The 70,701-nt window shown below is 46.6% G+C and overlaps 2 protein-coding genes across 6 annotated transcripts; one reads left to right on the plus strand and one right to left on the minus strand.

Moving 5' to 3' along the window:
* Positions 1-6,207: 6,207 nt before the first annotated feature.
* On the plus strand, positions 6,208-54,036 carry ADAR (adenosine deaminase RNA specific). 5 transcript variants are annotated; one of them, XM_032264917.1, is made up of 16 exons: positions 6,209-6,284; positions 31,347-31,937; positions 32,085-32,932; positions 35,066-35,249; positions 35,691-35,839; positions 36,377-36,521; positions 36,650-36,840; positions 44,490-44,715; positions 44,984-45,155; positions 45,450-45,543; positions 46,243-46,365; positions 46,977-47,110; positions 48,964-49,146; positions 50,265-50,377; positions 50,780-50,907; positions 51,078-54,036. In XM_032264917.1, the coding sequence occupies exons 1-16, from the start codon at positions 6,240-6,242 to the stop codon at positions 51,313-51,315; spliced, it is 3,564 nt and encodes a 1,187-aa protein (XP_032120808.1). In that variant the 5' UTR covers positions 6,209-6,239; the 3' UTR covers positions 51,316-54,036. The 5 variants fall into 5 exon arrangements, with proteins under 5 accessions (XP_032120803.1, XP_032120805.1, XP_032120808.1 ...); XM_032264912.1 differs by having other exon boundaries at positions 6,208-6,284; positions 31,347-32,932; XM_032264914.1 differs by having other exon boundaries at positions 6,208-6,284; positions 31,347-32,932; positions 44,490-44,637.
* Positions 54,037-56,378: 2,342 nt separating this feature from the next.
* Positions 56,379-67,929, minus strand: CHRNB2 (cholinergic receptor nicotinic beta 2 subunit). The gene is made up of 6 exons (XM_032264918.1): positions 67,415-67,929; positions 65,956-66,101; positions 65,728-65,772; positions 65,202-65,311; positions 63,421-64,393; positions 56,379-60,114 (listed from the first exon to the last, which is right to left on the minus strand). Exons 1-6 carry the CDS (start codon positions 67,476-67,478, stop codon positions 59,944-59,946), a joined length of 1,509 nt encoding a protein of 502 aa, XP_032120809.1. The 5' UTR covers positions 67,479-67,929; the 3' UTR covers positions 56,379-59,943.
* Between the last annotated feature and the right edge of the window lie 2,772 nt (positions 67,930-70,701).

The following is a 70,701-nucleotide window of genomic DNA, read 5'->3' on the forward strand; positions in this document are numbered from 1 at the left end:
TTTTATTAAATTGACTCAAGGCAAAAGAAAAAACTTGAATAGTTTCATAACTATTAAGTAAATCAAAGCCATATTTTACAATCTTCACACAAGGAAAATATCCAGCCCAGACAGTTTTGCTGTTGTGTTTTGTTTTGTTTTTGTTTTTTGATGATGGAGTCTTGTTATGTTGCCCAGGCTGGTCTTGAATTCCTTGCCTCAAGGGATCCTCCTGCTTGAGCCTCTCAAGTAGTTGAGATTATAGGTGTGAGCCACTGCACTCAGCTCCAGACAGTCTCATTGGTGAATCTTATTGATGCTTGAAAGGAAAAAAATCACTCCAATCTTATTAAAATTCTTCCAGAGGATACAAAATGAGGGAATACTCCATATGTTACTTTATGAGCCTTGAAACCCAAACAGATCAAGACAGAATGAGAAAGGAAAATCACAAGTCCATGTTTTTCATAAATACAAACACAAAATTCCTACACAGAATATAAGCTGAGTACAAGCATATAAAATTGAGACTTTATGGTCAAGTTGTTTATCCTAGGACTACAAGGATAAGTAGTTTAATATAAAATCTATAAATGTCACCTTTTTTCTTTTTTGTTTTATCATATTAACAGAGAGAAATTGTGTGATGATTTCCACAGATGTAGAAATAAATTAAGTTCGAATCCATTCAAGATTTTTAAATTTTACTCAACTAGAAATAAACAGAACCTTCCTTAATTTGATAAAGGAGATTTACAAAAAGCCTACAAAAATATCATTCTAAATATTTTACCATAAAATATACAAAAATAATATTAAGTTCCCTTTTTGAATATCAGGATCATCAAGAACGCCCATTATCACCATTTCCAATAACGCTGTACTGGAACAATGTACTGCCTTCTTCCCCAAACCAGTGTAACACTTTTAGATAAAAAGCAATAACGGCTGGGTGTAGGAAGGGGGGAAACTCGCATTCTTTTCAGATAATGATTGTTTACATACAAAATCAAAAAGAATCAATCAATAAATTATTATAAATAAGAGTTTAGCATTGTGAGTAGATATAATATCAATGTACAAAAATCAAATTTATTTCTATACCATCATCAAACAATTAGAAAGCATATTTTAAATGGCATCACTTACAATAGCAACAAAAACTACAAAGTATCTAGGAATAAACCCCCCAAAAGATGTGCAAAATCTGGACAAAGAGAATAATAAACCCAAATTAAAGCATTAATGAAGACTGAATAAAAAGAGCTATCCCTTGCTTATAGAATGGAAGTCTCAGAATCAAAAAATGTCAATTATCTCCACATTTTTTTTAAAAGAAAGAAAGGAAAAAAAGAATAATAATAAAAAAATGAAGGAGAGGAAGAAAGAGGAAGAGGGAGAGAGAACGGAAGTGTTGCTTTATTGCCTGGGGTAGAATGCAGTCTAAAAATGGGTATTGAAAACCTCTTTTATGCTTAATAATGGAAACAGGAAAAAAATTTTTTTTTTAAATGAGGGAAGAAAATAACAAACAAGCAGCCAACCAATATTTCATTTAAACCTGTGTGTAGGTGTGATTCGGTACTGATAAGAGTGTGTATTTTGGGTATTTAAAGTGGAGCGTTCTATAAATGTTTATTAAGTTTACTTGTTCCGGATCTGAGTTCAAGTCCTGGATATCCTTGTTAATTTTCTGTCTCATTGATCTGTCTAATATTAATGTTGAAGTCTCCCATTATTATTGTGTGGGAGTCTAAGTCTCTTTATAAGTCATTAAGAGCTTGTCTTATGTATGTGGGTGCTCCTATATTAAGTGCATATATATTTATGATCATTGAGTCCTGTTGTTACTTTGATCCTTTTACCATTATGTAATGTCCTTCTTTGTTTCTTTTAGTCTTTGTTACTATTAAAGTCTAGTTTGTCAGAGACGAAAGTTACAACTCCTGTTTTTTTTTTTGGTTTTTTTTTCCTCTCCATTTGATTGGTGAGTCTTCCTCTAGCCTTTTGTTTAGAATCTTTGTGTGTCCTTGCTTATGAGATGGATCTGGACACAGCATGCTGATGGGTTTTGACTTTTTATTCAACATGCGTGTCTGTGTCTTTGATTGGGGCGTTTAATCCATTTAAATTTAGGATTAATTTTGAGTTTAATATTGTCATTTAATGCTAGCTGGCTATTTTGCCCATCAGTTAATATAGATTCTTCATTATAAAGATACTCTTTATCTTTTGGTAAGTTTTTGGGATGACTGATACTGGTTATTCCTTTCTGTGTGTAGTGCTTTTTTCAGAAGCTCTTGTAAAGCAGGCCTCGTGGTGATGAATTCTCTGAGTGCTTGCTTGTTCGAGAAAAAATTTTTTTCCTTCATTTATGAAACTTAGTTTGGCTGGATATGAGATTCTGGGTTGAAAATTCTTTTCTTTGAGGATATTGAATATTAACCCCCACTCTCTTCTAACTTGTAGGGTCTCTGCTGAGAGATCTGCTGTGAGTCTGACAGGTTTCCCTTTATGGGTAACCTGACATTTCTCTCTAGCTGCCCTTAGAATTTTCTCCTTTATTTCAACCCTGGTGAATCTAACGATTATGTGTCTTGGGGTTGCTCTTCTTGAGGAATATCTTTGTGGTGTTCTCTGTATTGCCTGGAGTTGAGTATTGTCCTGCCTTACTAGATTAGGAAAGTTTTCCTGAATAATATCTTGAAAAATATTTTCCAGCGTGGATTTCATTCTCTTCATGACATTCAGGTACACCTATCAAACGTAAATTAGGTCTTTTCACATAGTCCCATATTTCCTGTACACTTTGCTCATTCCTTTTTACTTTTTCTTCTCTAATCTTGTCTTCTCGTTTCTTTTCATTAAGTTGGTCTTCGACCTCTGATATCCTTTCTTCTGCTTGATCAATTCAAGTGTTAAAACCTGTGCATACTTCATGAAGTTCTCTTATTGTATTCTTCAATTCCATTAGTTCACTTATATTCCTCTCTAAATTGTCCATTCCTGTTAGGATTTCGTCAAACCTTTTTTCAGGGTTCTTAGTTTCCTTACATTGGGCTAGAACGTGTTCCTTTAGTTCACAGAAGTTTCTTATTATCCAATTTCTGAAGCCTAATTCTGTTATTGGAACGCACTCATTCTCCATCAAGCCTTGTTCCCTTGTTGATGAGAAACTGTGATCCCCTGAGGAGGCAGAAGCATCCTGATTTTGAGTATTGTCAGCCTTTTTACGCTGTTTTCTTCCCGTCCTTGTAAATTTATCCACCTGTCATCGTAATTACCGACTTTCAAATTAGGTCTCTGAGTGGACGTCCAACTTGTTAATTCCCATGGCCGAAATCCGAGCAACCCACTGCGCCAGCCAAAACAGCAGTGCCAAGACTCCTGGTGCTCTTCTGCCCGGGAATCTCCGGTCTGGCTTCCCTCTGGGTCCCCCCTTCAGTCAGCTGAATGGGAGACTCTGCCTTCCCGGAGCTCCAAACCATCAACCAAAAGGGGAACCTGTCCCGTTCACTCTGCACCGAGAACCACCCCGCCGACCACAAGAGTCGCGCTGGCGACCCGTGGGGCTCCTGGTCCATGAGCAAAAAAAATTCGTCTGAAAGTGTGATGTCCTTTCGTTCTCTGCGCTTTCACTGGGAGCTACAATCCCAAGCTGCTAGTAATCAGCCATCTTGGATCCCTCTCCCACATTTATATATTATATTTATTCAATGTAATGCCAACAGGTTTTTGTCGTTGATGGGGTGTGTGTGTGTGTGTGTGTGTGTGTGTGTATGCAACTTGTTTGTGTGTGCAAATTGAGATGTTTGCTTTAAAATATGGGAAAACAAAAGATCAAGCAAAAGAAGATGGATGAAGAATAAAAGGCAGATTTTGCACTACTAAACATCAAGACGTTTTATAAAGCTATGGTAATTAAATAATGTGGTGTTGACATCAAGATAGACAAATTTTCCAGTGGACTTGAATAGATAGATCTGAAATAGACCCATATGTAACTGGAATGTTATATAACAAAGTTGGGAAAGCTGGGGGAAAATAAAGATCATTTGTATGTAAAAAGTAAAGTGGAATCCCTATGTCACACCATATACAAAAGTAAATTCCAGAGAGGGATTTAAAGATTTTTAGGAGAGGCCAGGCATGGTGGCTAATGCATGTACTCCCAGCACTTTGAGAGGCTGACGCAGGTGGATCAAAAGGTCAGGAGTTTGAGACCAGCCTGGCCAATATAGTGAAACCCCATCTCTACTAAAAATAAAAAAGTTAGCTGGGTGTAGTGGCAGGCTCCTGTAGTCCCAGCTACTCAGGAGGCTGAGGCAGGAGAGTTGCTTGAACCTGGGAGGCAGAGGTTGCAGTGAGCCAAGATTGTACCACTGCACTCCAACCTGGGTGACAGCAAGACATCGTCTCAAAAAAAAAAAAAAAAAGATTTTTAGGAGTAAGTGAATATATATTAGAGTAGGGTGAATAAAAAAACAGGTTAAATATTAATAAATTCAAAGTTAATAACATCTATTTATCAAAATAGAAAGTGAAAAGACACAAATGAAAGGATAAATTTGCAACACATACAACTGACAAAGAATTAGTGTCCCAAGTATGTGAATAAACAATCCACTAAAACAATAATAAAAGACTCAAACCAACTGTTGTATAAAGAGCCACTGTTTCTGCATCCCTGGGTTGTTGATTTCTTCACAGCAAGCGGGTATCCATTACCTCAAAAGCCTGTCTGCACCTAACGCAAATGTGTACACATCCAGGCGTTTTAAATATAACCCAAATAAGCTGACTTTTAGGCATTTAGAGCTGCTTGCCAGCTTTGTATACCTCATGAAACTGTGCCCAACATCTGTTAGTCATAGATAAGATAAATCCTGTGGTTTACGAAGACTCCAATTTGCTGCTGCCCTTGGGAACTTTCTGAAACAGAGACTTGCCTGCTGAACACCACCTAGACCTGGTAAGCCCGCTCCGTTCCTTCCCTCTTCCCATTTTGGATGATTCCTCTCCATTCCTAATCTCTGGATCTTCTTATGAGGCGAGGACCTTCCCGTAAATGCAAACGTGTCAAAGCTCACACAAATAAAGCTTGAGTGTGCTACTATGCCACCTCCTGGTCATATATTTTTCCTTGCTCAGACCTAAAATCCCTCAAATGCCTTACACTGATATTTCACAGAAGAGAAACTACAGATGGACAATAAATATGTAAAGGAGATGCTTAACCTCAATAAGGCCAGTTTGAGACCATTTAACTCCCTTTGCATTAGCAAAAACCAAGAAATCTGAGATGTTAGAGAAGATGTGGATGCTGGTAGGAGTATAAACTGGTACAACCACTTTGGGTAAAAATTTGGCACTATCATATAAAGTGGAGTACTGGAATTCCAAGTCCTATCAGTTCTATTCCTAGGTAAATATACCCATGAGACATTTTTGCACGGGGGCACCACAAAGCAATGCTGATTTCCAACACTGTTGGAAATAGCAACAGACTGGAAATTGCGCAAAGATTTGGCAGCTGGAGAATGGATAAATTATGGTACATAATGGATTGTTATGTAGCAGTGAAAATGAACAAAATATAACTTCAGTCAACAAAGGTGAATATTAATAACATGTTTGTAAACAAAAATGTACCAGGCCCAGGCCTCTAGATGAAAAGTTTGGAAGCACACACAAAACTAAGAAAAGTAAAAATGCATTGCTTAGTAATATATATGAATGCGAAAATAAAGCAATATAATAGTTGTGTAAACACAAATTCAGGATGGGTTTACTTCTGAAGGAGAGGCAGTGGCAGAAAACAGGGACCACTTACAAGCTGATGAAAGTTAACTGGTAATATTTTAGTTCTTGATTAGCGTGTCAAGTTAAAGGAAGTGTTCATTATATTACTTTAAAAATGAACTAGTTTAATTTAATTTAAACGGGCAATTCAAGGACTACTGGTTATAACGTATTATTGGCTAATTATGTGGTCTGTTTTTTAAGAGGATTGTACCTACCTACCTTCTCAGGCCTTCCGGCCCAACCACATTATGAATGACTAAGAAGGAGTTTAATCAAGGCCATGGGCAAAAATGCAGCATCCTAAACCCAAGTACCTACTCTCTACCGTACCCAAAATAGCGATATTAACATAACGTCAAAAAACGGAAGACTTAGCAACAAAACCCTTGCTTTCCTAGAGCGCAAACAAAAGAGGGTAGAATCACGTGGTACTTCCTCCCACGCCCGGCGCGCCAATGATGTCACCAATCTGCGACCAGACCATTGATTCCCGACTGAAGGTAGAGAGGGCTACGTGGTGGGGGAGGGCGGGGGAGGGTCTCGGCTGCAGTGCCAGCATCAGGGTGTCCGGCAGTGTCCCGAGGAAATACAAGACTCGGTAAGCGGCTCCGTCCTTCTCGGCCACACCTGCCCGGGCTGGAATGCCCGGCCCTTGCGGCCTCTTCAGTCTCTGGCGTTGATGTTAGGGGAAGCCCGGGGGCGCCCCGGCGGGGCACTGAGGGTGGCCGCAGCGCCGGGTGGAGACCCGTCTGGTAGGGGCGCAGTGGCCGGGCTCGGCAGCCTTCCGGGAAGCGGACGCCCAGGGCTGGTGTACTTGTGTGCGTGTGTGTGCGCTCGTGTGTTCGCTTGTGTGTGCTCGGGTGTAGGCGGCAGAGGCTGCGCACGGATGCTCCGGCGCTCGTGCCAGCCGGAGCCCAGCAGCTGGGTACCAAAGGCCCTTGTTTCCCACTTGCCGACTCCCCCGCCTCGGAGAGTGACTGAAGAGCTAGGCGCCTGGGACTCGCGCGGTACGCGCTTTGCTGCGTCCTCTCCCCCAAACTGCATTAGGAACGGCCCTTTATCCCAGAGATAACATCGCCGCCCTGTCGTGCCTTCCACAGGCAAGGCGTAGGCGGCCACTGTGGAGAGCCCACTGCGGGGTCACGGCGGCCGCGCTCAGCCTCTGTCTGGCCTGATGCGGGAGGCCTAGTTGCGTCACCTCCCCTTCCTTCTCTGTTTAGCTTGATTTGGGGGCCCCACTAGGGGGTAAGCCGGCCCCAGGTGTTTCGTGTTGGTGTCAGAGTTTGGGAAACTTGCCTTCCAAAAAGGGATACCTGTCATTGGATTTTGAATGTGTGTGGAGGAGCCCAAGCGTGCGGTTAGCAGAAGGCGCAGAGTCTAGGCTGCCACCGGAGGTGACTTGAAAACAGAGGCCTACACAGTGGCTTGTTGCTAGAGAGGGAAGCAGGATTGCTAGAGAGGGACGCAGGATTGCTAGAGAGGGAAGCAGGATTGCTAGAGCAGGTCATGGCGAGCAGAGAAGGCAGGAGTGTCAAACGATTGGCAGTTGTGAGAGATGATGCCAACTTCTTTCTCTACCGGAGGAGCTTTGTTCTCATCCTTTTAAAGATCTTGAAATATCTTATTCGTTACTTACTAACAGTTGAGTGCTTGCTGTATGGAAGCAGGGAAAGAGAGTGGAAAGAGGACATGAACTTTGGAGGCAGGTCGGCCACTTAGCAGCTGTTTGACCTTGAGTGAGTTATTTAACCTCTCCACTCTTACTTGGGCTTTATCTACAAAATGAGGATAATTATATCTACCTTGCTGGGGTGTCAGAATTCGAAGTGTCTAGCTATTATTAGTAAGGGCCCAGTACCCAGGCACTTGGACTTGCTCCCTTGCTGAAGGTTTCCTATTGGTACAGCTGCTTGAGAAGCAGGGAAACTTTTTGCTATTTTGGATGTTTGCTATTCTGCCAGACATGATAAGCATACTTGGGAGTGGTGGTGGTGGGGGAAATCTCAAAATCCATAATCTCTCTACTGTATACTTCATGAAATTCTAGAACTGCAAAGAGGTTAAGATCTCACTTAAGGCTGAGCATGGTGACTCACACCTGTAATCCCAGCAATTTGGGAGGGCAAGGCAAGCGGATCACATGAGGTCAGGAGTTCGAGACCAGCCTGGCCAACATGGTGAAACCCCATCTCCACTAAAAATATAAAAATTAGCCAGGCTTGGTGGTGCATGTCTGTGATCCCAGCTACTCAGGAGGCTGAGGCAGGAGAATCGCTTGAACCCAGAAGGTAGAGGTTACAGTGAGCTGAAATCCCACCATTGCACTCCAGCCTGGGCAATGACAGCAAAAATCTGTGTCAAAAAAAAAGAACCTCACTTTATTAATTATAGCTTCTCATTTTTTTTTTAATTTTTTGAGACAGAGTCTCGCTCTGTTGCCCAGGCTGAAATGCAGTGGCGGTGTCTTAGCTCACTGCAACCTCCATCTCCTGGGTTCAAGTGATTTCCTGCATCAGCCTCCCGAGTACTTGAGATCACAGATGTACACCACCATGCCTGGCTAATTTTTTCTTTTCTTTCTTTTTTTATTTTGTTTGAGACGGAGTCTTATTCCATCGCACAGGATGGAGTGCAGTGGCAGGATCTTGCCTCACTGCAACCTTTGCCTCCTGGGTTCAAGTGATTCTCCCACCTCAGCCTCCCTTGTAGCTGGGATTACAGGAGCACACAACTATGCCTGGATGATTTTTGTATTTTCAGTAGAGACAGGTTTCACCATGTTGGCCCTGCTGGTCACAAACTCCTAATCTCAGGTGATATCCCTGCCTCAGCCCTGCAAAGTGCTGGGATTACAGGCGTAAGCCACTGCACCTGGCCCATGCCTGGCTAATTTTTGTATTTTTAGTAGAGACAGGTTTCACCATGCTGGGCAGGCTGATCTCAAACTCCTGACCTCCAGTGATCTGCCCGCCTCCGCCTCCTAAAGTGCTGGGATTACAAGCATGAGCCACCATGCCCAGCCAATAGCTTCTCTTTACATAGCATTTGCTACGTACCTGACACTGTGTCAAGTACTTTACATATACTAACTTATAGGATCCCTCCAGCAACTTGGTGCATTCAGCATTATCCTCATTTTACAGATGCAGAAGTGAATATTGGCTAAGGTCCTGACACTAGTTAACGGCAGAGCTGGAATTGGAAGCCAGCCCATTAGGCTATGTGATTTGAGCCTTGCTCTTGCTCAGTGACTAGTATCCTGGCCGTGTGAACCTGGTGTGATGGGGGAAAGGAGGCCCAAGCAGAGTTTAGTGGGCCAGCACTGGCTGCAAGAATAACATCTCAAATTGTCCAATGATACATTATCTTTCATTTTACATTTTACTCAGCATTGTTCAGATATGAACTGAGATTTGGCCTTTTCACCCAGAGAAAAAAAGGAAAGGCTCATGGGCACACAGTGTGCTGGGATCACGCGCACAAAGTAGGTATTCGGAAAAGGCTTGTGGAAAAAAGAAATCTTGAGGCATTGTTATTTCTGCCAGAAGGAGGCCCAGCGCTTATTACACAAAGGGTCCTTACGCCAGCTGTTTCTGTAGTATAACACACTGTAATATGAGCATTTTTCTGATTCATGGATTTAAAGATTTGAAGCTCTGTTTCAGACCGAGATTGGTAGTATTATCTGTGACCAACTGATTAGAGTTCTCAAATATGTGAACAACAGAATCTGAGCTTTTGGACTTCTGTAATCATCTCTTGAGATAGAGCAATTTGTTTTGCCTATAACATCTGTTAGACTTGGACCTTAATGGGTATAGCTGCTTGAGTTTTCCGGAGAGCACTGGATGATGGTTTAACGTCAGGGATAAAGAGTTCAAAATATTAAGTTTGTCTCAAATTAAATATTTGGGAAAGATCTGTGACTAATGTGCATTCATAGTAGGAATAGTAAACTAGTTTTAAACAGATGCTATTCCTGGTATTTTTGATGAGCTATTCTGTGTCGTAAAGATGTTTAAAGATGACTTATGGTTGTAAAGTGGACTATTAGGAACACACAAAACTTATATAATCCATCCGTATAGACTGTGACTTACATACACACCCCTCCGTTCCTCCACCCAAGGAGCTCTAGTTGCTGCTTCGATACCCTCTGGTTACCTTGAAGCCACCTATTTCACCATCTTTATCAGACTTACTAGGTGAGACCCTTTGCCATCAGCCTCCCTTTCCTTCTGTACCACCTCTGGCCTCGTGCGCACAGAATGAAGCTCTTCTCCAAAAGGGCTGTATATTCGTCTAGTTGCAAGTGGCACAAACCCAGCGTAAACTAACTTAAGCACAAAAAGAGTTTTTCCTCTCTTTGATTATTTAACTAGAAAGTCCAAAACAAGCTTCAGGCATGACTGGATCCTGGGGCTAAAATAATGTCACGAGGGCTTTCTTGGCCCTTCCTTTTTTGGCTCCTTTTTCTTTATTGACCTTATTCCCTCTTGCTGCTTTCTCTATACATACTGGAAAAGCTCCTTATCAGCAAGCCCAAGGCTATGACTTGATGGCTGTCTTTTAGCATTGTAAACTAATCATTGCTGACAAGGAAATAGGGAGACCACAATTGGACAGATGTGCATCACAGGCTCACTCCTGGGATGAGGAAGTGAACTGCTCCACTGTAGCCATATGGGATGGGGAAGTGCAGAGGTCCTAGGCAGACAGAACCAGCACATGACTATGGCAGGGGTGTGTGTATGCACACACGTGCTTACATGTGTGCTCTTATCTCGCTTCTCTGGGGTCCTTCTAGAGCCTTCCAACTGGAATGAATCCAGTGAGCTGTGTTTGCCCATCGAACACCGAATTTCACTGTAGCACCCATGATGTGCTGTCCGTCCCTTCTGTACATTTGCATCTGCTGTTTGGGTTGCCCTTCCCCACTGCTTCGTCTGGCTGATGCTTATAGATTCAGGTCATGCTTTTCCCGGAAGCCTTTCTTGACACCTTCCTTAATGAGCTAGGCATCCCTCCTGGGTTCCCATAAACACCTGAGCATAACCCCCTTGTAGGTTTTATTTCTATTTGATAATTGTCTGTTTATTGGTCATTTCCCCACTAGACTGAGAGCCCCTCGAGGACAGAGTCCCCTTTGCTTTGTATTCCTTATCTCCTACCCTTAGCTAGCATTATTTGTCTTCATAGCACTCATCACTGACATTGTTTATTTGTTTCTTACCTGTCTCTCCTCATTGACTGTCTCTCATTAGCTTCATGAGAGACAGTGTGTAAAGGAATTTTCTTTGTTATCAAAGCAAAACAAAGCTATCCTGAAGCCTAGGACAGTGCCTGGCACATAGTACGTGTTCAGTAAATGTTTATTAAATGCATGAATGAAAATCTTCCCACAGGAAGAAAATGCTGGCATTATGTTGATGAACACTCGAATCTGCATGATAGATACACTTCTCACTGTGAAGGTCTGAAACTTCAGTACCGGGGGTCATCCCAGGAAGGCAGAACACCTCTTCCCATATGTGTTCGAACCTGCGGAGGTCAGGCCCAAGGAGTCTCCAGCTGGAAATTCTACCCTGTGTGATACTTCACTCCTTTCAAACCCTTCTGAACTTTGCTAGGTTGTATATTAAGGCTTTTATTTTTTAGGCCCTTTCCTTGGAGCATTTATTTTTAAGAACATTGATTTGAGCACTTACAAGGTAACAGGCACTGTTCTTAGTCCTTTATAAATAGGAACTCACTCTTGGACTGGAGCTTGGGGACCAAGGGTTGTGAACTTTAAAACTTTTTTTCTTTTTAAATACCAAAACACTCAAGAATAGAAATAAGACAACTCTGCGTCTAGCTCATCTCGCCCTCCAGAAGCAGAGCTATCTAACAGCCTGATGTATGTCTCGTCCCTGCCCTTTCCTCGGGTTTTTACAGCCGTAGCTAGTGAATATAACATACTACGTCTAATCGCCCTTGTCTGGCCTTCACCCTAACGCAGCCATGCTCTGCCGTAGGGTATGTGGCAGAACCTGGTGGAGAACCAGTGGCTCAGCCCACTCTGCTCTTCAGGACATGAGCTACTCCAGCATCTGTTTTCAGCCCTCTCCCAGGGAGGGCTTACACCCACATCCTCAGGACCCTACAGAACACATCCATCTTCCTGGTTACATGTTACGCCTTATCTCCGGGAACCCCAGCCACACCATACCCACCCCTCAATAAATAAAGAAAGGGAAAAAATACCCCTTTCTTTCTTTTGACAACAATAAAACAGTACTTCTTATACAAATAAAGACTTGAAATGACAGGGTTATTATCTAACCCCGCACTTACTCCAAACACCCGAGCTCCAGTTTCAGCCTAGCTGCGGTACTCTGTTGCAGTACTTAGTCCTGATTTGCTTCCTAGAAAGTGAATACCAGTTTCCACTGCCCTCAGCAATTGTGCCTCTCTCCCTCACCCTACCCTCCTCTCCAGAACTGAATATTCTACTGAAAAAGGAAAATCTTAGCTAAATTTGAAATAGCATCTCACTTTAATTTGCATTTTTATTATAATTAATTATTATAATTAGTAATAGCCATAACCCTTCTTACCCATACTTAGCCACTTTAATTTCTACTTTTTAAATTCTTGGTTAATGTTTTGTCTATTCACTTATTGTGTTTAAGCGATTTATTTATTTATTTATTTTTTGAGACGGAGCTTTGCTCGTTGCCCAGGCTGGAGTGCAATGGTACAGTCTCGGCTCACTGCAGCCTCTGCCTCCCGGGTTCAAGTGATTCTCCTGCCTCAGCCCCCCAAGTAGCAGGGATTACAAGTGCGCGCCACCATGCCCATCTAATTTTTTTGTATTTTTAATAGAAATGGGGTTTCACCACATTAGCCAGGCTGGTCTTAAACTCCTGATCTCAGGTGATCCTCCCGCCTCAGCCTCCCAAAGTGCTGGGATTACAGGCATAAGCCACCAGTGCCCGGCCAGTGATTTTTTAAATACTTAAATATACAAATATTCTAAAAACCGTGAGTTTGTCCTCATTGTGAAAAGCAAACAACTTTGTTTGCAGCGAATATTTTTTAGTTATTGTTTGCCATCGAATTTTGGCTTTATCATTAAAAATATAAATCTATTTTTCATTCTTTTGTGGATAAATTTTATCCTTTTTGATTTCTTCTTTTGCTTGTGAACATAAAAAGATTTTTTCCTCATTCTGTATTCTAGTTTTTTTATGGTTTTCATTTTTAATATGACTTTTAAAAAGCTAGCTTCAGTTTTATTTCAGATTTTAACAAGATATTTGATGAAGATAGTGTATTATTTTAAATAAAATCACTTTTAATTAAAGGTCTATGTTTTATTTTAAGGATGTTTATATTACTGTACTTATATTTTTTCCTTTTTAAATAATTTATCAGAATAGCAAAAAACTTGCTTGACAAAACTAAGATTCACATATATAATCATAATTTTAGTGTTCTTAGCGTTTCCATAAATTGCTGCATGAAAATATATTTATATGTGGCTGTCTGATTTGAAGAGGCACTTGTGCTTGGCAACAGCTTTTCAGCCTGTAGCCAAGATGACAATTTCAACCTCTTCCAGTTCCCCTTTCTCACTATTTCCTTAAGACTTTTTTCATGGGGTTATAACTATGTGTACCTATGCGCACAGAGTTTATGTGTACCTCTCAATGCATTTTGACAAAAATACATACCATTTATCCAAATCAAGAAATAAAACATTTTTGTTACCTCAGAAAGTTCCCCTGTGCTCCTTTCTAGTCACTACTGCCCCCAAAGGCCAACTATGGATGTCTGACATTTACCACCGTGGATTAGTTTTGCGTGTTCTGAAGTTTCATGTCAGTGTGTGCTTTCGTATGTGGCTTCTCTCATTGACGAACAACCATGTTGCATGTGTCAGCATCCGTTGTGTGAATATGCATCAAGTTATTTATTCATTAGTTTATTCATTAGTTGGTTGACATTTGGGTTGTTCCAGTTTGGGGCTATTAAGAATAAAGCTCTATGAACAGTTTGTTTCCTGTTTTTTATTGTGGTAAAATACATGACATGAAATTTACCATCTTAAACAATTTTTTTAGCATATAGCTTGTGTTAGGTATAGTCACATTGTTGTGCAACAGAGCTCCAGAACTTTTTCATCTTACACATCTAAAACTCTATATCCATTGAAGAAAAATGGATATACATCTGCTAGCCACAAATGTATCCTCTTTCCCCCCATCCTCCAGCCCCTGGTTCAATGAACGTTCTGGTGCAAGTCTTTTTGTGGCCGTTTTTCTTGGGTAAGTACCCAGGAGTATAAATGGGTTTAGCCTTGGAAGAAACTGCCGTACAGTTTTCCCAAATGGTTGTACCATTTTATCCTTCCACAGTATACAAAAATGCTAGTTTGTTCCATTTCCTCACCAACATTAGGTATTGTGAGTCTTTTTTATTTTAGCCATTCTGTAGCTGTGAAGTGGCATCCCATTGTGGCTTTATCACATATTCTAATCAGTTATTTACATGGCTGTTCCCATTGCTAGACTGTGAGCTTCATAAGGGCAAGGTTCATGCAGTAAGTAGTTATTTTTTTGTTCTTATTAACCTTTTTCTTCTTATTTTGAGGGTGATGCATGCTCGATTATTAAAAAGAACTTGAAAATTACAGAAAGCTGTTAAAAAGTCAATACAATCACAGGTTAACTTGCTTCTCAGACGTCGTCATGAGTATTGAGGTCTTTCACGCAGTGCTGTCTTGGTTTACCCACAGGTAGAGTAGTTCACACACATGATGGTTGATTGAGCAACCCAGCAGTGTTCCAGCCCTCTGCCTTTGCCATCTGAACATCACTTATTCCCAGCGAGGAGCCTTCTCTCAGACAGCCTCAGACAGATTATTTTTGTGGTTTGCTGGCCACAAATGTATCACATGTATCACTGACAAAAGGAGTGATACTCAATACTGGATTAAATTAGATTAATCAACATCCTTCCTCTAGGCCTAGGGAGGGAACTTGGCCTTCTTAGGAAAGTGGACAGAATCAGGGCAACTCTCAGAAAAGGAGGCATCATTTTAGAGTAGGCCACCAGCGCTATCTGCCTCTTATACATACTGTTTTTCAAAGATGCAAGAGTTCGCTGTTTATAATTTTATATTCTTTCCACTTTTGAAATTAACATCTCCCATGGCATTAACTCTTTGTAAATATCACTTTTTAAAGTGTTACGTAATTCCTGACTAAGGAGACTTCTTGACCATGTCTCCAGTTTTAACATTAAAACTGTTTGCAGTTTTTTGCTGTTGCAAACAATACTGTAATGAACATAATGCTCATACTAAATTTCAAACTGTCTTCCTCAAGGCTGACTTTTATGAGTGGTATTATTAATTACATTTATATTACTAATTACTTAGTTTTCTGATTACATTATTAATAGTGATTATTAATTAAAGTAATGAACATATTTATGGCTTTTGACACATATTGTCCAAATTTTTCTTTCTTTCTTTTTTTTCTTTTTTTTTTTTTTTGAGACAGGGTCCCACTCTATTGGCCAGACTGGAGTGCAGTGGCACGATCTCAGCTCACTGCAACCTCTGCCTCCCAGGCTCAAGTGATTCTCCTGCCTCAGCCTCCCGAGTAGCTGCAATTACAGGCGTGTACCAGCACACCCGGCTAATTTTTGTATTTTTAGTAGAGACGGAGTTTCACCATGTTGGCCAGGCTGGTCTCAAACTCCTGACCTCAGGTAACCTTCCCAAGTGCTAGGATTACAGACGTGAACCACCATGCCTGGCCTGTCCATTTGTTTTGTTAAAAAGTTGAAACCATCAGTTTATTCTTATCACCATTGTAAGAGAATGCCTCATTCTCTTCCTTTCCTCATTTTTTTTGTTTTATACCTCCTCTTTCTTTCTCTCGATCATTACCGTATATTCATTTGACAAATATTTGTTGAGTACCTTTTATAGCCAAGGCACTATGCTGGGTCACAGGGATACAAGACTACTGCTGTTTACCCGAGACACATGTGATTAATCAAACACGTAACTACAACTAATGATAAGGTTATACAGACAGCCATCTAGGGTTATGGATACTAAAACTTTTTATGCTGTCTGGCTAAGTACCGGAGGAGAAAACAGTGTGTGATTTGGCTTTTTCAAAGCCTCAAGAATGGTATGTGGCTGTTGGGTAAACAGGACGGAAGGTGCTTTTTGTGAAGACTGTGTAGGGTGGGCTAGGCCCCAGGTTGGGCCATGCTATAAACTTTGTTAGGGACTTGGGCCTTTATTCTAAGAGAAATGAGTAACCACAGAAAGGCTTAAAGAAGGGAGGTGGCAATGACCTAATCAGATTTGAGAACATTTTGGAGGGGTCATGGTGGATCCCTAGAATCCAAGATTAGACTGTGAAGGTAGCCATGGAGTTCCCAAGCAGCCCAAGTAGTCTTATTTTTAATTGCTAATTTTATGAATGAAACCATAAATCATATTACATTTTTATGTCTTTACTTATCATGTGATTGAATATTTGCCCAAATGTTTGACACACACTTGCACTTGCTTTTTTGTGAATTGCCTGTTTGTGGACTGTAGTTTTGGAGGGAACAGGATAGTGTCATGGCTGAGAGGACCCACTCTGAAGCCAAAGTGCCTGCATCTGAATTCCTGCCTCTGCGAATTCCTGGCTGCATAACCTTGTTGGAGATGCCTTCCAACTTCAGACTTTGTTCTGCCTCCGTTTCCTCTTCTGTACCATGGTGTAATATGGGGACAATAATAGTGTACCTGTCTAATAAGGCGGTGGTGAGGACTGAAAGAAACCACGGTGCTGGCCCGAATGCTGCGTGTGCACACGCACACACACACAGATATTAACTCTGACCTGCATGTGTTGTGACCGTGATTCCCGTATATTATTATTTGCTTATTGATTTATATTTTTAAGCTCTTTACTATGACATTTTCAAACATTATGTCATTTTTTTTTTTTTTTTTTTTTTGATACAGAGTCTTTCTCTGTTGCCCAGGCTGGAGTGCAGTGGTGCAATCTCAGCTCACTGCAACGTCCCACCTCCGGTTTCAAGCAGTTCTCTGCCTCAGCCCCCCAGGTAGCTGGGATTAGGGAATAGGCACCCGCTGCCACGCCTGGCTAATTTTTTTTTTTTTTTTTTTTTTTTTGTATTTTTAGTAGAGACGGGGTTTTACCATCTTGGCCAGGCTGGTTTGAACTCCTGACCTCGTGATCCACCAGCCTTGGCGTCCCAAAGTGCTGGGATTACAGGCGTGAACCACCGCGCCTGGCTGTGACTTTTTTTGAAGTGCAAAACATATCTGCAGTGAACAGTTATCAGTCCTCTCCCTCATTGCTGTGAAATGGATCAAGTTGTACACACTGACTTTGTTTCTTGGTGTTTTTATTTATTTATTTTTCACACTTAGTCTTTTAATACATTTGCAATTTGTTTTGGCTTATTAATATAAGGCTAGACTCCAGACTTTTTTTTTCCAAATAGCCTATCAGTTGGCCCAGCTCCATCTGTTGAATAACCCCTCTTCCCCTCACGGCTGTTTTTGGTTCCTCATCACGCATTGGATTTCTGCACACTGTAGGCTCTGTTTGGGGGAAGGTGGCTCTTCTCTGTTAGTCTGAAGCTCCACCCTTGCATTATACCAGTGCTGCCTTGGTTAACTTAGCGTAGCTGTCTTCTTTTTAAAAACTATTTTGTTTGTTCTTGTACTTGAACTTCATTTATCTATTTATTCCCATCCAATGACGTATCAGTTGCATCTGAACTTTAATCATTTTGTCAGGTGTCCACTCCTTACTGCCCCAACCTCATAGTATTTATAGTAAATTATTATTTAATTTGGTATTAATTAGCATTCATAAAGTATTCTGCCATCACATCTGGGACTGGTATGTCCTTCTATTTAAGACATACATTCATTGGCAAAGTTTTGTAATTTTCCACATTTGAGCTCTTCACGTTTCTTAGGGCTATTCCTAAACGTTTCTTTTTTTTATTTAACATTTTATTTGCTATTAAGAATATGGTAATTTTCCCTATATATAAAGAAGCTATTGTGTTTTATGTATTTCTCTTATATCCAACCATACTCTAACTGGTATTGGCTCTAAGAGCTTTTCAGTTGATGTTCTTGGATCAACTGGGGTTGTGATTATATCGTCTGCAAACAATTTCTTTTTCAATAGTTTATCTTTTATTTTTGTTTTATAATGTAGAATAGGTAAGAATTTCCATATGTAGAAAATATATTATATATATATATGTTTAACATATGTGTTAAATACCATATTGCTTTGATTTTAAGACCATTGAGCATAAGGACATGCTATTGATATATATGTATATATAGTGCCCCTCAAATCTGTTATTAAATCAATAGCATGTCCTCTTGTATATATAAATATATATGTATACATATATACATGTATATAATATATAATATACAATATGTATATACATGTATATATTATATATACATATATATGTACATTTATATATATTATATATGTATATATAATATATGTACATATATATACACATATATATATGTATATACATGTATATATAATATGTGTGTATATATTATGTATATATACATATATGTATATAATATATGCATGTATATATATGTATATGTTATATATATACACATATTTGAGATGGAGTCTTGCTCTGTTGCCAGTCTAGAGTGCAGTGGCATGATCTCGGCTAATTGGAACTCCCACCTCCTGGGTTCAAGCGACTCTCACACATCAGCCTCCCATGTAGCTGGGGTTCCAGGCACACGCCACCACACCCAGCTAATTTTTGTATTTTTGGTAGATACAGGGTTTCACCATGTCGCTGAGGATGGTCTCAATCTCTTGACCTTGTGATCCGCCTGCCTCAGCCTCCCAAAGTGCTGGGATTACAGGTGTGAGCCACCACGCCTGGCCTGGGGGGCACTATATTAAAACATATACTGCAGTTCATATTCCATTATCAGAAATGTTAGGATGTAAAAAGCAGTGAATCTTAGAATTAAGAAAAATAACAACGGTAATGGTAGCCCTCTTTTTTATTTCTAATTTAACTGGTAGTGTCTAACTATTCCATTCTACGTATGATATTGGCTGTTGATTTATGATAGACAGTCTTCATTATATTGAGGATCCTCCCACATCTTCCTGTTTGGAAGAGATTTGATGTTGGTTTAATCAGCTTAGGAGGGAAAGTTGTTCATCAGGGTCAGCCGCTTTCATGCAGAATCCCACCTCTGCCCACAATTCCTGCAGTTTCCTTGAAGTTTCTTTGTTAAAGTAAGAATCTAGACTCTGGCATCAAAGATTGATATGCTAAGCATAAGTTTTAATGCCCAGCAGAGAACCAGTTCAATGCAAAAGTTAGGCTCTGAGATCTAAGCCTCAGGGTGGCAATGAGGGATGAAGTAGGTTTTTAAAACTAACAGACTCCATCCCAAATTAGGGAATCAAAGTCTCCAAATGCCACTTATTGGCCAGTGTTCTCTGAACTAGGCATTGTCTAAGCAACAAGCAGGACAGGATGCTTGCAGGGGTTTTTGATTAAGTTATCTCCACTATGTCCATGAGTCAGGATAATAATGACCCAGTCATTGTTTTGATAGAAGTCGGGTCCCCTGGCTAGGCAGCCGTGTTGGGATTCATCACTTTGTAGTTTTTAACTTTTTACTGTGCTCTGTATCGGGAACTTCAACCCTCCTCTGAGATACCCGTTATCCACTAGAACTCCAGACAGAAGTGCTGGAGAGGGCTGTGGGCCAGGTCAGGAAGACGATCAGGAAGACATAAGCCAGAGTTGAGGTACACCAGTGGAAAAACAAAGTCTTTAGAGTGGTGCCTCTTAACCTTCGTTTTGGGTACACAGATCTATCTGGGAGTCTGAGAGCTTTGGACTGTCTCTTGAGGGAAATGCACATGTGGAGTTTTTCAATAAATAATTTTGAGCACGCAGAAAGCAGAACACTAGTATAGCCCTAGCTTCTTGGAACTTGTAGTAAGAGAGACTGGCAGTAACCAAAAAAACACATGAAGAAATGTAAAATTACAGTGTAAATATCCTCCAAAAGAGAGGAAAGGGGGCTTGAAAGCATATGATGGGAGGGGGTAGGGGTTAGAGCGCAAGCTCTTCCTCTAGAACTGTTGACCATGCTGAGTTCTGAAGGGCAAATAGTAGTGAAAAGGAGGGGAAATAATCCAGAGAGAGGGGCAGGTGTGTGGCAGGAGGGAGCATGGCAATCTAGAGGGAGGGAAAGAAGGCTCAGGGAGGCTGGGGGGCAGAGAGATGGGACATGGTCCAACAGGAGGGAGAAGGATGGCAGGGATAGACCATGCAAGGCCTCGGAGCCATCATATAAAGATTTCTGCTTTTATCTTAAGAGCATCAGGAAGCCATCAAAGTATTTTTTTGTTAATAATATAAATATTCAATATGCATAAAAGATTCCTGCAGCATATATGTATCAGTAAAATAAAACAATGAAACAAGTACCCATGAACCTAACACCGTTCCCTGAATAAGAACCTTATCTGTATTGCTGAAGCCTCCCTTGTCCCCTCTTGGATCCCATCTCCCCGTGTCCCCCCTCGACCCTTTATTGCTAGTTTAGGATTTTCTTGAATTCCATGCATGACATGATCAGATTTTGGTTTTCAGAAATCACACAAGCCATGTTGAGAAGACCAGATAGAAAAGAGCCCAGAGTGCATGCGGGGAAACCAGTCGGGAGGTTACAATCACAAAGCACAATCTTACTAAAAGTTTGTCTGCATTTTATTTTATTGCTTTGGAAATTTATTTCACATATGATTTATTTTTATCATTTAGAAAGTATAAATCAATGGGATCTTCCTAGCAAATAATAAAATCAGATAAAACTAAAAGCTGTAAATCTGTCGGACAGTAATGAGAAGGCTATACTGTTTGGCTTAACTAAAAATGTGGCCAGGCTTGGTGGCTCATGCCTGGAATGCCAGCACTCTCAGAGGCCAAGGCAGGCAAGATTGCATGAGCCCAGGATTTCAAGACCAGCCTGGGCAACATGGTGTGGCCCTATTTCTACAAAAAAAAATAATAATAATAATTTTTTTTTTTAATTAGCCAGGCATGGTGGTATGTGCCTATAGTCCCAGCTACTCAGGAGGCTGAGGCAAGAGGATTGCTTGAGCCCAGGAGTTTGAGATTGCAGCGAGACATGACCGCACCACTGCACTCTGGCCTGGGTGACAGAGACTTTGTCTCTTAGAGGGAAAAAAAGGACATCATGGCTGTGCATAAGTATATCTATGACAGCTAGTCTGTTTTGGCCTTTTCCCTTTGATGTACCCAAATGCAGAAATTCCCGTCAGGCCTAGCAGAGCCTCTGGCGGCCCTGAACTTGGAGCTCCCTGGTTTGTATTGCCCAGCAAAGATGCTGTGTTAGTTTCCCATGGCTGTCTGCTGTAAAAATAACAAGCTAGGTGGCTTAAAACAACAGAAATTTATTCTCTGACAGTGCTGGAGGCCAAAAATCTGAGATCAGTATCACTGGGCTGTGTTGGCAGGGCCATGCCCCCTCCAGAGGTTCCAGGCGAGAATTCCTTCCTTGCCTCCCCGAGCCTCTGGTGGCTGCTGGTGTCATTTGTGTTGTGGCCGCATCTCTCTAGTCTTCAAGGCCAGCATCTTCAAACCATTCTCTACTCTGTCTTCACATGGCCTTCTCCTCTGTATGCATAGATGGAAGTATTTTTGAATTTGGCAACACTGAAAGAAACACTTTTAAAGAAGAGGTCACTTGGAAATGGCTCTCTGTCAAATTCTAAGAAAATCAGTTTACTGAAAGTCAGTTCTACAACAGCCCCTCTGTCCTACCCCTTTGCCCCCTCAGTTTCCTCATCAGTCTTCTGCTCTACAGCAGCAGAGAGACAGCAAAGCACATTTCCTCCAAATTCTATTAAGACAGAATAAAAACTGGTCAATTAAGACTAGGGAGATTTAAGAAAAAAGTAAATGCAACATATTGGTTGTTGCGTAAATTGGTTATTCAAGGAGTTGACCATTTGGCAAATTGACTTTCTGCAAATTGGCTGTTAGTGAAATCAGCCCGTTACCCTGAGAAACACTGCAGAACTCCGGGCTGCCTCTGAGCCTGCCCAGGACAGGACTGTGATTGTCCCCTCTGCTTTCTATAAGCCATGGAGATGGGGGCATTGATCTTGCATGAAGCTGGGACTGAGAGCAGTCCCTCACAGGCTAGCTCTGGATCCTAGGGAAGAAGAAGATGGGAGATCTACCCCTTTGGGTCCCAACTCAGTAGAACCCAAATGTAGGCCAGTAGCTGAACCTCCGTGCTGGCCAGAGCCAGGCCAGAAGTCAGTCAGGTGCTGCATCCAAGACCAATTTACCATCGAAGAGGCGGCTTAAGGGTGTTAGAATATAATGTATAAAACTACAAGTTATATGGGTCACCCTGTGGGGTGGTTATCGGACTGAATGTACATTTATGGCTTATATATACATGCAAAAGATTGCACACAGGCCTGTTAGCCATTAGTATTCTTTTACATATGCAACATTACAAATGTTGTATCTTTATTATATGATAATACTTAAGCGTGGCCCATATAGTTGATAAATACCACTTTTTTTCTTTGTTACTAGATAACTTACTGGAGTAGATAAAGGGATTTGATAGCTTTTGGAGACCTGTTTTTCTTCTGGTGGTACCTGAGGCATTTCTTGCTTTCTTGTAACTTCAAAAGCCAGTTCTAGCCAGGCGCGGTGGCTCATGCCTATAATCCCAGCACTTTGGGAGGCCAAGGCAGGTGGATCACCTGAGGTCAGGAGTTTGAGACCAGCCTGGCCAACGTGGCGAAACCCCACCTCTACTAAACAAAAATTAGCTGGTGATGGTGGCACATGCCTGTAGTCCTAGCTACTTGGAAGGCTGAGGCAGAAGAATCACTTGAACCTGGGAGATGAAGGTTGCAGTGAGTCGAGATTGTACCACTGTACTCCAGCCTGGGTGACAGCAAGATTCCATCTCCAAAAAAAAAAAGCCAGTTCCGGTCATTAACATCAATAGAATATATGTCAGCCTAAATACTGCCACAGAGCACAACTCAGCCAGTTGGGCAAGTCACTCTTCCCTCTACCAAAAGGTGCTTTGCTGGTTATCAAAGCAAGTGGGTTTATTGTGAGAGGCCATCATGAATTTTGAAAATTAATGTTGATTGGTAGGAGCTGTTTCAGTAGAATAAAAAACTCAACGATAAAAAATTGAGGAGAAACATCAGCAACAAAAAAGGAGGGCAATAAATTTGTGCCTAGCAACCCTGTGAATTGCTTACTATGTATTTCCTAAGAGTTAGGATAGGAACATATCTATTTATGTGCATATTCCAGTCTAAAATAATGCCCTGGTACTTAAAAATAACTGAGTAATTTATTACTTTCTTCAATAATATGTTGCAAATTGTTTAGCATACATTCACAGGCAGTACATTTCTGTTACAATATCACTGTATGAGCAAATACAGAAGGAGTTTGCAGACATCTGCTTTACAGTAGAGAGGGAGATAGATGTTCCAATTGGATATAGCCCATATGTGTAGTAAAGTCTGGTTATAGGAAATTACAGACTAAAAAAGGCTGTTGTAAATGTGCATCCCTGCACACAGTAAAGTTAAACAGAAGATCCACAACAGACTAATTCACAATTACGAAACCAGACTAACAGTTCCTTATAGTTAAAAAGCAAGAACAACAGGGATGGAAAAAGAAACAAAACCAACTCAGGAGCCCTGATAGTAACGTGTCCTTCCCTGTAAGTGGGGAAGTCTCACCCGCTGAATGCACTTATGGAACTAGAGCTTGACACTGCCGTGTGGAAGCCAGACTTCTGAGAATACTGAGCTTATGAGTACCTCATTTTTAGGCAGTAACTCTTAATCATTTAGGTGGTTTTTAATAAGTAGCCCTAGGTAGTATGGACACATTTGGGGTCATTTCACAGGCGCCTGGGGAGGCGAGCCATTCTTAATAGGAAGAGCTCCTCCCTTGGGAGAGGAAATGACTTCCTGTGTATTGGTGGTGCCTTTACCTACAGGGAAAACACAGGAAGGGTAGGAATGGATGAATCATGAATTAACAATGGGGGATTTTTGTGTTTGTTTGTCTGTATTTTCTGGTTAATTTTTTAAAGACCTTCATCCAACTTGTCAAGTTCCTACAATAGAACAGTAAAAAAAAAAAAAGACCACCTCGCAACCATGGGGGAGTTAAAACAGTTCCTGAGCGGGAGGAGATGAAACGTTTATGAATAGGACTGTCTGCGGTTACTTGAGCTGCTAATATTAAATGACAATAGCAGCTGCACTTTCAAGGCATAAACTGACCCTCTGTTGAGGAAACGTCACTGCTTTACCACTCTGTCCTCTGTTAGATTAAAAGGGGTCGGGGAGCGGAGGTGCGGCTTCCCTCGAACTGTAGTTGTGATTAAAGCTTTTCCGGATTATTTCCGAAGAAGGGTTAAAGGCTTTCAGATGGTTTATCCTGAAGACAAGAAAGCAGAGGTAAGATAAACTCATGTTACTTAAGTGGAGGGAAAAAACATGGGGAAATGGACTGGAATTGCAGCAGGAAGAGTTTGTTGTGGTTCTCGTTTGTTTTAACCTTTTAAATTCAGAAACATGAATAAAACATAAATGTATAACTTAATAAATTGTTGGAAAGCAAACGTATGTAGCTACTACCCAAGCCAAGAGGTAGAACATCACCAGTACCCAAAAGATTTCTTCCCAGTCAAAACTCCCACCTTTCTCCCTAGAACTAACCAACCACCATCCTGTTACCTGGCTTAGGACTTTCTGTAAGTGGGATCATATAGTATGTATATGTGTGTATATGGTTTTTCCCACTCAGTATCATATTGAGGTAATGAACTACCTTGTTGCATGCATAGATCTTTCATTTTTGTTGCTGTATCATACTCCCTCATGGGCATATGCCACCACTTATCCATTTTACTTTTGATGGACATTTGGATTGTTTCCAGTTTGGGGGCTATTACAGATATTAGAAATAACGCAACTCGGCACTTCTTGGGGTGTATACAGTCAGTCCTTTCTAGATAATGGTAAACTGGTTTCCTGCAGTAACTAGGAGCTGCTCTGCATCCTCGCTGCCACCTGGTCTGATCAGATGGTTAATGCTGTCTGTCTGGTGAATGGACAGTAAGCCCATTGTGGCTGTACTGTGCATTTCTCTGATGTGATGGGGTTGAGGACCTTTTCATATGTTTGATATTTTTTATCTCTTGTGAAGTTGCCTTGCGATTGTTTTGGCCATTGTTCTACCTACTGAGTGGTCTGTTATTCTTTCAACTAACCAGCCCTCTGAAGGTGAATATAACACGCTTCCTGCCCCCGAGGAGCTGGCTTGACAATTCTAGAGGCAGATATATGAATAAGAAGTACATGATATTGTGGTGATATTGAGGCATCCATCTTCCCCACCTGACTAGCAAAAGGATGGTGCTCTTATTTGTATCATATCCTTGATGCCTAATACAGTATCTACCACATAATTAGGTGCTTAGTAAAGTTTTGTTAAATGAATGGGGCATTTTTAGCAGAATGTGCAAGTGCCCTATTAGGGGTAGGTGCTCAGTAACTCGAGAAGCATGGAGAAGGAAACCACAGACAGCACCTGCTCCCTCACTCCCCTTCCCCCTACCTGCAGTGGGCAGGGCCTCCCTTGTAGATTTGAAAGATTGCTTCAGGGGAAGCAGTGGAGGAGGGGCCTTCTAGGCCAAAGAATAGAATGTGCAAAGCCCTAGAAGGAAGACAGAGACCAGTCTGCAAGGGAATGTGAATTTGGAGTGACTAACATCCTGAAAGGGGCATCAGCTGGAGATACTGCTATGAAGGGACTGCCCTGTCATCTCATAAGCAGGGGAGTAAAATTAAGATTAAACACAGAGAAAGAAATTTCTCACAGGTGAGGATGATGTTGAACCCTAGAATAATCGTTTCCTTGAACATCAATCAAGCAGTTAGAGAAGCCTGACCATGAAGCAAATTTGACTTTGTCCTTGTCCGTCTAGATAACAAAAGCTATCTTTTTGAAAGTAACAGTGTAACTTGAATGAGTGTAGAGAAGCGCTGAAGAGTGAGCTTTCCGCCTTCAGACATGGATTTAGCAGCAGCGGGGCCTTAGTCAAGCCTCGGTTTCTACAGCTGCAGAGTGGGAATAAAGCCTACCTGGGAGGGCTGTGCTGAAGATTACGGGAGGTAATGCATGTAAAGTACTTAACCATTGCTTGCTGGGGTAGTTTTTTTGACCTAGATCCTAAATTGTTCACTGCTACTGTTGCTACTCTAGGTACTATTTACTGGCTGACATCTGCTTACTTAAGTTTGTAACATAGTAGGAGCATTAACAAGGTCCCACGGTGGGGATCTTATCTGCGCCCCGCCCTCCTCGCCCCCTCTCTCGCCCCCCCCCCCCCCGCTGGAGCAGAGAGAGGGAGGACGAGGCCTCATGCTGTTTCTGGTCTGACGTTTTGAGTGCCTTTGTTTTCGTTTTGCTCTACTCCGTGCCGGGAATTAGGAGCTCAGTACTGGGACGGCGGTTTTCCTAAATAAAGAGTACCGGCCGGGCGCGGGGGTCGCGCATGTAATCCCCACATTTTGGGAGCCCGAGGTGGGGGATCACTTGAGGCCAGGAGTGCGAAACCACCCTGGCCAACATGGTGAAACCCTCTCTCTACTAACAACAACAAAAAATTAGCAGGGTGTGATGGCGCGCGCCTGTAATCCCAGCTATGCAGGAGGCTGAGGCAGGAGAATCAATGGAACCCGGGAGGCGGAAGTTGCAGTGAGCCGAGATCGCGCCACTGCATTCCAGCCTGGGCAACAACAGCGAAACTCCGTCTCGGGGGAAAAAAAACATCGCACTTTAAAAAAAAGAAAAAAAAAAAAAAAAACCTTCCGTAGTTCTAATGCAAGGGAGGGGTTCGACTTGCAACCGGTGTGAAACCAAGCGCTGGCGCAAGGTTTGCTCAAACCCCTCCTCTTGGCCAAACTTCCCGGAGGGGAAGGCTTTCCGAGGAAACGAAAGCGAAATTGAATCGGAGCCATCTTGGGCCCCGCGCGCAGACCCGCGGAGTTTACCGTGCCGATGCTTCGGGGCCACTTCCATTGCGGAGCAGCGGGAGCGTGGGGGTCTCGAGGGGCTGGTGCGGGGCCAGGGTAGTGGTGCTGGCGGGTCGGGGCGGGCAATGCCTCGCGGGCGCCATGAACCCGCAGCAGGTAAGCCGGGCCGGCCGGGCGGGCCCCGACCTTAGCCGCGGTCTGGGCTCGTCTTACAACCTCACGGGCCTTGTGTTGTAGTGCGTAGTGTGTGCGTCTTCTGAGTGTTGAGTGTGTGTTTGTGTGTGTTTAAGAGTGTGTGTGTGTTTGTCTTGCCAAGCAGCATTGCTGGTTTAGGAATTTGTATCCTGCTCATGACTGTATCTGCTAACTGCAGAATGGAGCAGTGCGTGAAGAGGGCTTGGGGAGGAAATGCGCCCCCGTCCGAGTAGCAAGGCCTGAGCCCATGTCAAGGCAGACACCCCGTCTCCCTTTCTGCTAGGGCTCCTTGGCAACCCCCTACCCCCGCTTTAGCCCCACTTGAACAATGTTCGGACTTTGAGCAGCGCACGCTGTCCTCTGCGCACCGTTTGCACCTCCTGAAGGCCTCCTGGAAGTTAAAAGTGGCCCTTCTTAAGCTGTAGGAGAAAGCTTGCCAACCGCTTTATTCAGTATAGCTAAAAACTGGAAAAACACAAATGTCCTTCAGCAGGTTAATAGATAAACTGAAATACATCCACATAATGGGGTACTGCTCAGCAGTGAAGAGGAACTACGGTTACAAGTAACAACGCAGGTGATGCTAAGCACGAGAAGCTAGACTCAAAAGGCTGCGTACTGTATGACTCCATTTATGTGACATTGTGGAAAAATCACAGTTTTAGGGATGGAAAGTGGATCCGTGGGTGCCAGGGACTGGGTATGGCAGAAGAAGTTGATTGTTGAGTAGCACGAAAAAACTTTTTAGGGAAATAGAAATGTTCTACATCTTGATTGTGGTGGCAGTTGTCAGAACCCATAGATTTGTACACTTAAAAGGATAAATTTTATTATATCTAAATTACGTACCTCAATTTTGTTAAGATGTATATATCTTAGCGCCGCTTGGCAACTCCATACATATATTTATATACACACACACACACACACACTAGCACTCCTTCGAAAGGATTAGGGATGCCTGACTTGATGGAAAAAAAAGCGTTTCTGCACACATATCAGTATATTGGAACGCGTGTGGTACAGGCAAAGGGGGTAGTGCTCATTTCTTGATCCTAAATATATGAGACCAGATTAAAGTGAGATTTGGGGAGCAATGAATGTTATATGACTTGTTATGTAATTTGCATAGAGGTGATGATGAGGGATTTAGAAATGCTCACCATGGGTTGCTCACTTTCTTGCTCTCCTGTTCAGTAGCTTTCAGATGGTGGCTTGGTTTTTAGGGGATTTAAGGGGGCAAAAAAAATTAATAATCTCCTCGCCCTCTAACCTTACTGTCCTAAGACATCCTTAAGCAAATTCATATATCCTTTATTTTCTCTGTGTCCATTTCAGTGTGTGCACACATACACACACATTTATGGAGTTTCTCTTTTTGTTTAGGAAAAAAGATTATAACATACTCTACAAGTTGCTTTTTTAGATTATAACATACTCTACCAAAAAAAAGATTATACCGTACTCTACAACTTGTTGTTTTATTTAACATTATATCGTTCTGAAGTTTTCCCCAGGTGAATACAAATAGATATAACACATTAAAAAAAATAATAACTGGCTGGGCACGGTGGCTCACGCCTGTAATCCCAGCACTTTGGGAGGCCGAGGCGGGAGGATCACAAGGTCAGGACATTGAGACCATCCTGGCCAACACGGTGAAACCCCGTCTCTACTAAAAATTCAAAAATTAGCTGAGTGTGGTGGTGCACGCCTGTAATCCCAGCTACTTGAGAGACTGAGGCAGGAGTATTGCTTAAACTTGGGAGGCGTAGACTGCAGTGAGCAAACATGGTGCCACTACGCTCTAGCCTGGTAACAGCGGGACTCCGTCTCAGAAGACAATCAAACAGAAAGCTGTGTGAGCACCACTCTGTAGAATGAATGGTAATTTAACTCTTCCATAGACAGACATTAAAATATTTTCCGGATTTGGGCCAAGAGTAGCAGTTTGAAAAACATTTAGCTTTTAACTGACTTTAGCCACTCTGAAACAAAGTTCTTTTTCTCAAGGTCACTCCAAGAGCTAATAGGAGCACCCCTAAGTCTCATAATTCAGCTCTGGGAGCCAACACTCACTCTGTACACACATTGCCTGTATTTTTTAATACAGTAGCTATTAAAAAATTATAAAGGGTGGGGAAAAGTGGACAAAGAAAAAAAGAGGTGAAAGACCTTTGGTGGTGTGTCACCAAACCCTGGAAGAAGAATTTTTTTTAAGAGAGCTCAGTCTACAGTGAGCTAATGCATGTTTGTTAAACAAAACTGACCACCACGCAGCGAAGACCCAACTGAGGTTCAAGAGAAGGAATTTTTATGGGCCCTGTTAGCACAAGTCAGGATCCTTCTCCAGTACCATTGGGAAGCTTTGGAGAAGAAAGGGGGACATTGGGCCTTGGGTGGAGAAGGGAACTGACCATGAGAACCAGGCGGGGTGAGAGGTGTGTGAAGTCAGAGTGGGGAAGAATCTGGAGTGACTGGCAGCTTCACTGGGGTCCCATGAGGAACAGGTTCCACCAGAGTAAGGACCGGAAGTTGTAGAAACACTGGGAAGTCACCATCAGAAAAGAGCAGGAGTCAGTAAACTATGGCCCACAGGTAGAAACTACCTGCTTTTATAAATCTTCGTGGTAAATGAATTGGAAAGAGTTTTGCATGCCACGTGAGGCTGTTTTTGCACTACAGTAGCAGAGCTGTCTGGCCCTTACAGAAAAAGTTTGTCAGCCACTGGAAGAGAGTTGCAGGATTCGAGGTCTTGGTGTGATGGCCTAGGTTAGAGTAATGGTGAGATTGAAGGAGTAGCTAGACAAGCCGGTTGTGTGGCAGAAAGGTAGAGATGGAGGTGACTGGGTGAAGGATCCCTGTAGCCAGGACACCATGAGAGTGACTGACAGGAATGCCGAAATTCCCTAAGTGTGTCAGGATGTGGAAGAGTAGAAGGCTAGTTATGGAAGGAAGGGCCCCAGCTCTACCTGTGCAGCCTTTAGGTGAGTCTGAGGAGTGGGTGGTGAGTGTGAGTGAATGTCGCTAGAATCCCTCCACCCAGTCTGCAAGCCCCAGGGAAAGGGAGCAAGGTGTTCACTGACAGGCCCAAGCCTATGAGTATCTCCTGGCTCCACCACCCTCCAATGAACAGCACTGGGGAGAAGACAGTACTGTTTTGCAGGTGGGTGGGTGGGAGAGGGAAGGGGTCACAGGTACTTGGTGTTCTGGTAAATGTGCATAGGAGAACATGGGGTCGCCTGTGCCCTGTCCATCAAGGTTCAGAAGAACGCATGGTGGAAGCAACTATGGGGAGGTAGCTAGGGAAGGCAGGGCTGGTCTGAGGCGGGGAGGAACAGATGCTGCCAGCTCCACACATCCAGGAGAGCCTGCGTGGTTTGAGCAAAAGTCTCTGGCGTCCCTTCTGAGCCTGGGTACCACACTGAAGCATGAGGACAGTGTGCCGTTTTTATCAGGAAACCCTCCAGCTCCCTGAAAACCAAATTCTGATCCTCCTGGGACAGCAGCAGCGAGCAGATGACTCTGAGGTCCCGTGGCCTTTTCCCACCTGGAGATTGTTTTTGTTACCAGGCTGTGACAGCCTTGGAGGACTGGGGCTCAGTTTCATCCAGTCACCTTTCTTCTTTTGTCATAGGCATCCCAATACAGGTCTTAGAGACGGGTGGGCAGGGCTGCACTGGCTGTGCACTGTGAGCCTGATTCAAGGAACGGTCAGCTCGTCCCTCCCTAGTTCCCTCTCCCTCGGTTATTGTTATCAGGTGATTGTTCTGTTTTTGTTTTCAAAACAAAATAACATTTATTTGTTGTTCTGGTTTTAAAGGGGTAGTTGTTTTGGTAACTAGAAAATTTCCTTCTGAACTCTCTTAAATCCTGTCAAAGGGAAACATAAGTTAAGTTGCTGGAGAGGCTGTGCTGAGGCCTCAGAACCTCTGCGCTCCTGGAAGCTCTGTGTGCTTTGCCTCCTGCTGCCCTCTCTGTGTTCCTGTTGGCAGGCCCCAAGGCAGGATTTACGAAGCGGGCAAGTCACCCTGGCTGGGTCATAAGCCCATGGCTCAATCACCTTCTCAGCCCATTAAGGGCTGTTCCACAGGCAGCAAAGGGAGGGGCCTCCACAGGTTTACCATTCAGCCTAATTCATTTTTTTCCCACTGTCTTATTCTGCAGGGGCATTCCTTCAGCGGATACTACTCCCATCCATTTCAAAGCTATGAGCACAGAAAGGTCAGACACCAGCAGCCTGGGCCGGGATCTTCCCCCAACAGTTTCCTATGTAAGCAAATAGGGTTTCTCAAGGGCCAGCTCCTGGAAGCACCAGTGATTGGAAAGCAGACACCGTCACTGCCACCTTCCCTCCCAGGACTCCGGCCAAGGTTTCCAGCACAACCTATCTCCAGTACCGGAGTTAGGCGAGTGGAGATCTGGGGCGTCCCCAGGAGCGTGCATTTCGGAAGTCAGAGGCTCCAAAGAGCATTCCAGCATCCTTCACCACGTGGTAGGACTCTGTCACAGAGAGGTGTCGATTGCCTTTCCTCACATTTCCAGGAACTGAGTATCAACCAGGATCAGGAGCAAAGGATCTTAAAGCTCTTGGAGGGGCTTGGAGAAGGGAAGGCCACCACAGCACATGATCTGTCTGGGAAACTTAGGGCCCCAAAGAAGGAAATCAATCGAGTTTTATACTCCCTGGAAAACAAGGGCAAGCTGCAGAAGGAGGCAGGAAAACCCCCTTTGTGGAGAATCTCAGCCTCAGCTCAGGCTTGGAAGCAGCCCAGCAGAGCGGTGAGACCAGATTGTCATAGCCAGGGAGCCCCAAACTCAGACCCGAGTTTGGAACCTGAAGACAGAAACTCCACGTCTGTCTCAGAAGATATTACTGAGCCTTTTATCACAGTCTCAGCTCAGGCTCGGAACCAGCACAGCGGAGCAGTGAGACCAGACGGTCATAGCCAAGGAGCCCGAAACTCAGATCCGAGTTTAGGAACTGAAGAAAGAAACTCCACATCTGCCTTAGAAGATCCTCTTGAGCTTTTTGACATGGCTGAGATCAAGGAGAAAATCTGTGACTATCTCTTCAATGTGTCTGACTCCTCTGCCCTGAATTTGGCTAAAAATATTGGCTTCTCGAAGGCCCGAGATATAAATGCTGTGCTGATTGACTTGGAAAGGCAGGGGGATGTCTGTAGACAAGGAACAACCCCTCCCATGTGGCATCTGACAGACAAGAAGCGAGAGAGGATGCAAATCAAGAGGAACGTGAACAGTGTTCCTGAAACAGCCCCATCTGCAATCCCTGAGATTAAAAGAAATGCAGAGTTCCCCACCTGTCATTTACCCACATCAAATGCCTCAAATAACATGGTAACCACAGAAAAAGTGGAGAATGGGCAGGAACCTGTCGTAAAGTTAGAAAACAGGCAAGAGAGCAGACCAGAACCAGTAAGACTGAAACCACCTGTTCATAACAATGGCCCCTCAAGAGCAGGGTATGTTGACTTTGAAAATGGCCAGTGGGCCACAGATGACATCCCAGATGACTTGAATAGTATCCGCGCAGCACCAGGTGAGTTTCGAGCCATCATGGAGATGCCCTCCTTCTACAGTCATGGCTTGCCACGGTGTTCACCCTACAAGAAACTGACAGAGTGCCAGCTGAAGAACCCCATCAGTGGGCTGTTAGAATATGCTCAGTTCGCTAGTCAGACCTGTGAGTTCAACCTGATAGAGCAGAGTGGACCACCCCATGAACCTCGGTAAGAGACCACCCAGGAACTGTACCTACGGTTGGGTTCAGATGCTCTTGCTCCTGACACAGTGTTGGCTGATCTGTGAGTGGGGCTGTTTGGTGGCCCCTGTCTTTTCCTCCTTCCCTTCTGCCTTGTAGCTAAATCCTTGATTGGCTCTTTCTCCAGCCGTTGAGCAGGGAATATAGACTTTGGACCAGTCAGAATCTTGGCTGAACAAGGGGGAGGTTGACTCTGTTGGCTGTAATGAAGCTTCTTTAGAAATGATTGGTCTTGGGGGCTAGGTGTGGTGGCTCATGCCTGTAATCCCAGCACTTTGGGAGGCCAAGGCGGGCAGATCATGAGGTCTGGAGTTCGAGACCAGTCTGGCCAAACATGGTTAAACCATCGTCTCTACTAAATACAAAAATTAGCCAGGCATGGTGGTGCGTACCTGTAATCCCAGCTACTTGGGAGACTGAGGCAGGAGAATCGCTTGAATCCGGGAGGTGGAGGTTGTAGTGAGCTGAGATCAGGCCACTGCACTCCAGCCTGGGCAACAGAGCGAGACTCCATCTCAAAAAAAAGAAAAAGAAAAAAGAAATGATTGGTCTTCATCCATCAATGCCATGCCTGCCTGCTAAGGCCAGAGGTAATGAAGACTTAACTCTCTTCTGCGGGCCTTTCCCTCCCCCCCAAGCTGTTTCTGAGACAGGTGCAGGAGCAGGTGGGTTGGGGCAGGCTGCACACACAGAGTGGGGGTGGGTTGTGCTGCAAAGCAGCGCAGGTCCGCAGTTCCCCCTCTGCACAGCTCCTTGGGGAAAGGATGGAGGAACGTGTGCACGGCTGCCTGGCTGCCTATTGAAGGTGGTGGTTCTAATTTTATATACCTCCTCTGCACAGATGGGTGGGCTAGCACTTGCTGCTGCTTCTGAGCTGTGAAGTCAGCGATTACCTCACTCAGATAGCTGGTCAGGCCCTGCACTGTAGGGTCTTTAATGGGCCAGTAGACAGATAAAGAAAACAGGAGTTGCTGAAGGGCATAGCAGAGAGCAAAACCACTGAAGCTGAGTGGCTGCAGCTGCAGCCAAGGAGAGAGCCAGTGGGCTGGGGGAGAATTCCACTCATCTTCATGTTGACCTCGACTGGTTCTAGGGGTGTAGATTCCTGGCTAGGGCCCTTATTCTTTGTCTTGACTGTCTTCATGTCACCACATTGGCATTTCAGGAGAGCTGTTAAGAAAAGGGGGTGTGTCTGTCCAAAAGCTGGCAAGGCCAGAGCTGGATCATTTGGAGTAGAGAGTGGATGGCTGTCATTCTCTTTTGCCTCTGTCCCTCTCCAGAGTTGGAGGAAGCAGTGGATTTTGTGGTTAATCATTCTTTGGACTCAGTGCTATAAGAAACATTGGCGCCATGTTCAAATATTTCAGAAGACCTAGGAAATAAGAAATTTGACCTACTTCCCAAATGAAATCCTAGATTGAGCAAAGAGCTGACCACATGTGAAAGCTTGAACCCAGAGGCCTAGAACAAATGCTTTTTATTTTCTTCGTAACAGAGGGAAATTCCTTTCATCTCAGGCTTGAGACAAATGGAGCTATAGAGTGACATATAACAAACTGTGGTGATATATGTCTAGTGACAAAAGCAGGCCACTGATGAGTGGCAGATGCCTGATCCCTGCAGGTACTGGGGAGTGTGAGACTGGGTTATAAGAAACCTTCACTATCTTTTAACACCCTCGCGCAGGCCACATTCTAAACCACAGTTGCTTTAGAATGAAGGTCTTTTGGTTGCTCAACAAGGCTGTAATGGCGATTTTTGGCTCATCGTGTGTGTGTGTGTGTGTGTGTGTGTGTGTGTGAGAGAGAGAGAGAGAGAGAGAGAGAGAAAGAATTCATTGTTGAGAGATAGCAGGCTTCCCTTGAGCTAGTTTCATGTCACCTGTGCCTGTGTTTGCTTCACTGAGCTATGGGGAAAGAGTCACTGGCTGCTTTATTTACAAAAAGAAAGGACAGGTTGAACCTTCAAAGGAGAAGGCCTACCCTTCATCCTCTCCACAAGTCAAAAGCCCCTTAGCGTAGCAGAAAATTCCAGGTTGAAGGTCTCTTTGGAGAAGGCAGAAGGAATGACCTGTTCACACATCTAATCGCTTTCCGTCAAGATTTAAATTCCAGGTTGTTATCAATGGCCGAGAGTTTCCCCCAGCTGAAGCTGGAAGCAAGAAGGTGGCCAAGCAGGATGCAGCTATGAAAGCCATGACAATTCTGCTAGAGGAAGCCAAAGCCAAGGACAGTGGAAAATCAGAAGAATCATCCCACTATTCTACAGAGAAAGAGTCAGAGAAGGTTAGTGTCCTCCTGCCGTCTGGGAGGGTATCAGCTCACTGTCAGTGTCTGTGAATATCAGGATTGTAACTGACCCCCTAGAAGCAGCCCCCGCCTTAACAACTGACACTGCCTCGGAGTCAGCTTCCCGCGCTTCCCTCTTCCCTACCTCGCCAGCCTACCTTCCCTCCCCTCATACCCAGCTCCTCTCCCTGCTGCTGTCCCAGCATAATTGGATTTACAGAATTTCAGAGTTGAAAGTGACCTGAAAGATTATTGAGGCCAGTCTCCTCTCTTGGAAGATGCCGAATGAGAGCCCCAGCAGCCCCTTTTCCTTTGGAAAGCCAACCCCTTGACAGTTAGTTGGCGGGAAGAAAGCCCCCCATCCCCATCCCCTCTTCTGTGATGGACTAACCAGTGTTTTCTTAGTTTTGTTTTCTTCTTGTCTCTCATTTTTTCTAGACCACAGAGTCCCAGTCCTCCGCCCCTTCAGCCACATCCTTCTTTTCCGGGAAGAGCCCTGTCACCACGCTGCTTGAGTGTATGCACAAACTGGGGAACTCCTGTGAATTCCGGCTCCTGTCCAAAGAAGGCCCTGCCCATGAGCCCAAGTACGTCCTGTATCCCGCAGAGGTTTTCCCAAAAAGAAAAGGATACACATTTTCCTCCTTACTTCCTCAGGGACGGCAGATTGAGCAGTTTTTCCTGCTTTAAAATGGGGAAAGGAGGGCTCCGAGGGCCTGGTTGCTGCTTGTGAGACAGAGAATTGGGGATTAGGAATTCAAAGGGAATTCCTGGCTCACCAGATTCTGTGTCCTCTACAGGCACTAGGGAGGTCACTCACTGTTGGTGGGACTGAAAGGTACAGGACCTGAGAAGCTCTCTGTCTGTGGGTCTGTAGACTTGCACATTCATCAGAAGCGTACCTGGAGGAGGCGAAACTAGGTTGATGCTTAAATGTTGAAAGGGGTCAACCAGGCTAAGAGACAGTGGCTGTTGAAGGCAGAAGTGACTGCCTCAGATGTGATTGTACAGAGGAGATGTGTTCAAGGAAATTACTAGTAGTGGAGGATGGCAGGCTGGCAGAGGCTGTGTCAGGCTCCCCTGTCAAACCCACTTTAATCTTCTCCTTGCTTCATCTCTGTCAGGTTTGAATACTGTGTTCAAGTGGGAGCCCAGACTTTCCCCAGTGTGAGTGCCCCCAGCAAGAAAGTGGCAAAGCAGATGGCCGCAGAGGAAGCCATGAAGGCCCTGCATGGGGAGGCAACCAACTCCATGCTTTCTGATGAGCAGGTGGGTCACTGTCCTACTCAAAAGTTGCAGGTTGTTTTAGCAACTGAGGGGTTTAAGATTGCCAGTGAGTCCCTCAACGTTTCCTGAAGTGTTTACGGTTCCTCTTTATTTGATGGATTCTCCTTTAGCCCGAAGGTACGATCTCAGAGTCACTTGATAACTTGGAATCGATGATGCCCAACAAGGTCAGGAGGATTGGCGAGCTTGTGAGATACTTGAACACCAACCCTGTGGGGGGCCTTTTGGAGTACGCTCGCTCCCATGGCTTCGCTGCCGAATTCAAGTTGGTCGACCAGTCCGGACCTCCTCATGAGCCCAAGTGAGTGTCCCAGTCCCAGCTAATATACGTGTCATCAGGTGGGGGTGGCCTGTAACCCAGGGAGAACAAGGCTGTTCTTTAGCTGTGTAGGACAGAATCAGGGAGTTGAGGGAAGCAAGTCCAGCCCTGTCTCCACGGCCTCTTAGAAGACAATACACTGCCAAGAGTGAATGGAGTCACCCTTCCATTAAGCATGATTCTTTTGAATTTTTTGACTAGTTTTAATTTTTAAAGGAATAAATATGTACATTAAAAAATCATTCAGGCCGGGCGCGGTGGCTCATACCTGTAATCCCAGCACTTTGGGAGGCCAAAGTGGGTAGATCACCTGAGGTCAGGAGTTCGAGACCAGCCTGACCAAAATGGTAAAACCCCATCTCTACTAAAAATAGAAAAATTAGCTGGGTATGGTGCCAGGCACCTGTAATCCCAGCTACTTGGGAGGCTGAGACAGGAGAATTACTTGGACCCAGGAGGTAGAGGTTGCAGTGAGCCAAGATTGTCCCACTACACTCCAGCCTGGGCAACAGCGTGAGACTCTGTCTCAGAGGAAGGAAAAAAAAAAACATTCAAGCTGATTGAAAAAGTAGTCATTTCAATGAAAAGTCTCATTTCTGTCTCAGACTTCTAGTTTACTTCCCCAGACCCATACACTACTATAGCCATGCGTTAGCTAACAGCTGGGATGCGGTCTGAGAAACATGGTTTTGTTGCTGTGAGAACATCAGAGTGTATTTGTATAAACCTAGATGGTATGGACTCCCACACACGTACAGGCTGTATGGGATGGCCTGTTGCTCTAGGCTACAAACTTACGCTGCGTGTAGCTGTAGTGAATACTCTGAGCAGCTACAGCACACTGGCAAGCATTGGTATCTCTGTCTAAACAAAGAAAAGATACAGTAAAAAGACAGCATAAAAGATACAAACTGCTCCCTCTGTGTAGGGCGCCTGCCATGAATGGAGCCTGCAGGACTGGAGTGGCTGTGGGTGGGTCAGCCAGTGAGTGGAGGGTGAATGGGGGCCTAGGACATGACTGTGCACTCCTGTCGGCTTCAGAAGCACTGTTCACTTAGGCTATAGACATTTATTCAAAATATTTTTCTTTAATAAAGTAATCTTCGTTTACTGTAACTTTTTTACTTTATAAACTTCAATATTTAAATTTCTGTTTCTTTTGTAACACTTAGTGTAAAACACAAACACATGGCTGTGCTAGTCAGAAATATTTCCTTTCTTCATATCCTCATTCTATAGTCTTTTTTTTTTTTTTAAATTTTTTTTTTTTTTTTTTTTTTTTTTACTTTTTAAACTTTTTTCTTAAAAGCTAAAATGAATATACATTAATCATTAGCCTGAGCCTACACAGGGTCAGGCCCCTCCATATCACTGCCTGCCGCCTCCATGGCTTGTCCCACTGGAAGGCGTTCAGGGACAGTAACATGCACGGGACCATCATCTCCTACAGTAACAGCGCTTTCTAGAATACCTGCCTGAGGCTTTTTTTTAGTTAACTTATTTTTCTAGAAGTAGAAGAAGCTGGGCTCAGTGGCTCACGCCTGTAATCCCAGCACTTTGGGAGGCCGAGGCAGGCAGATCACGAGGTCAGGAGATAAAGACCATCCTGGCCAACATGGTGAAACCCCGTCTCTATTTAAAATACAAAAATTAGCCGGGTGTGGTGGCACATGCCCAGAGTTCCAGCTACTTGGGAGGCTGAGGCAGGAGACTCACTTGAACCCAGGAGGCGAAGGTTGCAGTGAGCTGAGATCGCACCACTACACTGCAGCCTGGGCGACAGAGTGAGACTCTGCCTCAAAAAAAAAAAGTAGAAGCATACTCTGAAATAATGATAAAAATATAGTAAATATATAAGGAGTGGGCAACCGAGATCCCTCGCATGCACAGTTCATAGTAGGATTCACACTCCTAAGAGAATCTCATGCCACTGCTGATCTGACAGGAGGTGGAGCTCAGACCAGAATGCTTGCATGCCCATCACTCACCTCCTGCTGTGCGGCTGGGTTCCTAACAGGTTACGGATCCCTGCACTGGGTGATAAGAATTTTTCAGCTCTATCATAGTCTTAGGTGATTTGTCATTGAACAAAACATTGTTTTGCAGCACATGAATATACCAGTTTGAGTCCTAGAAATTGCTATGCATAACTAGCACATTTTTCCTTTTGTCTCTTTAAACAAAAATAAATATATAGATACGTACATATATTTTCTATTTTATACGTTGACTCCTTCACTTTACCAGACTCCTTGCATAGCTACATAGTTCATTGAATAGAAGCTGACAAATTCAGTTTCTCAGAAAGAAACATTTAATAGGGATAAACAGAAATGATGTCTTGGGTGGCTGCAAGACGGTGGATCCTTGCACTTACCCTCCAGAAAGTATGCTTTCTGTGGAGGGCTTTTTTGGTTAAACACGCAGCTAGTCACCCCTTATACTTTCTTGTGAAACTTACAACTGCTGGGGAGGTTTGGTGGAGTTGCTTATGCTACCCAGCACATGGGAACGCAGGAGTCAAATATTGGTGGTCTTGCATCCAGATGGCATCACTCTTGCCACACGACAGGCATGTTTTCTTCTTGACCTCTAAAGTCTATCGCAAAGTGGAAAAGCAAGGTGTAAAGTGAGGGGAGAGATGAAGATTGTGTGTGTATGACTAGAATATTTTCTTGAAGGAATGAAAAAACTGGCAACTGTGTTTGTTTCTGGAGAAGGATGGAGACTTTTATTGTACACGCTTAACTGTTTGAATTTCACGTTTGACATCCAACTTTTCCATTTTAAAGTCTTTAAGGAAAAAAAGCTCATAAAAACAGTATCTGGTTATTTTAAATTTGTCTCTTTTTAATAGAAGTAATGTCAGCTGGGCACAGTGGCTCATGCCTATAATCCCAGCACTTTGGGAGGCCAAGGTCAGGAGTTCGAGATCAGCCTGGCCAACATGGTAAAACCCCATCTGTACTAAAAATACAAAAAATAGCTGGGCGTGGTGATACGTGCCTGTAATCCCAGCTACTCAGGAGACTGAGGCAGGAGAATTGCTTGAACCCAGGAGGCAGAGGTTACAGTGAGCAAAGATTGTGCCACTGTGCTCCAGCCTGAGTGATGGAATGAGACTTTATCTCAAAAAATAAAAATAAAAAAAAGAAATAGAAGTAACGTCATTCATTTATTCATGTTTATATTATTTGCATTTTCTTTTCTGTGAACCACCTGTTCTTGTCCTTTTCCATTTTTCTTTCAGGTAGTTAGTTTTTATCGATATGTAAGAACCTTTAAAGTAATTTTTTAAAGTAGCCCTTTGACCAGCATGACCCAGTTTAGAACACGCATCTCCCCACTGTTTAAGCCATCTTGAAAAGGAGAGGCCCTGTCTCTCCAGCTGTACTTCTACTGCTTCATATCCTTCGATCTCTAATAAGCACCTCCTTATCTTTAAGCACGGTCCTTCAGATGATAGGTTCAGCTCATCTGCTGTTTCTCTTCGTGAAATCTTCTATGAAATCCTTTCCAGGACTGCAAGTCAGCCATTCATTTAGAATGTAAGAACTTAACAATGAACTAGACTGAAGATGTGAAAAGTTGCTGCCCCTAAGTGTGCAGCAGACATGTAGCCATAGCAGTGTTGGAATGTGCCATTGGAGGTAAATGCAGAGTGCTGTGGGGGGAGAGAGGACACTGCCGCCAGCGTCTGCTGGAGAGTTGAGGCAGGTCGCATAGAGAGGGGAGATGGCAATTGAGTAACTACATTTATTAACTATCTCGTACAGTAACATATTCTAGTTCCTTCTTAATGTGAATTACGCTGGGTCTTATTTTGTTCCTTTCTCTCTTCTCTTCTTGGTGACCTTAACTAATTTTATGCCTTTTTTTTTTTTTTTTTTTGAGACAGTCTCACTCTCGCCCAGGCTGAAGTGCAATGGTGCGATCTCGGCTCACTGCAACCTCCACCTCCTGGGTTCAGTTCTTGCCTCAGCCTCCCGAGTAGCTGAGACTACAGACATCTGCCACTATGCCTGGCTAATTTGTTTGTTTTTAGTAGAGACAGGATTTCCCCATGTTGGCCAGGCTGGTCTTGAACTCCTGACCTCAGGTGATCCACTCACCTCAGCCTCCCAAAGTGCTGGGATTATAGGCGTGAGCCATCACGCCCAGCCATGACTTTTAATATCTGAATGCTGGAGACCACTTAGAGCTCCAGATTCCTCTGTCTAGTTGCTTACTTGTCATTTCTGTTTGGAGAACATCCCTAATATGACATGTGCAAAGCAGAACTCTTGGGCTTTGTCCCCTTCACCTCATTTCCCCCCAGTCTTTCCCATCTCAGTAAGTGATACCACTGTCTCCCCGGTTTCTCAAGTCAAAAACCTGAGGATCATCTTTTCCTTGATCTCCTTTACCTCCTTCGTCAATCCATCCTTAAGTCCTGTTGGTTATACTTAGAATTTCTATCCCAAATCCCTTCCTCTTCCTTCCTCCTCCAGTCAGCACTCTAGTCCACGCCACTGTCTCATCTAGACCATCACAGTAGCTTCCTCGCTGATCATTATTCACTCGACACTTACTTATGAAGTATCTTCTATTTTTTAGAACAGGAGCCACACATTAACCAATAGTCTTCTATAGAAGTGTAAGATCTCATGTTTGTTAAGTATTCCGAAGGGCTCGCGTTGCAGTGAGAATCAATTATAGCACAACTTGACTTAGCTTCCCCTAGAAGTGCTGCCTGAGCTGAGACTCTAAGGATGATGAAGAGAGAAAGACCAAGGGTTTTAGGCGAAGGACCCTCTCTACGTCCTGTGATGGGAGAAGAGCAGAGCTGCCAAAGGGGCTGAGAGGCGCTTGTGGGTGGAGCAGAGAGCATGAGGGAAGGCTGGCCCTAGAGGAGATTAGAGGTGTGATCAGGGAGGCCACCAGGGCCTGCCTTGTTAGTCATGTTAGTGCTTTTACCACAAGGGCAGTAGAGAGCCATCGAAGGTTTTACTGAAGGACTGTGACTTGCCCTCTCCCCACACTCTTGCCCCTTTCCCAGCATTTTTCTTCTTAATTTTCTTTCCCCTGCTGAGAGAACCATTCAGACCTTTGTCTCTTTCTTCAGATTTCCACCAATACCCCTGTTCCTCACTTTAAACTGATGACCTTACTTCACACTTTGTTGAAAAAATAGCAATAAGCATATAAGAAATACCTTACCTTCCCATTACCAAACCACCTCCCTACCTACCAGCAAGAGTGAAGGAGCATCATGCCTCCTGCCCTGTGTCCTGGATCCCATCCCTCTCATCTGCTCTAAGACTTGGCTGCTTTGGTCTTCCCATTCCTCTCCTGCCGCTGCTCCCTCTCAGGTTATTCCCACCAGCCGTGAAACATGCCCGTGACCATCTGTTAAAAACCTTCCCTCCACCCCATATTTCCCTGCAGGCACCACCTCATTTCTTTGCTTCTCTTACAGCCAAACTTCTCAAACGAGTTTTTCATGCTCATTGTCTTCACTTTAACTCATTTCACTAAAAAGGCCAGCCACTAGCCACGTGTGGTAATTGAGCACTTGAACTGTGGCTAGTGCGCTGAGATACTGAATTATTCATCGTATTTAATTGTAATTAATTTAAATTTAATAGCCCCATGTGGCTCGTGGCTACCATATTGGATGGCACAGCCCTAAAGGATTCTAGTTGCATAATTAACAAACTTTATCATGTATGTAAATAGACCAGTATAAAACTTTGCACATACAGCTCATATTCTTTTCAAACACGTAGGGCAGTCATGAAATTCTCGTGGATCCCTGAGGTAAAGATCCTACACAGTCTGTCCCTGACCCCCTTCACCATCCTCTTTTCATGCCACTGTTCCTCTCATTCTGAACTTAAGCCCACTCACCTGTACAAGCCTGCCAGCATGGGCAAAGAAAGGAGTGAAGGCATTCAGTTGCTTCAGATAACCAAGGAACAAGAAGAAACTCCATGTGGCTGAACAAAACGTTGATTTCTTTTACTGCCTGAGCTGCTGCTGAGTCTTGATACTGAAGCCTCTGTGTATGCAGTTGGAGTATCCAAAGCTGGGTTCTCAGCCAGTAGATAAGGATCTGGTTGAAAGCTAGGATTTTTTTTTTTAGACGGAGTTTCACTCATGTTACCCAGGCTGGAGTGCAATGGCGTGATCTCGGCTCACCGCAACCTCCGCCTCCTGGGTTCAGGCAGTTCTCCTGCCTCAGCCTCCTGAGTAGCTGGGATTACAGGCACGCACCACCATGCCCAGCTAATTTTTGTATTTTTAGTAGAGACGGGGTTTCACCATGTTGACCAGGATGGTCTTGATCTCTTGACCTCGTGATCCACCCGCCTCGGCCTCCCAAAGTGCTGGGATTACAGGCTTGAGCCACCGCGCCCAGCCAAAAGCGAGGATTTTTGATGTGTCGTCTGGTACATTTCCAAGCTGTGTTACTCCACTGTGCTCTTTCTCTGTGTTTGTGGAAATTCCCAGCCAGGAGCCGTAGGGGCCACCTCCCTACCCACTTGGGCACTTTCATTGTCAGCAGAGCTCATGAACCCAAGATCCATTGCTTACCCCACAGCCAGCTCAAGCCTGCCAGGAGATGAAAAACAACTCCCAAAAAAGCTTGAGGCCCTGGCCTAAGGCTGACCTTGACACAATGACCTCTCCAGGGCGTGTCCTCTTGAGGTTAATCAGGAAATAAATGAGGGAATGGAGTTGGGCACTTGAAAAATCAGACAGTGTGTGAAGTAACAGTAACTCACCTGGGGAGAAAGGTAGTTCCTCATTTCTGCTTAAGAGAGTTCAAGTTGGTGCTAGCATTTCATTAAGCCTTCCTAATACGTCATAATCTTTATAATAAGGACAGGCTCATAGCCTTTGCAGTTAACAGTATCTAGTCAGAATTTTATAACATGATTTTATCATATTCTGTTTTACAGCCACCTTCCATATATGGCAAGTGATACTGGTTTTCCATTTACAGTAGTGATACAAAGTTTCCTGTTTCAGTGTGTTTATATTTTTATCTGTTTTTTCATACCTAGTACTACAGATATTTACATTTTTTAAGAGTCTATTTATTTATTTTAGAGATGGGGATCTCATTCTCTCACCCAGGCTGGAATGCAGTGACATGATCATAGCTCACTGCAGCCTCAACTTCCAGGGCTCAAGTGATCCTCCCACCTCAGCCTCCCAAGTAGCTGAGACTACAGCCATACACCACCACTCCCAGCTATTTTTTTTTTTTTTTTTTTTTTAGAGAGACAGGGGTCTCACTGTATTGCCTTGGGGGGTCACTATGTTGCCCAGGCTGGCCTCAAGTGATCTCCCACCTTAGCTCCTTGAGTTGCTGGGATTACAGGGGTGAGCCATAGTAGCTGGCTCTAAGAAGGCAATTTACAGAAAAATATTAAGTAATAGTCCAAGTGATACCTGGGGCTGGCACAAGTCATGTGGTGATTCATGAATGACCAAAATCTAGGAAATGCTGCCTTAGAAACAGCTTTTGTTTGATGGGTCCATGTGTTTGCAAGACTGGCCACATCTTCAACAAAACTAGCCCTTCCTTGGAACAACTGTCAAGGTCTGGTGCTGGTCTTCATTCTCTGCTTCTAATCCCAAAGGTTCGTTTACCAAGCAAAAGTTGGGGGTCGCTGGTTCCCAGCCGTCTGCGCATACAGCAAGAAGCAAGGCAAGCAGGAAGCAGCAGATGCGGCTCTCCGTGTCTTGATTGGGGAGAACGAGAAGGCAGAACGCATGGGTTTCACAGAGGTAACCCCAGTGACAGGGGCCACTCTCAGAAGAACTATGCTCCTCCTCTCAAGGTCCCCAGAAGCACAGCCAAAGACAGTTAAGACGTCTACTTTTGGTGCCTTTTCTTGGGGGAGGGGGGGGTCCTCTTAACTCCTCTCTTAAGTGGAGGTGGCTCTTTCTGTCATGCGAGTTATTCCTAGGCCTTACTCTTAGCCTCAAGAGAGCGTATAACTGGGACACTAGATGTGAGAAGGAAAAGATGACTCACACGACAGACAAGGAGAGCTTGATCTCCCTGCCCACAGTGAAAATGGTGGACACAGCCTCAGCTTCGTGTTGCTGACACAGCATCCTGTCCCCACAGCTCCCTCTTACTGGCAGCACCTTCCATGACCAGATAGCCATGCTGAGCCACCGGTGCTTCAACACTCTCACTAACAGCTTCCAGCCCTCCCTGCTCGGCCGCAAGATTCTGGCCGCCATAGTTATGAAGAAAGACTCCGAGGACATGGGTGTGGTTGTCAGCTTGGGAACAGGTGAGTGGGGCTCTGAGACATGCTGCCTCCTGTGGTGCCTGAAATCAGGTCCCTCTCATCCTCCCCTGGAGTCCCTGTGTGCAAGTCCAAGACAGGGAGAAGAGACTTCGTTTTAGCTACAGTCAATTCAGAGTGAGGAGTGAGTTCTTAGTTCCCACAGGAGAGAATATGAGAGTCAAGGATCGGAGACATCGAGGCTGTTTCTGCCTTGAAGTTTTCAGGACAAACAGCCTTCACCCTATTTGCCATCAGTTTCCTTCCATTATTCCATTTCTGTTTTAAACACCTTCCTAGGGAATCGCTGTGTGAAAGGAGATTCTCTTAGCCTAAAGGGAGAAACTGTCAATGACTGTCATGCAGAAATCATCTCCCGGAGAGGCTTCATCAGGTGAGCGAGGTCAGGGCTGTGGGACGGGTTGCCTGGCTGTGGAGAGCCCCAGTTCTCTGCCCCATCTGGCTCCGAAGTGAGCTCTCTGAATCCCCATCAGACAGACGGGTCGTGATGGGTCAGTGGCAGCCTGGCTTCTCACCTGTCCATTTGAACCTGTCTCATGGAATCCACCCCCTCTGTGACCTGAGCTGCCTCCCACTACTCAGCCTATTTTTAAGTGCTGTCTTTTTTTTCTGCTAACCCTGCTGCTTCATGTCCTTTTCTAAAAACACAAAATGACCTTTTAGTCCTCAGAGCCTTGGGGATGAGGCAGCTTTCCATTTCTGTTTGAGGACCTACACAACCTTGCTGGCCCTGCCAGCTTTCTCCTCTAGCTCACCTTTTCTTTAATGTATGAAGGGAGAGACTTGGAAAGGAGCAACAGCTTCCTTGTAGTCCTTGAATCAATTTACCCTGCCCTGGAATCCCTGTAGCTGCCATAGTGAGGAGCCCTCAGCAGAAATGAAGGAGGTCCAGAAGGCTAACTTTGCTTTATGAAATGCTGGGGTCTCCCCTGGAGAATTCCCACCTGGGAGACTGGGAAAGGTCGGCAGCGTGGAGGCTTCTCCTTACTTCCTCATCTGGAGGTCAGATTATAGAAGCAACTGTTTTTCCCAGAATTGAATCTGCCTTCCTAACCAGACTTTGTTTTTGTAGGTTTCTCTACAGTGAGTTAATGAAGTACAACCCCCAAACTGCAAAGGATAGTATATTTGAGCCTGCTAAGGGAGGAGAGAAGCTCCAGATCAAAAAGACTGTGTCATTCCATCTTTATATCAGGTCTGTACAGTTTCTGTTGCTGCCAGGGTGGGCCCTACCAGGCTGTTAGAATTGGGTGTCTGAGGCCGGGCGCGGTGGCTCAAGCCTGTAATCCCAGCACTTTGGGAGGCCGAGGCGGGTGGATCATGAGGTCAAGAGATTGAGACCATCCTGGTCAACATGGTGAAACCCCGTCTCTACTAAAAATACAAAAAATTAGCTGGGCATGGTGGTGCGTGCCTGTAATCCCAGCTACTCAGGAGGCTGAGGCAGGAGAACTGCCTGAACCCAGGAGGCGGAGGTTGCGGTGAGCCGAGATTGCGCCATTGCACTCCAGCCTGGGTAACATGAGTGAAACTCCGTCTCAAAAAAAAAAAAAAAAAAAAAAAGAATTGGGTGTCTGAATGCTTTCCTGGCCTGTAAATAGGGCCTCATACAAAACCCCACTCCACGCTGGGTTTGAGGTCCATGCCCAGGTGTAGAATGACTCTCGTGGACTGCTGTCCGCCTCCAGTCTCCCGTGGTAGGCCTTAGAAAACACCCCTTGCTTCTGTCACATCTGACTGTTTTGGAGCCCCATGAAATTGCAGATTTCCCACAGGCAAGTTTTAACAGCCACCCCTGTTTTGCAGCACTGCTCCGTGTGGAGATGGGGCCCTCTTTGACAAGTCCTGCAGCGACCGTGCTATGGAAAACACAGACTCCCGCCACTACCCTGTCTTTGAGAATCCCAAACAAGGCAAGCTCCGCACCAAGGTGGAGAACGGTGAGTGATACATGCCCCCCACCCCCTCCTTCCCGCAAAACGCTCCGCAAGGCCCTGGGCTCTCACGTCTCCGCGAGGCTGCTGGGATTTTACCATTAGTCACTGGACACAGAGGTGCTGTTTGCAGGAGAGGGAAGACCTGGGTGGGGCAGGCATATGGGAAGATGGAGGTTCCATTTTGAATGTGATCATTTGGGGGAGATGCACGGGAAGATCAAGGTTCATTTGAACGTGTTCATCCCCAAGTCAGATAGGAGGTGGAGGTTCCCATGTGCAGCTCAAAGGAGAGAGCTTGGCTGAAAATAAAAATACAGGAGTCATCCCCCTGAAGGGTGTTCACGGCCATAGGAATGCGTAGGTTCACCTTGAGAGAGGGTGGAGGAAATGAAGAGAGAGTGCAGCACAGCCAAGTCCTGAGGAATCGACAGATGGGGGTGCCCAGTGCCTGGGTCCCCTCCTGTCTAGCTGGCAGCTGACTGCCTTGTCCACTGACGACTCCTCCTCTCATATCCTCTCCTGTCCCCATACTGTCTCCTCACATCCACTCTGTTCGCTTCAGGCCACACTTCAGCAGTCATCCCTGTGGTCCTGAAACCCAGATAAATACCCTGAAGTGTAGACACAGTTACCGTGGAGCTAATGCTTCACTCCTAGTATATGCTGGAGAGAGATGGAAATCCGTGTCCACATAGAAACTAAGAAGTGAATGTTGATGGCAGCGTTACTCACAATAGCCATAAAAAGTGGAAAAAACCCAGATGTCCATCAGCTGATGGATTCATAAATAAAACATCAGATATATCCATAAATTGAGTATTATTTGGCCATAAAAAGAAATGAAATACTTCCAAGCAGATCCTGTCAGGGAAGAGAAAAAAAAAAAGAAATGAACTACTGACACATGCTTACAATACAGATGTAACTTGAAAAGTTGATGCCGAAAGAAAAAAGCCCGTCACAAAAGATCACATATTGTATGATTCCATTTATGTGAAATGTCCAGAATAGACAAATCCATAGAGACAGAAAGTAGATGAATGGCTGCCAGGGCCGGGGGCGGCAGGGTTGGAGAGATGAGGAGTGACTGCGCCAGTGGGTAGAAGGTTTCTTTTTGGAGTGGTGAAATGTTCTAAAATTGACTGTGATGACAGTTGCAGAGCTCTGTGAATATACTAAAAACCACTGAACTGTATGCTTTAAATGGGTGAGCTGTATGGCATATGCACTATATCTCAATAAAGCTGGTGGCTTTTTTTTTTTCAAACCCTATAGTGGTTTACCACTGCCCTTCATTTACAAGCAGAACCTGCTGTGATATCCGGCCTCACCTCATGCCACCTTCCCCATCCCTCGCGAATGGCTCTGGCCACGTGGCTCTTTGTCAGCCCCCTGAACAACCAATCTACTGGCGGCCTTGAGGCCTTTGCTTTTGTCCTGTGTGCCTGAAACACTTTCTCCAGCTGTCCTTCTCCTCCACGGCTGGCCTCCCCTGCTGCTTCTGTCCCAGGAGGTCCCCCCTGCGGTCCTCCACCATAGCTCCCTCAGAGCCTTCAGAGCGCTGTCAGCATCTGGACTTCTTCCGTATGTACTGGTTACTGGTTGAGTGTCTGTTCTCTGCCCTTTCTATCCTCTTAACCACCATAGATGTTCTAGGAGGACGAGGATCTTACTTGATTTTCCTCACCGTTCTTTCCCACCACCAAGCATAGTGCCTGGCGCGTAACAGGGGCTGTGAGATACGTGAAGAATGAATGAATGTAGCCGGTGGCCCAAGCTTAAGAAGTATAAAAACCACACCAAGGAGTGGTTTGGTCCAGCGGCCTCTGTGGGTCTGACCCAAGTCTCTCACACAGGAGAAGGCACAATCCCTGTGGAATCCAGTGACATTGTGCCTACATGGGATGGCATTCGGCTTGGGGAGAGACTCCGTACCATGTCCTGTAGTGACAAAATCCTACGCTGGAACGTGCTGGGCCTGCAAGGGGCATTGTTGACCCACTTCCTGCAGCCCATTTATCTCAAATCTGTCACATTGGGTAAGAGGCCTGCCTTGGGATCTGGAACTGGTCTGTCCTGCTTGTTCCCAAATCCCAGCAAACTGCATGCTTTGTTGCCAGTGTCATGTCTCCCTTGTTAAAGCAAGCTTGATTCACTCCTCAGTAATAGATTGTCCAGTCTGCTGTGGTAGAAAGATGGGTTTAGGCAGCAAGCCTCCGTAAACACCAGCCAGGCCAACCTTTTTAAGATGAGTTAAAGAAACAGCAGGATCAGGGCATGGCGGGCGCACCCCTGTAATCCCAGCAATTTCAGAGTCGGAAGTGGGCAGATCACTAGAAACCAGGAGTTTGAAACCAGCCTGGCCAACAAGGTAAAACCCCATCTCTACCAAAAATACAAAAATTAGCCTGGTGTGGTAGCGCACACCTATAGTCCCAGCTGTTTGGGAGGCTGAGGGATGTGAATCACTTGAACCTGGGAGACAGAGGTTGCAGTGAGCTGAGATCATGCCAGTGCAGTCCAGCCTGGGCAACAGAGTGAGACTCTGTCTCCAAAAAAAGGGGAAAAAAAGAAACACAGCAGGGTTAGGTGCAGTGGCTCATTCCTATAATCCCAGCACTTTAGGAGGCCAGGCGAGAGGATCGCTTAACCTCAGGAGTTTGAGACCAGCTTGAGTAACGTACACAATGCCCATCGCTTAAAAAAAACAATTTTTTTTTAATTAGCTGGGCATGGTGTCACACGCCTATTGTCCCAGCTACGTAGCTGCTTAGGCGGTTGAGATGAGAAGATTGCTTGAGCGCAGGAAGGCAAGGCTACAGTGAGATGTGACCGTGCCACTGCCCTCCAGCATGGGTGACCGAGCGAGACCCTGTCTTAAAAAAAAAAAAAACACAGCAGCTTAAAACTGCAGCGTCTTAGTTTCCTTGCTCTCCACAGTCTTTGGCCTTACCTGGAACTTCATATATTTTGCTTAAATATCTGATGACTCCATGTAGATCCTGGGTAGCCCCGGTCAGAATGTGCTTCCTAACAAGGCAGCTGTTGTCGTTTCCTGGTAACTGTACTTCGTACCTCCAAGATCCCCACATGCCTCTGCCTCTGAACAGCATTTGGCGCAAACGCAATACATACGTTTCTCTTTTTTTGTACTCAGGTTACCTTTTCAGCCAAGGGCATCTGACCCGTGCTATTTGCTGTCGTATGACAAGAGACGGGAGTGCATTTGAGGATGGACTACGACATCCCTTTATTGTCAACCACCCCAAGGTGCTATAACCCCCTCTGTTTTCCCTGACATTTTCTCTTCAGGCAGTCACGTCCACAGAGCAAAAATGTACACTGCGGGCAAGGGGAACGTTGCTCACAGGGGTAGCCCGAGGGGAACCTTGCCTGCAGAGGCCCGCCACCAACATTGCTTGGTGTCCCCAGAACTTAAACTTTCTTCCTTTTGGATGCCAAGGGCTTCCCTTCTCTTAGTCTGGAATCAGTCTGAATTGAGGTGGAGTTAGTATGTCTAGAGTATGCTCAGTCTCTGCCAAACACAACCCTAAATACAGGGGAAAGATCATGACCCTACACTTCCTCTTTCCTTTGAGTCTTGAGGCCCTGCTTCAAAATCTTATTCCTGAAAGGTTTCCATCTTTATCCCATTGCTTCTGGGATTCCTAGGTTGGCAGAGTCAGCGTGTATGATTCCAAAAGGCAGTCAGGGAAGACTAAGGAGACAAGCGTCAACTGGTGTCTGGCTGATGGCTACGACCTGGAGATCCTGGACGGCACCAGAGGCACCGTGGATGGGTAAGGAGACGGGAGAGCCGTCAGAGGCAAGCCTCTGCCCTGACTTGTGAGGGTGATCGCACCTTTGCAGCCGCAGAGCTTGAGTGCCACCTCCCTGGCCACAGTTTCTCCACCGTGAGCTCCTCACCTTACGGTTCCCAGGTGAATAATGAGTGCTTTTGTTTCTCCAGGCCGCGGAATGAATTATCCCGGGTCTCCAAAAAGAACATTTTTCTTCTGTTTAAGAAGCTCTGCTCCTTCCGTTACCGCAGGGATCTACTGAGACTCTCCTATGGTGAGGCCAAGAAAGCTGCCCGTGACTACGAGACGGCCAAGAACTACTTCAAAAAAAGCCTGAAGGATATGGGCTATGGGAACTGGATTAGCAAACCCCAGGAGGAAAAGAACTTTTATCTCTGCCCAGTATAGTATGCTCCAGTGACAGATGGATCGGGGTGTGTCATGCTAGGATGAGAGAGAGGTAGGCTGTAGCATTCCTTATCACGTGGTCAGGGGATTTTTTTTTTCTCTTTTTTTTTTCTTTTTAAGCCATAGTTGGTGATACTGAAAACTTTGGGTTCCCATTTATCCTACTTTGGGATTGCTAGGCAAGGTCTGGCCAGGCCCCCCTTTTCTTCCCCAAGTGAAGAGGCAGAGCTACCTAACAAGTTATCTCTTCTTTCTACCCAAAACGGACATAGTCACTGAGCACCTGCTGTCCATTTCCTCTTAAAAGTTTTGTTTAGATTTTTTCCCATCTCCTTTCCCTTTGTGTTTGCTACACTGACCTCTTGTGGCCTTTATTAGGTTTCAGTCAACTCTGGATCATGTCAGGGACTGACAATGTCATCTGTGGATTACGCAGATCCCACTACTTCCCCTCCTCCTCTTCTGAGATTCTTTCCTTGTGATCAGAATTGCTCCGTTTCCCCCTCAGAGGGTAAAGAGATGAACTTAAAGGATTTGATGAAACGTTTGCAAGGGGAGGAGTTTAAAACTACAGTTACCAGTGCATGCCATGGTGACTGGAACCTGCAGGTAATGCCCAGCCATCCTCCCATCTTGCACTTTAGCCAGCCACAGGGCAGGCAAGGCAAGGAGAGCTGCTTCCCGAAGTGCATCCCTTCCCCCAGCAGCAGGGAAGCCTAGAACCAGCCAGACTGGGTTAAGGGAGTTGCCCGAGCAATAGCTGAGGTTTCACCCTGCAGGGTGACACAGACCACTTCCCAGGGAGCACAGGCATTCCTTAGAATATTGCCAAGCTTCCAGCTGCCTCTTCCCCTAAAGCATTCCTAGGAATTTGCCCTGCCGGTGCTGGATGTACACCCTAGCCAACTGGTAGGAAAAATCCAGGACAAATCCTAGAGGGTATAAAATCATCTCTGCTCAGATAATCATGACTTAGTGAGAATAAAGGCAAAAAAATCATGTTGGCTCACATCACTGTTTCACCCGGCATAATCTCTCGCATGACAGTGATACCAAGGAAATTTGAGTAAGTCCTATGTAAATTAGGAGTGTTTAAAAGAATGCCATAGATGTTGATTCTTAAGTGCTACAGATAACCTATAATTGAGCAGATTTAAAATTCAAGCATACTTTTCCATTTATCCAAGTGCTTTGATTTTTCCAGGTGGTTTCAGAAGTAGGTTCGTGGGCAGGGTGAAGACCTGATCTTCATAGGGCTGACATAGAAAGCAGTAGTGGTGAAAGGGCAGGCTGTCTTCAAACTCTGTGAGGTGGAATCCTTTGTCTACACCTCCACATAACACTGATTCTTGACTTGTGTGGTCAGAGCCGTCAGCCTCTCTGTGGAGTCTGGTTCTCTGGCTCCTGTGCATTCTTTGAATAGTCGCTTGTAAAAATTATCAATGCTTGAAGCTATTTCCTTTACCCAGGTTGAAGAGACTTTGTTGGCTTTTTGAGTGTTGGTCATGACTGCAAGAGCAGAGTGGGGAAGAGCTCAAGCATAGACGTGGGTGCCATGATGATGGCTGTGGGCCAGTTCTGATTCTGCGTTTACGTGTCCCTTGGTAACAGTCAGCTAGACACACTCAGGAGGACTACCGAGGCTCTGTCACCTTCAGGACCTGAGCCTGCCTCTCTCCTTAGATGACAGACCTTCATCTGGGAACGTGCTGAGCCAGCGCCCTCAGTTGATTTCCCTGCAAACTGCTGACGAGGTCACCCCCTGTTCAATGGTAGAGACATTCACATCTTCGCTTTTATTCTATACCCTCTGTACTTCTGACCAAAAATTGACCAAAATAAGAAAACCCAAGTTTTAAAAATAGACTAAGGATGTCTTTGCAGAACACCAAAGCGTCCCAAGGAACTGGTAGGGAAATGACACCTGTCTCCTGGGGTGGAAGAGGCCTGCTCCCTGGCTCTGAGTCTGCTGGGGGCGCAGTAGATCAGTCTTGGCATCCACATCCAGGGCAGAGAGGTCTGTGGTTCTCAGCATTGGAAGGACTGAGTCCTCCAAATGTTTGGCCTCTGGTCCGTCTTGGGCATTAGATTCTCCAGCAGAGCTCTGGCCAGCTGCCTCTTCTTTAACTGGGAACATAGGCTCCCACAAGATCAGAACCCCCACTCACCCCCAAGATCTTATCTAGCAAGCCTGTAGTATTCCGTTTCTGTTGTAGGAAGAGAGCAAAGCATCCCTGAATTCCACACGTCTGCTGGACATGAGCCATGTCTGGTCGCTCACCCCCCGCGCCCCTTTGCCCCTCTGAGTCACACAGGACAGAGGAGGCAGCGCTTCCGCCCACTGTTATCTTCACTTTTTTGTCCAGTCTTTTGTTTTAAATAAGCAGCACCCCTCCCCACTCTTTCTTTTTAATGATTTTTTGTAGTTGATTTGTCTGAACTGTGGCTGCTGTGCATTCCTTGAATAATCACTTGTAAAAATTGTCAATGCTTAAAGCTATTTCCTTTACTCACGTTAAAGGGACTTTGTTGGTTTTTTGGAGTCTTGGTTGTGACTCCAAGAGCAGAGTCAGGAAGAGCCCAAGAGCACAGACTTGGGTGCCATGGTGATGACTGCAGTCCAGTTTATGATTCCGCTTTTATGTGCCCCTTGATAACAGCTACTTCCAATATACATTCCTCGTAAATAAAAAAAAAAAAAAAAAAGAATCTGAATTCTTAGAAAGTTTCAAGTCCTGGTTTCTTGGGGGAGGTGAAAATGGGAACAGAGGGACCTGGCCCTAGGGTTTTTGATAACAGCATCAGTGGTATCTGACATGAACCTGCCAGGGACTGGGCCGTCCCTCAGTCTTTGGAAAGGAGCCATTTCAAAGAACCTCCCTTGGTGGGTAAGTTTATGTCTGGGTGGGGATGGGGTTCATCAGGCACCTTCTGATCACTTCCCCAGCAGAGCCCACTACGAAATATCTTGTCCAACAGGACCTGAGATGCAGGATGTCAGGGCCCAGAGGAGAAAAACATCCCTTGAGACGGGGTTAGCAATTACATACACGATGCCAGCTCTCCTTCGGGGGCGTTCTTCTTGCTCCCCCAAACCCCACTACCTGCAGCTGTTTAGCTTCCAGGAATGTGCATATTTGGAGTAAAGCTGCAGCCGGGACCCGGACAGGCTTGGCTGCAGTCAGGAGATACACCATTTTCATTTTACATCATAGGTGACATCCAAAATATCTCCTTGAATTTGAAAGAGAATGTACCTTTTTCACATTGAAACTTACTTCAGAATTTCTAGAAGACTCATCCTAGACCTTTTAAAAATATCATACCAGAGGACCTAAAGCACTTAATCCCGAGACTAAGTCCCAATGAAACCTGCCTCATCCATTACACAGAAGGAACATGAGGCCAGAAGGGCCAGTGACACGTGAACATATTTCTTAAGGACCAGAACACCACAGGTGTCAATCATCATGTGCTGAAATACATTGCTGGGTGAGCTGAACAGCTTTTGTTTTTTGTTTTTTTGAGACCAAGTCTCACTCGTGTCGCCCAGGCTAGAGTGCAATGGTGCGATCTTGGCTCACTGCAACCTCTGCCTCCCAGGTTCAAGCGATTCTCCTGCCTCAGCCTCCCAAATAGCTGGGATTACAGGCACCCGCCACCACGCCTGGCTGATATTTTGTATACCGTGTTGGCCAGGCGGGTCTCCTACTTCTGACCTCTGGTGATCTACCTGTCTCAGCCTCCCACAGTGTGGGATTACAGGCGTGAGCCACAGTACCGGCCAACAGTTAGAAATTGAAAGACAGTGAAGGCTGTTGTCTCTGCCTGCTGTGATGTAGCAGGACTCTCAAGTGCCTCTGTCCTCTCTGTTCTCAGACAGCTCCTGGTTCCAGATGGAGGGAAATGTGGTGCCAGGTCTTTTAGAAAGTGGACGGTTTCCTTAAAGCCTGAGGCAAGTGCCCAGCCCCCGTCTCCAAAGGGAACAACACTGTCCTCCCACGACTCTCCCTGAGTGGGCTGGGAAGTAGGGCTGCCCTGTGGGAGCGCAAGAGGGATTTTTTTCTTCAGCTCATTTCAGTTGCTGTCCACTTGCATTTCATTTAGGGGGCTCACAATTTAATCCTGTTTCCAGGAGGTGAGCCCAGATCTGCACATCTGGCCTTATGCAAACTGCAGCCTTGACTTCCCAGAGCACAGGCGCTATGAGAGGAAACCCCAGCAATCCCGCCTCCAGGAGACTGGTCCTCACCTCCGCCCCGTCGTTTACAAAGGACTCCCCAGGGGCCATTTCTGGACTCTGCCTGCTCCAGGCCCAGTCATTTGGCCATTTCTTTTCCATCTGATGAGTGGATTTGTAAAGCAGCAAATCACAGTAACTCAACAGACTTTTGTCACCGCTCACCTTTTCTTTGGATTCTTGTAATGTCTTTAACCTCTCCCAAATCCAGCTTCTCCAGCATTCTCCCTTTTTCCTGTATTTGCCAACACTGGCCCATGAGGGCTCTTCCCCAACCCCCAAATATAACAGAGTGACAAGACAACTTTGGAAACAACTTTCTTTACGAGAATCTTGAGTTCCTAATGAGTGCAACCTGCAGTGGACTAGACCAGTGCAAATACTCCAGGAGAGCAGACAGGGGAGGCCAAGGGCGGTGTGGGGAAGATGAGGGCACCGACGTGGCTGAGGGAGCGTCTACCGATTCCTAGACCTACAGTCCCTTAGGAACCGTGTGGCTGTCACACTGACTGCCTGGACCTGTTGGGATGAAGACTAAAAGGTGGCTGTTTGTCCTCTGTCTAGTCAAGGTCGGTGGGTGGGAGTCTGGCCAGCACTGGTTGGGCTGGGAGGGAGGCTACAACACCCGCCTGACTGTGCCTGGAAACAGGGACAGCGGGAACCGGGTCTACTCTGGCTTGGGGAGTGATTCAGAGAAGGCCCTGAATGCCCCTCACTTTCCTCCCGAGGAGCTCTCCTGCCTGCCTCGGCAGCTACAGCAAGAGTGTGGACTTTGGGGTTCAGGCCTGGCATTTGGGGTTCAGGCCTGGCATTTGGGGTTCAGGCCCAGCACTACTCACGAGCTGTCATTTGGTCTCTCTGAGCTGCATTTCTGTTGTGTAAATGGAGGCCCCTTCCCCTAGGATTATCGTGAGGAATAAAGAGCGCATGCTGAGGACCTGGCGCGGGGCAGACCCTTAGTAACGGAAGCTAACACTGGGATACAGACAGCCCAAGGCCGCCACATCACCCAAAGAGCCCTCCCTGTTTCCTCTTCCGCCGGCTTCAGGACCATTAGGAAATGGGCTTGCCCTTCCTCTGCCGTAGCCTTCCTCGGCAGAACACACCACCTGGGGCTGCTGTGTCTTGTTTGCTCTTGCATTTTCAATAACTTGGTACCAGCTGTTCTAGTATTTGTACCTCGCTGCCAGGAAGCTGCCTTCCTCCCACTGCAACACCGCCTGTCAAAAGCAGAGAGCCTGTGCATGCCTTCTTTTCAGACAAAAATAGTTCTCAGATCACCTGTGGCCTTGCCGTCTGTGACGGAGATGACCCCATCGTTTCCTCACTTCCCACTCCCACACCCTTGCTGCAGGTTTCCACCCAGTCTCTCTGCCTCCTCCTCCAGACCTGGAGCTTCCTCCAGTCCTTGCTCAATGCTGGGCACCCAATTCTCTGCAGATACAGCAGATACAGCCCCACCACGGAAAGGAGGCATGGGAGCTTCCCTGAGAATGCAGGACCCAAGAGTGGAAGAGACTGTGGTTCCCCCAAAGCACTTGAGGGTTCACACTGTCTCAACACGTGGTAACACCTTGCCTGGGCAGTGGAGCCCCCTTTCCTTCACCTCTGCCCTCACTTCTTACTGTGATGGTCCCCAAAGGGCTGCATACAGAGATGGAAGGTATGACACTGCCCAGGTAACCCTTTCGTGTACATTGACCCTTTCTTACTGAAGATCTCAGCTAGGTCTGTCATCTTCATTGTGTAGATGCAGGACAGCCAGTTCTTATAAGAGTTCAAACAGCAGACAACCTCCAGGCCTCAGTCTCCTTGTATGTTAACCAGGTCATTGAGGAGCTGGACAAGCTGCTCTCTGCCATCGCCCCAGCACCATTTAGTGACTTAACTTGGACAACAGCCACGTATGGGAAATATTAAAAGCAAGTGCAGCCACAGCAGCGGCTGCTGGGGCCTCCGGGTAGCCCAGGCCCTGGGAGAGCCAAGAGGGAGGGCCTCAGGCGACATCCTACCCTTCAGAGGGAGGCTCCTTTCCTGTTGCTGTTTCTGGTTCCAAGACGCTTTCTCCAGGACCATGGGTTTGAGGAGGGTTCAGGCATAATACAGGCAACTTCCAATCTGCTCTAGAAGAGGGGAAGTTTCCATGGTGCAGACACTCTCCCTGCTACCAAGAAAAGATGTCCGTGAGCCCATCCTGGCAGAAGGGGAAATGCGCTGAGGCCTGTCTCCTGCAGCTGCTGGCTTCCTGTCGCAATGATGTCCTTCCACAGCCAGTAACTGACTAGAGCCCGGGGTCCCTGAGCACATAGGGAGGCTCTGTGTCCGGAGGTGCTGACCCAGAAGGCGACCTCCCAGAAGGGAGGTCGGGCCAGGGTAAGGATTCAGCCCAGGAATGGAATAAAACTGCCGAGGGGGCTCCAGAGAGAAGCCTGCCCACCCAGGGGATTCCCTCGGGCGTCCCCTGTAATGTTCCTCTCAGCTCCCCCAGTTCTTCCTGATAAGGGAGGCTTGCTTTCCTCAGGGAAGAGAGGGGAAGAGTGGGCCTGGAAGGGAGGCTGGCATGACAGTCAGGCGACCCCATTCTCACCAGCTCCAGTGCCTCTCAGACTCAGCATTCGTGAAGCATCTACTCTGCAGCAGGTACGGCGCTGGGCTTTTCACAGGCACTGCCTTGTGCTCACAGCAACCTCACGAAGGGGGCATTACCACCCACGTTTCACAGGCAAGGAAGCTCAGCAAGGTGAAGGGACTTGCTCAAGCTGGCTCAGGTGAGTTACTAGCAGAGCCGGGACTTGAATCCAGACTCTGGGGTCCCTGTCCTGTACTCTGTGCCTGTGCTGTCTCCTCCACCTCTGCCATGCCTAGAGGAGCAGGAGTCCCAGCTGGGATCTAGGGACAAAATGGCTTGTGTCAGGTCAGGCCCCTCAGGTGCACTTGGCAGGCTGACCCCTCTGTAACCCACCATCTGCTGGCCCAGCATTGAGCCCAGGCTGGTACCACAAGCAAACAGGAGATCCCTTAAGAGGTCTGTTCCCTGGGCTATCCTGCCAAGTGGCCTCCAGCTGGCCTCTGGGAGCAGAGTCAGGGTACAGCTTCCAGGGACACATGGGACAGGAAGCTGAGGCTGTGCTTTCTGAGGAGTCACTGGCAGCAGCAGACCTGTCCTTTCCAGGTTCTGCTTCAAAGCTGCTCAGGTTTGGTTGCGAGGGGGAAGAGGAAGGGTGACAGCCAGAAGGATGGAGCCACAGACAGGACAGGGTGGAACGGCCCAGATGTAGCAGAGCTCCAGCCGTTCGCCTCACCTCTGCTATGGTCAAAGGCTGGATCGGCTTAAAGCTAACATCCTTCGTTCATTTCCTTCGAGTAACCAGTCAGTTCAAAGTGGGGAAAAAACAGAGCACTGGACAGATGGATCTCAGAGCAGGGAGGAAGGGCCAGGGACCCACCTGGGCTTGTCTCACCGTGTGGGTCTGTTTCTTCATCTCCAACATGGCTCATTTTGGAATCCATGGCTGTACAAAGTTCTTCCAGTTCCAAAAGCCCATGAATTTGCACTTCACACAGAGTTCAAGTATTTGGACCTGAGACTCCAAGCAGGTCACTCAAAGATTCAGAACTCAGAAGCTCCCCTAATACTCAGCCTTACCCAACACACCTTGAGCCTAAGAAGAAAGGAGAGGCAAGTCTAGAAGGTACAGAATTTTCCAGTGGGTAAAGAGGATCTGGGGAAGTTCTCTGGACCCCTTAGAAGCAAGGGGCTGTGGGATTGAGCTGGAAGCCTCCCCCAGGGGTCTGTGACTGCGGGGCCAGGCTAAACTCACTAGGCAGGAACCGCTGAAGGCTTCCTGAACTGCTGTGGGGCCCACTCAGTCCAGCTGCTGTCCACTCAAGCAGCAGTAGGTGTCAGGTCACATGGGGGCCTATCTCCTCTTCCCCTCCCTTCCAAGCCACCATCGTGTCAGGCCAGCCTGGTGCGGTCTGAGCGCCTGCTCGTCACCCCTCATCCTATACTGCTCTTCTCCCAAGACTTGGAGGCAGCAGACGATCCTGGCCCCTTCCTGGCCCCTTGCCCATCACTCCTCAGGCTGGATGGCTGTGCCATCTCTGTCTTCCGCTTCTCAGCAGGCATGTTCCCCCATCAACACTGTTGCCTGGGCTGGTACAAGAAGAGAGAGCAGCCAAAACAGAAAGCAGCTGGTCCCAGCCTCCAGGTTGGAGCTGCTGTGTGTGGATGGAGGTGTGGGGGAGGAGGGGCTCCAGATGAAGCAGAAGGATGGATCTGTGGGGGCAGCGCCCCTCTTCCTGGTAGCTCACTCGTCCGTCCTCCACCCAACCCCACTGTGCAACTGAGCGTGGCGGGGTGAGGGGGCACGGAGACGAGGAAGGCCTCACTTGGAGCTGGGAGCTGAGTGGTCTGAGTGGAGGAAGGTGGTGCTGGTGTAGTTCTGGAAGAGAGGCTGCAGGAACATGCCAATGGTGCCAAAGACACAGACAAAGACAAAGATCCAGAGGAAGAGGCGGTCGATCACCATGGCGACATACTTCCAGTCCTCACTCACCTGGATGGAGGAGACGGAGGAGGCCCAGGTCACGTGATGCAGGATGGGAGGCAAACGAGTATAAGCAGGTCCCGCCACACAGACGCACACCCCATTCCTCCCCACAGTGATCCCAGAATGGCCTTGCTAAAGCATGGCTCTGATCTTAGCAAAAGCCTCCAGTGGCCCTCCCACCGCCTTCAGGGCCCATCCAAACTTCCAAGTCTGGAATCAAGACCCACCCATGACAAATACGAGCCTATCTCCTCCTCCTCCCACCCCGTAACATGGCCTTACCAAACCCCAGTGTCACCTCCCATGCCTCTGTGCCTTTGGGTTTCCTCTGTGTCCAGAAATCCTGAGCTCCCTTTCTCTACCTGGTACACTCCTACATATCCTTCAAAGCCCAAATCAAACATCACCTTCTCCGAGGGCTGCCTCGACCCCCAGATCAGCATGAACCACTGTCCGCTCTGGGTTCCCTCTGCACTGTGTACACATGTCCATCCCAGTATTTTTACTGTACTGCATTGTTTTCATTTGTGTGCCTGTCCCCCTACTAAGCTACAGGCTCCCAAACAACAAGGACCCCGATTCATCTTTTGAATCTCAACATCTGGAACACAGAGCGTTGAGTAAATGGCTGCCTCAGCAGGCCTGGCTCTGTTTATGATCACACGCTGAGCCCCATCCAACCACACCACAGTCCCCAGAGGGTAAGGACCAGGTCCCAGATGTGAACGCATCAGTCAAAAGATAATCCTGTCTGTGGGTCTGAGAGCCAGTCACACGGCTTGCACAATGGGCCAGCGTCTCCTCCGAGCTGCTCCTCTCCAGCCTGAGTCTGGGCCTTTATGCACGTGTTTATCTGGAACCCGGCCAGCTCAGGGGGTGGAGAGACAGTCACTGAGCATCTTTATTTAGTCAGCAGCTGAAGAACCCATTCGTGAGGCAGCTGTGCCTGTTATATACCTGGCACCATGCTACACACTGGGGATGCAAATGAGCAACAGACACGCATCCAGTGGTTTACAGTCTACTGAGGGAGGGGCAGAGCAAAAATAAGCGCAAATTTTAAAATTACACACTGGGAAACGAAGCACTGTGATGAAGAAGAGGAGGCGCTGTCATTTGGAGTGTGGTCTGGGAAAGCCTTTTAGGGGAGGTGATATTTAAGCTAAGGTCTGATGAGTGAGAGGGAACCAGCTGCGTGAGGAAAAAGTTGAAGAAAGAAACAATCAGACAAACCCGAAAGGAGAGACATTCAGCTGACCTGGACCCTTTAAAACCGTTAATGCCATGACAGACAAAGCGGAGGAACTGCTCCTGATGGAAGGAAACTAGAGACACGACAACTAAATGCAATTCGAGATCCTGGACGAGGATGCGGGTCGAGGGTGATGCTACGAAGGACATCACTGGGACGACTGGAAAAATTCAAATGTGGAATGTATATGAGATAAAGATATTGATGCTAAACTTTCAGAAGTCGACCACCAAACCTGGGTTATGCAAGAGAGTGTCCCTGTTCTTAGGAGAGACACACTGAATTATTTGGGATAAAGGATCACAGTATCTACAACTTACTCTCAAATAGTAGAGTGCAAGTTAATAATAGTAATAATTTTTTAAAAGAAGAAGAGCAGGGCATCCCAAGCAGAGGGACCCATATGTGCAAAGGTCCTGAAGCCACGAAAGAGCTTCGCTTGCTTAAGACAAGATAAGCCAGTGACCTGAGCAAGGAGGGAAAGGCACGCGCTGAGAGGAAGATGGTGTCTATTTGGAGGCAGGAGCATAGGAGCTGAGTCAGGGAGACTACTAGGAGACTCTTCTGTCCTAGACCAGGCAAGAGCAGATGGTGTCCTAGAACGAGGGTTAGCATCAAGATGCTGAAAAAAGGATCAAGCCGAGGTTATGACAGGACAGGATTTCTGATGACTTGGACAGAGAAGGAGGTGAGAAAGCACAGGGTCAAGGACCACTCCGGGTTTCAGTGTGAACCACTGAGTGAAGAGTGATGCCGTATACTAAAAGTTGGTGGAGGAGCAAGTTGGTGGTGAGGATGTAGACCAAGCACTCGGTTTTGAACATGGTGAGTTTGAGGTGCCTGTGAAGCATCCAAGTAGGTCACCGCATCCTCAGCACCCAGCTCAGTAAATGCACAATACATGCGTGACTGCAGCAGGAGAGGCGGAGGCGGTAACGGCAGCCTGCTGAGTCCCTGCATCTCCCACTTGGCCTCAGCTGGCTCTAAGGTTCCTGCCCCATCTCCTCCAGTGTTTGCCCACCTCTTCTTCCATCCAGACTGTATGATGCTCCCTGGCCCAAGCTTCAGCTCCAGCTGATCTGCTGTCCAGAGAAACAGATCTCTGAAGCCCACACTGCAGTGCCCTTCCTCATCCCCCAGCTGGAACGGCAGCTGTCCCAGAGGAAACCTGGCCAGTCACCATGGCAACAGCTGAGCCTCACCCTGGAACTAGCCAGGTAGCCAGAAACTGACCACAGGGTGGGGCAAGCCCCCGCCCAAAGTAGGGGGGATGTCAACCTATCATATCTCCCCCCAACTCTTGGCTCAGTCTCAAGGAAGCTCTCAGGGAACTCTGTAGAAGAAGCCAAAATCCGGGTGTGCAGAAAGCCTGGGGAAGGGGCCAAGGAGCCCTCTCCTGCACCCACCCCCATCTCCATAAATATTTCAGAAGGCCATCCCCTGGGACACAGAAAAGCAGGGATATTGATTTGGACTCCAACCTTTCCGCCACAAGCAGGCTCCTGGACTCCCTAACCCCACCACCAACACCACCCCTCCCCTGACACACACACACACACACACACACACACACACACACACACACACACTCCTACTGTCCTCAATTTTGCCCCCTCCTGCCCGTGGGGTGCACAGGACTCATCTCCACTTGTGTTAAGAATTGCAGGTTAACAACGTGGATGTGGGCATGCAAGCAGCAGGGAGGGACTCTCGGGGTCACGGCCACAGGCTGGCTGCCAACCCTAAAAGACCTCCTCGTGTTTCAGGCCTTCCCGCCCGTATAAGGATGCCCCAGCTCAGGCATTTTGCCCTGGATGCTAGACCTCAGGGAGCCACAAGGTCATCCTCTACCGACTACAGTTTAGGCCGCGTCATCTCCCGGAAGCCAACCCAGAAGGGCCCTAGCCAGCGCCCAGGCCCACAACACAGGCCTGACTCACATTTCCCTCTCCTGCACTCCTTCTAGCTCTGCATGGCTACGAAACGCGGCTGCTTTCCAGATACCCGGGCCCTGGCAGACCAAGTTTCTCACGCCCAGGGGCCCAGCCCGCGGCACTCACGCTCTGGTCGTTGTCCTCGCTCCGCATGTGGTCCGCGATGAAGCGCACGCCGTCCACCGCCTCCTGGAGGCCGCAGCCACACGGCCCTCCGGAGCGCCCCGGGCCCCCTACCAGTGCAGGCTCAGCCCCAAAGGCCCCGGCCAAGCCCTGCACCGACGCGCGGTTGACGAAGCATGTGCAGGAGTCGGCCCCGGGGGCTTCGCGGAAGAAGAGGGCTCCGGCGCCCTCGCGCTCACGCTGGCGTCGCCGCAGGCGCAGGCGCTGGCGGGCGCAATGGTGGCGCGGCTGCTGCATGAAGAGCAGCGCGGGCAGCTTCTCCAGGAAGACGACCTTCACCCAGGGCGCCATGGTGTGCGTGGTGGGCGAGCGGTGGTGCACGTTGAGCACGCACACGCTGGTGACGATGGAGAAGGTGACAAGCACCATGGTGAACATGAGGTACTTGCCGACGAGCGGCACGTCGAGGGAGGTGGGCGGCACGATCTTGGAGATGAGCAGCAGGAAGACGGTGAGCGCCAGCAGCACGGAGATGCACAGCGTCATCTTCTCGCCGCAGTCGGACGGCAGGTAGAAGACGAGGATGGCCAGCGAGGTGATGAGCACGCAGGGGATGATGAGGTTGATGGTGTAGAAGAGTGGCTTGCGGCGAATGATGAAGTCATACGTGATGTCCACATACGTGGAGTCGTCTGGGTTCTCGTTGCGCCGGCCCGGCAGCGCCACGATGTCCCACTCACCACTAGGCGTGAAGTCGTCCAGGCTGGCCACATCACTCTTGAGCACGAGGTCGATCTCCGTGCGGTCATAGGTCCACGAACGGAACTTCATGGTGCAGTTCTGCTGGTCAAATGGGAAGTGCTTTACTTCAATCTTGCATGCGCTCTTGTAGATGGCAGGCGGCAGCCAGAAGATGCTGCCGTCATAGGAGACCACGGCATTGGAATAGAAGGACACCTCGTACATGCCATCAGCACTGCCAAGGGATGGGCACAGTCAGTCCTGGTCTAAGCGTTCCTTCCTCCACACCCATCAACCCAGCTCCAAAACCAAAGGGAGACATGGGGAGGGGAAACCCAGGTCTGAGAGTAACCAGAAGTATAGAGAGGTGGAGCAGGAATTGAGCAAGAAGGCGATATGGGGGAGGAGGGAGTTGGGGACCAGAAGTGTCCTAGTCAGAAGGCCCATGTGACCCCTCACAGGTAGTAGGGGGTGGTGGGTGGAGAGAGGGGACACATCTGCTACTTGTCACACATTGTGTAAGCTGGTTGATCCTCATGAGGGTAGAGAAGTTGGGGGAGACAGGGAGGCCAGAGTGAGGGGCCCCAAGCAATGGAAGGGGACAGGGCATGGTCCCATCAGTTGAGGAAGGTGGCTTTGTACCTTAGAGATGAGATGGACTATTGCAGGAGGCAGGATAGAACCTGGAGGAGAAACTGGGACCTTAAAGTTTTTTGGTCCTTTCCAGGCTTCTAGGAAAGCCCGTTCCTGAATCAGTGGAGGCGCTGGGGGCTGTCAATACTTGTCTGCATCCCCACCACATTACCAAGTACATACTGGGAGTCCTAACTGGCTGGGAGTGGGCTAGTCATGGCCCAAGTCACCTTGGCTGTCCACACAGTACCTCACTGGTCTGCATCTGTCTGTCTAGGTAGTGACTGCTTATCTGTCTATTATAAGTCCCTTCCCTCCCACAGCATAAGTGAATTTCTCTTATTTCCCCCATAACCCCTTCCCCCCCCGAACCCTCCGGTGGTCTTCCCCAACCTTCCCTTTACTCCTACTTGTTGTACAGGACCACATCTGGGAGCCAGATGTGTTTGGAAGGGAGCCGAACTTTCTTCATATTGTCAAACTCCTCAGGCTTCCAGGTGAGGCGATAATCTTCCCACTCCTAGGAAATGAGAGAGGGAGGCAGTAACAATTTCTGCCCTGGGAGGGGCTCAAGGTTAAGGAAACTGACAGGAGGGGGTCCATATGGCTTGAGGGAGCTTTTAAAAGCCAGGCTCTTCCCACAGTGACTTTTCTGCCCATCAAGTGTGGCTCATACGGTACTTTCTCATTTAATTTGCACAGCTAGGCCAAGGTACTGTATAAGAATTTACATTTACAAATGAGAAAAGGAATCCTGGAGAGTTTAACATGTTTAAGGTCACACAGCTGGTGAGTGCCAAGATTCAAATCCAATTATTTAGGACTCCAAACTCTATACCTTTCTGCCTCTTTTGAGGAGATTAAGAAAGAAGCACATGGGGAAAAAGGAGGAAAGAGAAGGCAGGGATGTGGGTGGAAGAGAGCACTTATGCTTACCTGGGTCAGCCAGACATTGGTGGTCATGATCTGCTCCCGCTCATGCTGCAGGGAGGAAGAGAGGCTGCCGAGAAAGCCCCTCAGCCTGTGGGCTCACTGCCACCACCCAGCGTCCCTCTCACACCTCCCCAAGCTTGGAAACACCAGAGGAGGAAGCATACAAGTGTTAACACATGTTGTCGGGGCTGACTTCAGTAGCTGGGCAGACAGTCTGGCACCCCCACTCACCACACTGATGAGCTGGGCCAGTGACACCATGAGCTGTACTGTCACCAGCTCAGAGCCATTGGTGGCTGGGCGGATAAGCTTGTTGTAGCGGGAAGGATCAAGGAGATGCTCCACCAGCCGCTCCTCTGTGTCAGTACCCCACACCCCTGGGCAGGGGAAAGGCAGGAAGAAAGTTAGGCAAGGAGGGCCTACCCAGCATCCCACCCTCCCCAGGCAAATGCGGCAATCCAGGCCCAACCACTATCTGCCTACATCCCTAAGGATACTGCAAAATGCTTAGATTAACCTCAGGAAGTCCCCAAATTAACATCTTCATAGAAAAGCCCCTCTCTGAAACCACTGACCAAGGAGTCCAGACAGTCCCACAGACTAAGAACGTGCTCTGCAAGGATTCATGGAGACCTGCTCTTCCCCCAGGGTCTCAGAGGGCACTTTGACATTTCTGCTTCCATGGCTTCCCCAGCAAATACCTATGACTCAAGGGAGGTTTGGCAGGGCGGTGAAGGGGAACAGTTATTTGTGTTCCATCACACATACCCTTTCTTCTACTGATTGAGGAGAAAGGGTGTGTATGGTGGGACACAACTGTTCCTGTTCACCATTTATGTGTGCAAATGACATTATGCGCCTCACATAATGACACGTGACTGTGGTTACGACACCATCCCTCCCTCTCCCTAAAGGCACTGGGTTGGAGTGGAATAGCTGGGTTGCCTAAGCTGTGGGTCAGGCATATATCTAGCCCCAGGTTTCACACACACAGCAGCCCACCCCCAGAGATGGCCTGTAGGTGTGGAAGCTCAGTCGGTTGTGCATCCCCTTTGCACAACCCTCCACATACCCATCCCCCTCTGCAACTCTGCAGGAACACACCCCTCCCTACCCCCTCAGAGAATTCCTTCCTAATCTTCAGCCTGGCAGAGCTTCTTCCCTTCCAAGCCTCCAGTCCCACCCTACAAGAGGGTTGAAAAGTCCGTTCCGTTCTCTCCCCTTCTCAGCCCCTGTGGGGTGACCAGAATCTGGAGACCAATGTGGGGGATGGGAAACTATGAGGAGCCTAGGCAGGGGTGCTGGACCAGGTACCTTTCTTGAGATAATGTTTCACAAAAAGTCAGATGGCATCTTAGGGCCCTCAGAGCCGGCCCATCTGCCAGCCCAGAAAGCCTGAAGAGACCCCCTGCCTCCTTTCTCTCGGTGCCTGCACCCTCTCTACCACCGCTGGCCAGGTTTCCATCTCTTGCTTGCTTCACTTACTCCTTCAGGTATGTCCTCGTCCCAGTCCAGTCTCCCAGGTGCTCTTGTAGCCCCGGGAGGTTTCCCCAACCCCCCAGCAGACTCCCCCACCTCTAGGGAATTCCTCCTTCCACCTTCCGGCCTGGCAAGGGTGAGTCAGAACGCGGCGAGTCTTGGGCCGTTGGCTGGGGTAGGAGAACCTGGCCAGTGCCAGTCTTTCCCTTACCTGAGCACAGTTGGAGGAGGCCGAAGCCGAGGAGCAGTGCCACGGGGCCGCAGCGCCGGGCCATGCCGCGGGCATAGCTCTCTGCCTCGCTTACACTGGCTGGAGCGCGCCGCGGGCAGGAGGGCCGCGGGCGGGGCGCTGTCCGTGGTGCTGAAGCCGCGCCCGCCTGGAGCTGGGCCCAGGTGGTGCCGACCGCCGCGGCGGTTCCTGGGGCTCAGGGAGCCGGCTGCGAGGAGAAAGCAGCTTCTCGTCTATCCCGGTCTGAGAAGGCGGAGGCTTTTCCGGCTGCTCTTCCAGGGATTACAATTGGGACGGTTAGGGGGAGGAGTCTGCGCCCCGGAGGCGGAAACGCTGGGTCCCAGAAAAAAAAGGGGGGTCCCTGGGTGGGATAGTCTTCGATTGGTTCTTCCCGGGTAGGGCATGCGTCAGGTAGAAGGGCTGTCTCTCCACGGGACGGTGGAGGAGTTCTGAAGCCCTGAAGTTCGGGCAAGACCTGGAGCGGGGTCGGAGAAGGGGCGGGAGGCCCGGGGTGGGGGGAAGAAGCAGCAGGAGTAAGACAAGTAGGTCAGGGCCTACTTACTACTGAGGGCCAGAGGGCCAGAACAAGAGGTGGGAGACAGGAGGCGTTTCCGGGATTGCTGCCCTCCTTTTTTCTCTTACCAAACCCAAATAATCCTGCTCCCCAGGTAGGCTGAGGATACAGCAGAGAAAATGCATTTAGGCTCTTAGCGACAAAGATAGGGAGCTGTGGGTTTGCTATTTTTAAGAAAGCAAACGGCTTTGGAGTCTTGGAACAGTCCCCTCACTTGTCCCCTTCTCTGCCTCCCTAAAGTCCCTAAAAGGCTAAGCTTCCTTCCCCCCCCCCCACACTGAGGATCTATTCTACCTCAGGAGGTCTAGACTTGCCTGCAAGGAAGGTAACTTTGAGGGTAAGAGTGGAAAGAAAAGCACCCCCTGTCCATTGGCCTTCCTCACCCCCTTTCTCTTGACTCAAGCTGTCGGCTTCTGTGTGACTAGGGAGATCAGGGAGCACTTACAGAGGCCTGACCAAGAGGGAAGCTAACACAAAGGAGACCAAAGATGAGAATCCTGAACTCTTAACCCATTTGTTGTCACTTTCTTTATCTATTTCTTTTTTCTTTTTCCTGAGAGGGAGTCTCACTCGGTCATTCAGGCTGGAGTGCAGTGGCGCAATCTCGGCTCACTGCAACCTCTGCCACCCAAGTTGAAGCAGTTCTCCTCTCTGAGCCTCCCCAGTAGCTGGGACTACAGGTGCACACCACTATGCCCAGCTAATTTTTTGTATTTTAATAGAGACAGGGTTTCACCATGTTGGTCAGGCTGGTCTCGAACTCATAACCTCAGGTAATCCACCTGCCTCAGCCTCCCAAAGTGCTGAGATTACAGGCATGAGCCACTGCTCTCAGTCAGGTGTTACAAACTCTTCAGAGATACAGGGAGTTTTTGGCGGATGCAGAATGATTGAGGAAGGCTGTGAAAGTCTTCTCATTCAAAAATCTCTGTAATGGTTGCTTGTTTATAGGATGAGACACTGGGGGGTCACTTGCTTGCTAAAAGCCTCTGGCTTCCCCTGATGCAACTGCCAAGCCTGTCTACCTTCTCTTCTCAAATCTCCCAGCTTTTGCTTCAAGTTTACTTCCAGCCTGGCAAGGAGCGAGTCTTCTGAGCACAACCACCCAGTGTCCAAGGAGTCTGGAACACCTTCCTCATCTCTACTGCAGGTACTCCTCCCACACCCACCAAGAAGAAAGGAAGCCAGAAAGAGTGGACAGATCCAGAACCACAGAGGGGGATGAACGATGTAGATGTATCAATCCTGAGGCTAAATAGTAATTGGGCAAAGTTTTGGTGAGACACTCCCATTGCCCCTGATGACAAGGAATGTTTTCTCTTGAAAGGCTTAAAATTGGCAGAATGCAGTGGCTCACACCTGTAATCCCAGCACTTTGGGAGGCTGAGGCAGGTGGATGAATTGAGCTGAAAAGCTCAAGATCAGCCTAGGCAACATGGTGAAACCCTGTTTCTACAAAAAATTAAAAAAAAAAAAAAATAGCCAGGTGTGGTGGCATGTGCCTGTAGTCCCAGCTACTTAGGAGGCTGAGGAGGGAAGATAGCATGAGCCCAAAAGGTGGAGGTTGCAGTGTCACTGAACTCCAGCCTGGGCAACAGAGCCAGACCCTATCTAAAAAAAAAGGCAGTGGGGCAGGGAAGGCTTAAAATCAATGTCATTGTCCTTTATTTAAGACGTTTTAGGCTGGGCGTGGTGGCTCACACCTGTAATCCCAGCACTTAGGGAGACCAAGGCAGGAGAATCACCTGAAGTCAGAAATTCAAGACCAGCCTGGCCAACATGGCAAAACCCGATCTCTACTAAAAAATACAATACAAACATTAGCCAGGTGTGGTGGTGCACACCTGTAATCCCAGCTACTCTGGAGGCTAAGGCAGGGAGAACCGCTTTAACCTGGGAGGCAGAAGTTGCAGTGAGCCAAGATCACGCCACTACACTCCCACACTGGGCAACAGAGTGAGGCTCCATCAAAAAAAAAAAAAAGACGTTTTAAATTTTAAAATTTTATTACAAAAGTAATACATGTATTCATGAATGCCAATTGGAAAACAAGTCAGCAAAACATAGTAAGTATAAAATGGATTCATACTCCTACCTCCCAGGAAAAAGATCAGTGTTAGCAAATATATTTCACATACACACCCCTCCAAATTTATCTATATGTACTTAGATGTAACTTTCATACAGCAAAGTATATACAAGTGTATAGCTAGATAAATTTTCACAACATAAACACAGCCATATGGCCACCATTTAGATTTAAAAAAAAAAGAAGAAGAAAGAAAGAAACACACATAACTAACATCCAGAAGTCCCCATGATGACCCTTCCAGTAGTCATTCTCTGTTCTTCAAAAGTAACACCATGGGAGGAGGGAGGAAAGGGGGTGGTGACTACCTAAAAGTTTGGGAACTAGACAGTGGTAATGGTTATACAACTTATGAATGTGCTGAATGCCACTGAGTCGTACACTTTAAAGTAGCAGATTTTGTTACATGTATTTTATCACTATTTTTTAAAAATGAAGGTAAAATAAATAAATAACTACTGTCCTGTCTTCTAATAACATAGATCAACTTTGCCTGCTGAACTTTTATAAATGGAATCATAATCTTTTGTGGCTGTTTTTTGTTTTGTTTTGTTTTTTTTGAGATGGAGTTTAACTCTTGTTGCCCAGGCTGGAATGCAATGGCAC

The sequence above is a fragment of the Sapajus apella genome, unplaced genomic scaffold (genome assembly GCF_009761245.1).
Source record: "Sapajus apella isolate SASKATOON/1434 unplaced genomic scaffold, GSC_monkey_1.0 scaffold148, whole genome shotgun sequence".
NCBI lineage: Eukaryota > Metazoa > Chordata > Mammalia > Primates > Cebidae > Sapajus > Sapajus apella.

Excerpts from the sequence above, each read along its gene's own strand:
- ADAR (XM_032264912.1), top strand. The coding sequence starts at position 6,240 with ATGATGTCACCAATCTGCGACCAGACCATTGATTCCCGACTGAAG. Across the intron at positions 36,841-44,489 it reads GGACCTCCTCATGAGCCCAA|GTTCGTTTACCAAGCAAAAG; the intron begins GTGAGTGTCCCA and ends CTAATCCCAAAG. Across the intron at positions 50,378-50,779 it reads TTATTGTCAACCACCCCAAG|GTTGGCAGAGTCAGCGTGTA; the intron begins GTGCTATAACCC and ends TGGGATTCCTAG.
- CHRNB2 (XM_032264918.1), bottom strand. The coding sequence starts at position 67,478 with ATGGCCCGGCGCTGCGGCCCCGTGGCACTGCTCCTCGGCTTCGGCCTC. Across the intron at positions 65,773-65,955 it reads TGGCCCAGCTCATCAGTGTG|CATGAGCGGGAGCAGATCAT; the intron begins GTGAGTGGGGGT and ends TCCTCCCTGCAG. Across the intron at positions 60,115-63,420 it reads GCGAGGACAACGACCAGAGC|GTGAGTGAGGACTGGAAGTA; the intron begins GTGAGTGCCGCG and ends TCCTCCATCCAG.